This window comes from Bos grunniens, chromosome 10, assembly GCF_055505025.1.
Source record: "Bos grunniens cultivar Pamir isolate PY7600 chromosome 10, Bosgru_T2T1.0, whole genome shotgun sequence".
Classification (NCBI taxonomy): Eukaryota; Metazoa; Chordata; class Mammalia; order Artiodactyla; family Bovidae; genus Bos; species Bos grunniens.
Window position 1 is genome coordinate 67,270,168 of NC_141174.1, and position 69,454 is coordinate 67,339,621.

At 52.1% G+C, this 69,454-nt stretch overlaps 3 protein-coding genes across 8 annotated transcripts in view; all 3 read right to left on the bottom strand.

Annotated features, from left to right (window-relative positions):
• Window positions 1-15,490: 15,490 nt before the first annotated feature.
• CHST14 (carbohydrate sulfotransferase 14) lies at window positions 15,491-17,700 on the bottom strand. Its single transcript, XM_086321916.1, has one exon. The coding sequence runs from the start codon at window positions 17,424-17,426 to the stop codon at window positions 16,296-16,298; it is 1,131 nt and encodes a 376-aa protein (XP_086178042.1). The 5' UTR covers window positions 17,427-17,700; the 3' UTR covers window positions 15,491-16,295.
• A 2,418-nt stretch (window positions 17,701-20,118) lies between these two features.
• BAHD1 (bromo adjacent homology domain containing 1) lies at window positions 20,119-43,163 on the bottom strand. 5 transcript variants are annotated; one of them, XM_086321914.1, is made up of 7 exons: window positions 43,031-43,163; window positions 27,525-28,967; window positions 25,192-25,571; window positions 24,082-24,241; window positions 23,608-23,684; window positions 22,780-22,880; window positions 20,119-22,311 (listed from the first exon to the last, which is right to left on the bottom strand). In XM_086321914.1, the coding sequence occupies exons 2-7, from the start codon at window positions 28,951-28,953 to the stop codon at window positions 22,122-22,124; spliced, it is 2,337 nt and encodes a 778-aa protein (XP_086178040.1). In that variant the 5' UTR covers window positions 28,954-28,967; window positions 43,031-43,163; the 3' UTR covers window positions 20,119-22,121. The 5 variants fall into 5 exon arrangements, with proteins under 5 accessions (XP_086178040.1, XP_086178041.1, XP_086178037.1 ...); XM_086321915.1 differs by having other exon boundaries at window positions 22,780-22,871; window positions 25,192-25,574; XM_086321911.1 differs by having other exon boundaries at window positions 25,192-25,574.
• A 16,821-nt stretch (window positions 43,164-59,984) lies between these two features.
• IVD (isovaleryl-CoA dehydrogenase) overlaps window positions 59,985-69,454 on the bottom strand; it is a 12,007-nt gene continuing 2,537 nt past the window's right edge. The window contains exons 4-12 of one of the 2 annotated variants that reach the window (XR_015134945.1): window positions 68,164-68,333; window positions 67,638-67,731; window positions 66,501-66,637; window positions 65,108-65,204; window positions 64,022-64,115; window positions 63,429-63,510; window positions 62,746-62,981; window positions 62,568-62,640; window positions 59,985-61,924 (exon numbers count right to left, since the gene is read on the bottom strand). Coding sequence is in view for 1 of the 2 variants with exons in the window: in XM_086321917.1 (XP_086178043.1) it covers window positions 61,791-61,924; window positions 62,568-62,640; window positions 62,746-62,850; window positions 63,429-63,510; window positions 64,022-64,115; window positions 65,108-65,204; window positions 66,501-66,637; window positions 67,638-67,731; window positions 68,164-68,333 (986 nt within the window). In the remaining variant the exon portion in view is untranslated. The remainder of the gene's footprint in view (window positions 61,925-62,567; window positions 62,641-62,745; window positions 62,982-63,428; window positions 63,511-64,021; window positions 64,116-65,107; window positions 65,205-66,500; window positions 66,638-67,637; window positions 67,732-68,163; window positions 68,334-69,454) is intronic. The other variant, XM_086321917.1, reaches the window with a different exon arrangement.

The window sequence follows — 69,454 nt, forward strand, 5'->3', positions numbered from 1 at the left end:
GTGGCCCATGTAAGTTGATATACAAAATTACCCATCATAGAAGCAGAGGTCAGGAATACTTTTTGCTCCCCCTAACATCAACAAGAAGTCATTCATTCTGTTGGCTCATTTACAAGGCCAGACCTAGTAATGGTGCTGGTATTATATGAAAGGCTGCAATTTAAAGAGCATTACATGTATTATCCCATCTCCAAACAAACCACAATCCATATATCCAGAAACTGAGGCTTTGAGAAGTAAAGCAATTTATCCAATGTCATAGAGGTAAGTAATGAAGTGGGGATTTGAATAAAGATCTCCTTGATTTCCAACACTTTGCTCTTAACCACTATGCTAGATATCCTGGAGAAAACATGGGCTTATAAGGATAGAAGGTGACGCTTTCTATCCTGTGGTACACAGTTTAACTAAGTGATAATTACATGTGCTCCAAGCCTCACAGTCTCTTTATGTATACTTTGAAAAAAACAGATTTAAAATAGTAGGTAAGTGAGAAAACAATAAACCTCTTCATCACCAAATTTTTTTTAGCCATGCTGTGCAGCTTGTGGGACCTTAGTTTCCCTACCAAGGATTGAACCCAGGCCCTTGGCAGTGAAACAAGTCCTAACTGCTGGACCACCAGGGAGTTCCACATGACCAATTTTTAGATTTGGTTACTGTAATGTAAAACTTCAGGAAGCTCATTTCTCCATTTCTAGAGTCCACAAATAGTGGTATGTGGGTTATGAAAGCTATGATACTTAGAATTAAAAGAGAAAAATAATTTTGGACAATATATATATATATATAAAACGGCATACATAAAATATATCTACATTTCAAAGAGTAATAAAATAAACACACATGGACCCATCTTTCTACCTGAATTGTATCTACTACTTTCTACTACTTTTGGAAATTAGAAGTAGATGAAAACATTTTGTACATGTGCTTATCTATGAAAGCGAAAGTGAAGTCGCTCAGTTATATCTGACTCTTTGTGAGCCTATGGACTGTAGCCCCCCAGGCTCCTCCGTCCATGGGATTTTCCAGGCAAGAATACTGGAGTGGGTTGCCATTGCCTTCTCCAGGGGATCTTCCCAACCCAGGGATCAAACTTGGGACTTACACATAGCAGGCAGACTACTGTCTGAGCCACCAAGGAATCTATAAGAGAGAGTCAAAAGTGCAAAGCTGATTTAAGAGCTGGTTTGAGCCTCTTAGAGTCTTGTCTTTTCCAAAATAGATTCAGAGGAACCCCAGACCTGTGAAAAAAGGGATTCTATTGTCAAATAAGTTTGGAAGAACAGTGCATATTCCATCTCCACCTTCCACTCAAATCTGGAAGGGACATATTAACATATCAGGAATGTTTTAAATGTGCAGGAATCTTAAATTTTTGTAGTTCTTTAAAAATCTTGTAAATTCTGAGAAACTCTGGATTTCCCCAACATATTTGACCATCAAAAACTTTTATGTGGCCTGTTTCAACCTGAGTGCAACTTGTCTTCTCTGGGGAAATGCCAGCACAGGTGCCTGCTGGTGACTAGGGCATAAATGGAAGCTTTCCTGACGGTGATGCTGACGGAGCACAGTATGAATGATCAAACCTCTAGACTCCTGAGAAAAGTAGAGGTTCAGGAGGTTGGGGGAATGGGGACAGTCAGAGGAGTCTAGTCAAGGACATGGGCAGAGGTGAGAGCCAACACAAAATTAGAAGTTTGCTTTGCTGGTCCAGGGCAATACTACCTTCAGCTGTGCAACTTGGCTGGTGGTTTCCAGGAGGAGACCATGAAAAATAAAGCATAAGAGCCTGTTACTTGGTTTGTGTTGGAGTCTCTTAGTTCAGGCTACTGTAACAGAGAGCCACAGACTGGAGGCTTAACAACAAACTTTCATTGCTCACAGTTCTGGAGGCCAGGAAGTCCACGTCCTGGCAGATTTGGTATCTGCTGAGGGCTCTTTTCCTTGCTTGCAGATGGCCACCTTCTCACTGTGCGCTCACATGAAGAGAGAGAGAAAACTCCAGTCTCCCCCTCTTCTTGGAAGGACACTAGTCACATCATCCTAATGAACTCATCTAAACCTAACTACCTCCCAAAGGCCCCACTTCCAAATACTATTACATTGGGGATTAGGGTTTCTACATATGAATTTTGAGGGGGCATAAATATTCAGTCCATAGCAGTCTCATTAACAATGATTGCCTTAACAATTATTGTACAAAATTTTGTTGTCCTATTATGTTTAAGAGTACAAGCTGCTAAGCAACATGTGTCAATGCACTGTGAAGCTGCCCCCACCCAGCATCTGAACACGGACCGTTTTCTTACACCATCTACAGAAATTAACTCAAAATGGATTAAAGATCTAACTGTAAGACCTGAAACTATAAAACAACTTAGAAGAAAACATAGAGGAAACCTTCATGATATTGGAATGGGCAATGATTTTTTGAATATGGTATCAAAAGTACAGGCAACAAAAGTGAAAGCAAAAATAGACAAACGGGACTACACCAAACTTAAAAACCTCTGTGCAGCAAAGGATGCAATCAGGAGAGTAAAAGGCAACATACAAAATGCAAGAAAAGATTTACAAAGCATATATCTGATTAGGGATTAATATCTAGAATATATAAATAATTCAAACAACTCAGTAACAACAAAAACACCCACAAAAGACCCAGTTTTAAAATGAGGAAAGGACTTTAATGGATATTTGTCCAAAGAAGATGTAAAAATGACCAAGAAAACATAAAGAGGTGCTTAACATCACTAATCATCAGAGAAAGCAAATAAAAATCACAATATCACCTCACACCCTTTAGGATGGCCACTATCAAAAAGAAAAGGCAAGCAAACAAACAGAAAATAGCAAGTGTTGGCAAGGATCTGGAGATATTAGAACATTTGCACACTGTTGACGGGATTGCAAAATGGTGTAGCTGCACTAGGAAACAGTATGGAATTTCCCCAAAATAATAAAAACAGAACTACCACCTGATTCAGCAATCCCACTTCTAGGTATATATCCAAAATAATTTAAAATCATCTTGAAGAGCTATTTGCACACCCATGTCCAGTGCAAATTTGCACGCATCAACAGATGAATGGATATAGATACAATGGAATTCTATTCCATTTAAAAAAGAAGGAAGTCCTGTCATTTGCCAAAACACAGAAGAACCTCGAGGATATTATGTTATGTAAAGAAGCCAACCACAAAACACAAATGCTACATGATTCTACTTATATGAGGTATCTAACATAGTCAAATTCATAGAAACAGAAAGTAGAAAGGTGGTTATCAGGGGCTGGGGGGAAGGGAAACGAGTAGTTTAATGAGCAGATTTCAGTCATGCAGGATGAAACAGCTGTAGAGATCACTGTGCAACAATGTGCGTTTAGTTGACACTATCATATTGTACACCTGAAAATTAAGAGGGCAAGTTTATGTTACATGTTTTTTACCACACGCCAAAAAAAATGCCTTGTCCAGTAACCTCCTCAGATTCTGCTTTGAGTAATGTTCCTCAAGCAGTACCTTCCAGTCAGAGCCTGGGAGACTTCTTTTCCAAGTTCCTTCTAGAAAAGAAATATAAAACTGACTTTTCCGGGTACTTCAAAAGCTAGAATGATGGAAGAGAAACCATCCTGACCTCAAGGAGTCAGGCAGGGCAGTTCAGGGCAAATACAGGGAGCTGTATTTGCAAGTAAGGACACGACAGCCCAGAGTAACACTGGTGGGGTGGGTGCCAGGAGGCGGTGCCAGAGGAAGCTGCCCTGAGGAGGGGCAGAGCTGGGGCCAAGGTCTACTCTACAGGCTGGTGTGCAGCCTGGAGACAGAGGAAGGTCACCAGGACAACTGGAAAAGCGCCCCCAGCAGTGGAAGGGCAACGTGAGCAACTCAGACTCTCAGAGAGGGAGCCTTTAGTTCTGGGAATGACACTGCCAGAATGAATGAGACTCAGAATCCAACAAGGGCTACGCACTATTTCAAAAAGCCAATCCTGGTAAATTGCTTGATATTTAATCCTCAAGAGGCTCAAAGTTAATCACCATTTTTGATTCCTTTGAGACAGACTTTAGAGTTGAACTCATACTTTTTTAGGTTTTCAAGTTTTTAGGTCCTACTACAGAAAAAATATATATATACTTTTATATATTTATACTTTATATATATACTTTTTTCTGTAGCACACACACATATATATAATTATATATATTGTTGTTTAATTGCTAAGTTGTGTCCAACTCTTGCAACTCCAAGGACTGTAGCCCACCAGGCTCCTCTGTGATGTGATCCTCCAGGCAAGAATACTTGAGTGAGTTGTCATTTCCTTCTCCAGGGGATCTTTCTGACCCGGGGATTGAACCAGTGTCTCCTGCTTGGCAGGTGGATTCTTTACCACTGAGCCACCTGGGAAGTCCAATTATGTATTATATATATTATATATAATATAATGGAAGTCCAAAATATGTATTATATATATTATATATATATATAAAAATTTTAAACTATGGATCTATAGAAAACATAACTTAAATGCCTTGCAAAGTAGATTAGGAAAGAAGGGCTATTTCACATATACCATATGCTCAGCCTGGCCTGTCTCCTTGACTTCATGACAGTAAGGCACCTCCTGTGCTCTCCCCATCCCCCCACCCCCCTGACCTCCCGCCACAGTGATTACTGCTCACATCACAAGGAAGCCATATCCTGGGAAAGTCATAACAGTCCAAAGCATTCCCCGGAATAAATGTACCTATACACTTCAGTCCACACAATGTAGTCATTTTGGACGAATCAAGGAATCACACATTTGACATTTCCAGAAATTACTAGGCAATTTGCTGTTTAATCCTGTATCTGGAAAGCCTTTGAAATCGAGTCACTCTAATGCTTGAGACCCTAACTCAGTTATTCTTCAAAAGAAAAAGGGTTGAGTTAGAGAGGGAAATGTGAAGAGTTACCAGTAAGTGCCAGGGTCCAGCATTTTGCACTCTTGAGGAACATGCTGCTAAGTCACTTCAGTCGTGTCCGACTCTGTGCGACCCCATAGACAGCAGCCCACCAGGCTTCCCCGTCCCTGGGAGTCTCCAGGCAAGAACACTGGAGTGGGTTGCCATTTCCTTCTCCAATGCATGAAAGTGAAAAGTGAAAGTGAAGTCCCTCAGTCGTGTCTCTAGCGACCCCATGGACTGCAGCCTACCAGGCTCCTCTGTCCATGGGATTTTCCAGGCAAGAGTACTGGAGTGGGGTGCCATTGAGGAACATACACCCCATTAAAAGAGAAAAAAAATTGCCCAGTTCTCTGGTATCCACTTGTTACTCAAGTAAGTATAAAACAAAGTAGATTTATGGAAATACTTATTATATTACTGTAAAAAAAACAAAAAAACAAAATTACAGGTTCAAAGAAAATCACAGCTAAAAATCATTCAAATTAAAATCATTCATTTTATGTGATAAATGGTGCTGTTGCTGCACTGAATTCTGTCCACCCGACTATGGTGCCAACTGCAAAGATGCAGGTTCTCTGAGTTCAGCTTGCTTCCTTCTATCAATTTCCACACCATTTTTTGGTACTATCATCAGGGAAGAGCTCTGGTAGAGTTGCTTGCACCACCTCTGTTGTAAATGCAAACTTGGAAGCGGAGATGACACAGAAGCACCGGATTATAAGGTAGTGCTTCAAACCATCAGGAATATTATACGATAATTTGCTTAGGTCACCACCAAAGAACATTCAAAATTATAAGACTCCCCAGAATATGTCTGTAGGTCATAGTCTGAGAAAAATTTCCAAAGCCCAAACCTGAGGTACCTTTTCTGTACCACAGCTCCCTTTGGTGGTCTGGTGAAGCTTCAGAATTGCATGTTGCGTAAACAAATCATAGGATTGCAAAGGAAACCAATTATATTGAAATTTAGCTATCAGTATATTAAGAAATGAAAATGTGGTATTAATACATGCTTCTTTATGAATATATTATTCACAGGATCTAGTGGCAGGTCTGATAACATAATTTCTAAGTAGTAATGAGTATAATTGATAGTTTGTGATATCTTCAACGATGGTAAAGTGATATTAAAAATATCTGTGATGTCTCTAAATGTCAAAGTCACCAATTTTACTAATATTTCATAAAACTATGAATTTATAATATCTCATATTTCAGAGGAGGTTAGAGAAAATAAAGATACAACTTTTCCCAAGATTAGCAATCTCTTGAAAACTGTCCTCAGACCTCTAAGGGGTCCCAAGGACCCTAGACAAGGACGCTTGGTCTAAATCTTACCCAAATAAAATGGTTAAAATTATATACATGTATTCAAGATTAAAGGCAAGCTTGGATGATTAAGGAGCTGCCCTGGCCCGGACCCAAACCCAGCGCTTCTGGCCAGCAGATCTCTGAGTCTCTGTGGCAACATACCATGAAGAGCTGAACTGTCCTGGCATGAGAAGGCTCTTACTTCCATCTTCTCCTTTACCTTTTTCTCTTCAAAGATTCACTGCAGGGTGAGGTATGTATCCTCCCCTTAGCCTTCAGAAACTCCTCCCTGGGAGGAGCCCCGCATTTTACAGTGCACTTGTATGGATCCCAAGTCAGGAAGAAAGGCCCTAAAGAGATTCTGCTCGTTTCCTATGAGGGAGGGGGTAATTACATAGAGTACAGGGACCCCCTGGTTGTTAGGCAACAGGTCATGAAGAAGTGGGGCCCAGAAGACCTCCAGAGCGAGAGACCCCCAGTCACCTGACTGTCCTCTCTACCCACCCTCTGGCTAGGAAGGGCTGAATTGCCCTAGGATTGCTAGGCAACAGGATAGAATTCACTGATGATGGTACCCAGAAATCTGTTACACCTTTGGTAGTCTGGCACGTGGTGTGTGTGTATGATATGACCCATCCCTTCCCTGGAGGTCTAGAAAGGGGCAGAAAAAGTGAAATTTCTAAAAGAACTTAAAGGGGAATTTGAGGTTCCAGCAAGGCTGACAATGAAGGCTAGGCTTCACCGTAGTATGTTGAAGGCACCCCTCCCCTTATCCCTTTGGGGTGTCCTTCTCCTTCCCACACTATTTTGAAATCCTATCAAAATCTGCTCTCTATTCATGGTCAAGGGGCTAAAAGTGACTACTAAACACATCCATTGTAAGAATCCAAGTGATAAGACTTCCCAGCTGCTTCCAACAGTGTGGAGAACAAGCACAGGCTGAGAAACGAGCTCTCTGCATCAACCCCGGGTCAGCCTCTCAGTAAGTGTGTGACAGCCCTCTCTGACCCCTCAGCCTCCATTTCTGTAACATAAAGAGGTAAATTCCATCAGAGAGTCACCAGGAGTATCAGACCTGCCAACCTGAATCTAACCAGGAGGATCCTATCCAAAAATCTAAGTTAAGGGACATTCTGCAAACAACTGATTTGAATGCTTCAAAATGTCAACAGCATGAAAGACCTAAAAAGGCCGGGGGTGGGGTGGGGGAGTGGGAGACTGTTTTAGATGAAAGCATACTAAGAAGTCATGACATGACTAAGTACAGGGTGTGAGCCTTGATTTAAGAAATAAAAAGTCAAAACACATTATCCAGTCTAATGGGAAAATTTGAATATGGACTTAATACTGCTGTATAAATATAAAATGACCCAGGTTTGATCGTAGTATGGGGTTACCTAGCAGAATGTCCTTTTCCTCAGGATACACGCTGAAATACTTTGAGAGTGAAGCACTATGATGTCTGAAATCCATCCTAAAATGGTTCAGGAAAACATACACAGAGAGATAAAATAAATGTGGCAAAATGTGAACCGATGAATCCAGGTCTATGGGTGTTAACTGTATTAATTTTACAACTTTTATGTAGGTTTGTACCTTTTCAAAATAAAAGAAGAAGAGGTGTACAGAAATCTCTTCACACAGGGCCTGGCACAAGGAAGTAATTAATAAACTATGATTGACCTTTGCATCTACAAAGGGATGATTTCATAAACCAAAAGAATGACCATAGAAAATGGAATGACAGGCTCTCACGCTGGATGGTGGCCGGACTTGGAGTGCTGGGGCTCCTGCTGTGCCGGCCCCCAAGGGTGAGGACAGTGTCCATGACACAGGCAAGAGCTCCTTCTCTCACCTCTGGGAGGAGGACGTCCCAGCCAGCCCAACCCAGGCCATTGGTCCTGTTCACAGCCTGGCCTTGAGACTTCTCCTCTAGGCAGGATAAGAGATTAGACCTGGAAACAACACTCTTAATCCCAGGCTTGACGGCTGCGGCCCCCTAGATGTGGAGCGGATGATACTTTTGTGAGTGTGAAAAACAGGTGCTCTTCCTCTGGGAGATCCAGCCTGTGTCCAGGCACCAGCCATGTAATTGCACACAGCAGCCCTGATTAATCCCTTCTATATAACCCTGAATATTCATTGAAAGGACTGATGCTGAAGCTGAAGCTCCAACGCTTTGGCCACCAGATGCAAAGAGCCTACTTGTTGGAAAAGACCCTGATGCTGGGAAAGATTGAGGGCAGGAGAAGGGGGTGACAGAGGATGAGATGGTTGGATGTCATCACTGACTCAGTGGACATTGAGAAAACTCCAGGAGATGGTGAAGGACAGGGAAGCCTGATGTGCTGCAGTTCATGGGTCGCAAAGAGTCGGACACGACTGAACGACTGAATAATGACAATGTAATGATAGCTTTCATTTATTGAATGCCAGGCATGTTCTGTGACTTATTTTGAAACCTCACAACAACTCTCCGGGACAGGTCTCATTTTGCTCATTTCACTTGTGGGGGAAACAGTTCAGAGGCTGGTTTGATTGACCTAGCTAGTGAGTGTCTGAGCAAGAGACCAAGCATCTGAAGCCAGGACTGCTTGACTCCTGAGCTCTCATCCCATGGATGACCACTCTCCAGCCTTCTGTTGGTACAGAGTTTTATGCCGCATCAAACTCCTTTCCTTGTGTGGTCTGCAAGTCCCCATAACCCCACAAAGTAGAGAAGATGACAAGTGAGGAAAGTGAACCTTAGAGAAGGGCTTGCTCCAGATCATCAGAGGCGTGTGGCAGAGTGCGGACTGGAATTCAGGAATCGGGTCACTCTGTGTCCTTAATACCCTAACTGTGCTCATGCATGCTCTGTCATATCTGACTCTTTGCAACCCCATGGACTGTAGCTTGTCAGTCTCCTCTGTCCATGCAATTCCCTAGGCAAGAACACTGAAGTGGGTTGCCATTTCCTCCTCCAGGGGTACTCCAAGGTACTCCCTCCCTATTAACCCCTGGAGACTCCTACCCACCTCTTCTGGAAGCTTGGCTGGATTAGGAACAAACGAATAGGGCCCCCTTTCACCTCTGCTTTAGGGAAGCCATTCGACTGTTGAAAGTTCCTCCCTTTGGGGAATTCACATGGTCACACTTCAACTCCCAGGCTTCTCTCAGTTTTACTTTTCATGACATCTGTCTCTCATCTATTTTCCTGCCAATCCTGGTAGCACTACTTTCTGTCCTGCATCACAGCAAGCCTACGGCCGAATCCTGGGCTGCTTGCTCCATCTCATAAACCTCTGCCATTGCTTCCTTAGTGGAATATCTCTCCTTCCTTCTAGTTCTCTCCTTTTAAAAGCAATATGCTAGCCACCAGGTAGATGTTCACTGTGATTCCTGATTTCTCTTCCTACAGAAGTTCCTCTTCCTCTATTCTCCTTGCTGCTGTTTATCCATCCATCCATCCACGTACCCATCCATCCATTCATCCCGCCCTCCATCCAATTACTTATCCATTTAGCCATTCATCCTCCCATTCAGAATTGCACACACACACCTATCCATCTATCCATTCATCCATTTATTCATGTATTCCTCCATCTATTCTGCTGACCTTCCACTTATTCAGCCTTTATTGAGCACCTACTATGTGCTACAAATACAAAGAGAAACAGTCTGACTCTTGCCTTTGAGAAACTCCCAGGCTATAGGGCAGGGGCAGACAAGTAACAACATGGGTAGAAAGCTCTCCTAGAAGTATGTACTAGGGACCATGGGACTTCAGAGGAGGAAGGGGCTAACTAGTCAGGAGAAAATTGACCAGTTTTCTGACTGGCCTTCAGGGAGGGCCAGGTATCTGAGCTTTGACTCCGAGTCTTCTTGGTTCTATCCTTCCTCTGCGCCCATCGTTCCCCCTGTACTCCATTCATTCATTCTGTTATCTGTGTGCTTGGGCTGAGGGCAGTCCCATTGGACAGAAAGCAAAGACTCCTCCCCAAAAGTTGCACAGGGGCTGGGTTTTACCTCCTGGCTTACCTCCTGGCTTTCTTGCTTTAGTTAGGCCAGCCTTCGCTTTCATCTATCAGAAGAGCTCTCTTTTTATCACTGGACCCTTGCAATCACTTGCACTCAGGCAGCAGGAGTTACCCCCACCTTCAGAGAACCAGCCTACCACTGCTGCTTTCCCAGCAGTTTCTGGGGAAGAGGTTCGTTATGGGTTCTCACTAAGCAGCGGGTAGGAGGGGGGACGTGGGGGTGTGTATGTGTGTGTGATGGAGGCATGTCTGCGTTTCCAGGGATCAGTTGACCCCCAGTATGGCTTAAATCCTCATCCAGAAAGCTTTGCCCCATTCCCCTCAACTAGCCAAACCAACGTTCTTGGGCCTGCTTCTAGTGCGTTCCTCCAGGCAGCCCACGGCCCTCGGCAGCAGTGTGCTTGGGGCCAGCCTGAAACTTGGCTCCCAAAGACTCTTCTGCCCTGATGGTCCCTCTGACCACAGTGCTTGGACTCTTGGGACTCTGCTAGGGCTCTGGTGGGGGTTTCAGATGCAACTCAGCTCTCCAGGGCTAAGGACAGAGAAATGGTCCAGTAGAGGCTTCATGACTTCCTGCCTCCTAGGCTGCTGTGAGATGGATGGCTCCCTCCATCTGCAAATTGTCCCTGAAGTGGTGGCCCAGCAGAGCTGGGGCAGGCACTGCAGGGCCAGTGGAAAAAGTAACATAACAGGCACCTCCTTCCTAGGCTCCTCAAGTGTTTCTGTCTCCCAAGCCCCACCCAAAGGCTGAGACCGGCAAAGTTTTCCTGCTGGAGGGTTGAGGAGCAGAAGACCAGGCCCAAACTTGGTCCTCCTGATCTCCCCACAAGGGCACCATCAGGACTAACACTATGATTCTCTTTGTTTCCATGGGGACTCCTCTACAGAGGGGTCCGGGCCCAGGCAATACAAAGAGCTCAGTCGAGGAGTCTACAGAGTAGCTCTCTTTAGGGGAATTTTGCTTCCCTCTCAGGCTGTCCTGCAGCTTAAGTCCATATGGATGAGCCTATTGGGAGAAAATCTAGACTGTATGCCCTGGGGATCTGGGGCTCCATCACCCAGACTCAATCTCTGGGTGATTCTGCTCTCAGCTGAAAGGGTGAGCCTATGAGACATGGAAGCTAAGCAAAGATAATCATCAATATCCACCCAATCAATGACAATGATGCAGAACAAAGATAACCAAAACCTGCAGTGAGTTGGGTAAATTTCAGAGAAAACATCATGAAAATTACAGTATGGGCACTTGGGAACAGTGATAGCACACGTCTTCCAACACCCAGACGAAGAGCAGGGGCAGTAGTCCTGCTATAAAGCCAAGGAATGACCATGGGGAATAGTTTACTTACAGATGCCCGACACCTAGAGGCTCTTGCTAGGCTAACAGCTGTTTTCTATTTGTGAAAAAGGTCTTTATGTCAACAGAACCTATGGAGACCAGTGCCCACAGATTGGAGTAACTAGGTCTGTGTGGCAGCCGTGAAAGTGCCTGGCTCACATCTCCTTTCAAGAGAACCTGCTGTGAGGAGAGAATTGGCTGATAGGTCCCAGCTGCTGCACCTCAGTCTGCTATGAGGTTCGTGTCCCCCCATTTCTGCTCAGTGGAGGACTCTTCCAAAAAGCAGTCTTGGCCTGGGACTCCCCACTAGCCTTGCTGAGACTTTCTTATAGGGGCACTGTAATCTAAGACTCTTCCCACCCAATTTTTCCTTCCTGCTCTCCTTTCTCAAGGGTCAGGAGACACTGCCTGCCTATTTCTGCTCCTGTTCCTGCCCCCTTCCCCCTTCACAGCTGTTTTCTCCTATTAATCTCTTGCACATCTAATTCTTGGTATCTGCTTCTCAGAAGACCCAAACTGAAAATCTACTATATTCAGTCTGGATCTACTGGAAAGTAGATTCTCAGGGTGGGCAATTCTGGACAGTTTTATAATAGCTGGAGAGGCCTGCAAACAGAATTGCTGGGGGAGTGTTGGAAGGAGATTTGGAGAAAAAGGGCTCAAAAATTAGAGAAAATGAACATGATGCTTTGCAGCAAACGCAATGAGCTGGGTAACTTGTGACACATGTTCACCTATGGAGGACCAAACACTCGATGGAGCTGGGTTTTCAGCTCAGCCCCACCACCTCTTTGGGTAAGTCGTTTAGTCCTACTTTCTCCATCTATAAAATGGGAATACTTTTACTTACCTTGTTGGGTTGTTGTAAGAAGGGAGAGGATGATGAGTTAAAGCACTCCACTGCGCGGCTGGCACAGGTACTCTCAGATCAGAGTGGCCCTTGTGAATTCTTATTTCCCTTTAGGAAGAGAAAGAATGTCTTTTCTCTTGTTTGAGGCCAGGCAGGGACTGGTTCAATAAATAAATAAAAGCACTGGGTTCACCCTGGGAGGGGGAGGGCTCTCCTTTTGGCCCCTGGGAAAGGGGAGGGCTCTGTATTCACCCAGGGGGAGGGTCAGTGGTTCCACTTGGACTTTGGTGTTTCCTGCAGAGCATCCGTGTGGTGGGTGGACAGAGATGGGAAGCGGAGGGGAAAGGACCTTAGAATTTAAGGTGACATGGTTTCTGGGCAGTAGCTTCAGACGGAGGAAAGATGGATTAGAACTGGATCCTGGAGGTGAAGCCAGGACCCAGACCCAGAAGGCCAAGCCCCTTTGGGTCCCTCTTCTTTCCTTTGTTCATAACCCTCAGCTGAGAGAAGTTAAGCTGCCAGCAACATGCTCCTGTGCCCAAGAGGACTCAGTGGTAGGGATGCAGTGAGTTTTAAAGGGGGCTTTGTCTTCAGAGTCACCAGGCAGTGGCGTAGGGCTTGGTTCCATGTGGGGATGAGGGTGGACCCAGTGAAAGGGGGAATCCTGAGTAGACACAGGCCAGGTGTCTGGTCCCAAGAATACCCTCGGCCCATCCCTGACGACCCACAGCTCACCACACACCTCCAGCTCTGGCCTGGGTACCCAGTATAAGGCAAGCCCCACTAGGACTAGCCGCACCCACACAACTCTCTGCTACCTCCGTGGCAGCTTCTTTGAAGAAGTTCATTTTTCTGAAAGGAAAGGTAGATCCCCAGTGAAGTTCCTCAGGGGCTGATTCTAGGGAGAAAAAGGACAGAAGGCGGCAGTTCATCTAAGCAGGCCCTCTTTTACCTCAAACCCTCCTCCCACACCACAAGGTGTCTGGTTCTGGCTGTCAGGATGCTCTGTGGCCTGGCACCCTTTTCTGTTTAGTAGAGAGTAGCCAATAAGCTAACCACATCAAGGACGGCATCTCCTCCAGGGCAGGGACTGGCAAATGTCAGCTGGGCTGAACTGGGTTCTCTGCAAATGAAGGACTGAAAGAACTGCGGAGGTAGAACATGTGTGAATGCCCCTAAACCCACCCACATCCACCCCCCCCCACCCTCCTTCGTCTTCCTTAACCTTTCCATCCCCTCTTCTCTCTACACCCTCACCTTCTACCATCTCTCCCTCTGTCACTCTGCACACCCATGCCCCTACAATTTGGGAGGTCCCTGGGAGGGACTTCACTTAGGATACTTAACTCTCTCTGTGCCAGGTTCTGCATCTGTAGAACAGGCTAAAACCTGTAGCACCCGGCTGTTGTGGGGTTGAAAGGAGATGAGGCAAACACAGCAGCTGGGCTCGATGCTGCAGGGCCTTGGGAGGAAGACTGAGGAGCTGGCGTGGATCTGGGGCTGCAGTTCCCAACCAAGGAGCAAGAGACTGGGGACAGAGTGGAGATGAGGGTGGGGGTAGGAGTGGGAGGTCCTGAAGGGCCAGAAGCCCAGAGAAGATCTGACCAGTTGGCAGAGGAAGTGAAGGGCCAAAGGGCCCTGCCGAGAGGCAGCTCTGATCCCCAGCGCTGAGTGGACACAGTGTCCTGGGTTCTCCCTGTCCCCATTGGCCTCCAAGGGATCAGGTGTTCAATTAGCATTTCAGAGAGCATCTATCAAACCAGGTGCTGGGTTGGGCCCTTTGACTCATTTTTTCTTCGTTACTCCTCACAGTGATCTACATGTAAGATAAGCATTATTATTCCCATGATACAGAGGAGCACATGGAGGGTCAGAGAGATGTTTGGGGAGCTGGCGAGGAGCAGAGGTGGGACTCAATCAGTCTAGGTGACTCCAAGCACAGTACTCTCCATCCTGCATCAAGATGTCCACCTTGGTTCTGCCAGGCCATCTACCTCCTGCCGGTCCCTTGGGCTAGGTCCTGGGAATGTCACATGAACAGGACAGATTCAGTCTCACCTTCACACAATTCACATTCTGTGAATTGCGTGAGAGACTGATAAGTAACTGGGCAGATATGGCAAGCATGGTAGGAGCTATCTGAGGTGGAACCTCCAGGAGCTGAGGATCCCACACAGGGGATCAGTTAAGGCCTCCTGCTGAGTCATGGCAAAGAAACATGAGTGCCCAAAGAAGCCCCTTCCCCCAAATGTGGTTAGTTTACTTCTCCAAAGTCAGGCCAATAGCAATGCCAGGTAAAAGTGACATCTGCAAGGAGGCCCTTCCTGCCTCCCTCCCTCCCTCCCTCAGGCATCACCTCTCAGCACAGCCCCAGGTCCCTGAACTACAGCGGTTCCCATGGGGGACGTATGAACTAGGACTAGAGCCAGCTCTGGCCGTGACTCTCTCCCAGGGGCTTGGCAGGCCCTGCCTCCTGTTCTTCATCCCCTGGTGGGTCTGGGGGTCTCTGGAGAGAAGAAGCTGAATGAGTCACACTGAGGCCTGTCCTCTACTACCCTGATCCTACTCCTCCCACATTGCTCACAACTTCCTCTGAATCTAAGTCAGCAAAAGCTGGCCCCTCCACTCAACCTCCTTGCCTTCCTTATAATTCTCAATGCCAGGAATAACCTCCCCCAACTCATGCAATGATCCCCCTTTTCAACTGAGGGCCTCCTCAGTCAAGAAGTATTCCTGCCTAAGAGGAGAAATATCTTTACTTACCTTCAGGGAATAATCGTGTAGATGTGCTCTAGGCCTAGGGCCTTTCTTAATGGTGGTGCCCCAGAAGCTGAGTCAGTGATTGGTATGGCTTACGGGAAGCTCTCAAAGGCTCCGTGGTATGATGATGGCCCACTGCACTAGCCCTAGCAAGTGACAACTTTCTCTACCTGCAAGCTCTCTCCCCTGTTCTGGGGAGAGGGACATCAGGGGGACTTGGTGGACACACAGGAGCTCAGAGGGAGAATCAGAGATACTGACCTTGTATACAAAATGGCTTTATTAAAAAATTCAGCAATTAGGAAAACAAAGCCTTCTCAAAGGTTCTATAAAAAAAGTACAATTTTTAAATAAATGCATCAGAAAAGTGGCAGCCACATACACCAGCCACAGTCACAACCCTGGGGGATGGGAGAAGTGCCCAGAGTCCCAAGAAGAGGCTGGGCACAGGGGTCTTTGGATGCTGTAGGGCCAGGTACTAGAGCTACCAGGCAGGGGCCCTTTCAGTTTTCCTTTCCTTGGAAAAAATGTAAAGAATCTGGCAAGCATAGGAAATTCTAAGTCTGAAGCAGAACGATACAGAAGTCATTTATAAGGCACAACTGACTCCAGCCCTAAGGCACATGAAGTGGATGAACAGGAGATCACAGCCACATGGCCCCCAGTTCCGGTCATGCTCCTGGTTGGCACCCCCTCTGGGTTTGGCTACAGGTTAAATTAAGGTTGATCAAGTGGACAGTAAAATCCCTGCAGGCAGGGCCGTGGAGCCGGTCTTGAGAAGAGATGTATTGCTTCACTAGAAAAACTGGTATCTTGCCCTGCCAGGGCAAGAAGGATCACATTGGCTCCCAAGAAACGCCCCTATGGAGAGCACCAGGCCACCTGTCCCACCTTGTCATCTGAGCCACTGTGGGTACCCGCCCTGGACAAGGAATTTCCAAGGGCAGTCCTTTCCAGCTAGGCATTTAGACAAAGAGAAACGCTGGAGCCAGGGTTTCACTGTATGGCAACACAGAAGCTGGCATTGTCAAAACCAGTCCCCCAAAACTGCTGGCGCACACCCATGGTCACTGGTGACAGGCCTCCCTGGTGACATTAGGCAGTGGGTAGGCGAAGAGGGAGAAGTCCAGGATATACTTGGGCAGGACGTCCTGCAGCAGGGCCCGTGGGGCACTGCACAGGTGGTAGTGCAGGCTTTCGGGGCTGGCTGGCCTGTACCAGGCCTGGCGAGCTGGGAATCGGACATGGGGCGGTGCCCGCACCCACTCCAGCACCTGGTTGGCATCCGCCTCCAGCCGCTCATAGGAGCCCACAAAGTCATAGCGCACCGCACAAGGCTGGCACAGGTGGTACACGGGCATCCAATGCTCGTTCATGCGCTCGGGGTCCTCATCCGCCAGGTATCTCAGAAACTCAGGGAAGGTGACATCGTCCCCCGCAGGGCTGGGCCCCGCTCCAGCCCTGTACCGCTTCACGATCTCAACTCCGTAGCGCTGCTGGTACTCTCGGATCTCACCAAACTTGTTGCGGTAAGCAGAGAGAAGACGCTCCAAGGGGTCCCGCACAAACAGGAACTTGAAGTAGTGCTGGAGGCGGTAGCGAATCTCGTCAGGCCGCAGGTCGGCCAGGAACACCAGGTCGCTGCGGTGGTCCATCTTGAGGCGGACGTCCACGTTGTCCAGGACTCCCGCCAGCACCTTCAGAACCCGCTTCCAGTTGGAGCAGGCCACCTTGGGCACATAGCAGTAGAGGAAGCGGTAGCGGTCACTCACGAGGATGTGGCGCAGCAGGGTGCGCCGCTGCCCCACCGGCAAGTCCCAGGGGTCCCGGGGCATGCCCGGTTGTCCGCACACTGCCCGCAAGGTCCGGTTCCGGACGTCCTGCCTCACCTGCAGGTCCGAGTCCCCCGCATCCAGGGACAGCCTCCCAGGCCTGGGGACTGTCCCGCGCCAGACCGCGTCCTCGCGATTGGGAGGGTGCAGGGGAAGGGGCTTCATCTCGGCCAGGATGCCCCGCTCGATCATGAGCAGCAGCCCGCTGGAAGCCACGATCACCGCGAACATCAGCATGGACGGCAGCAGGAGGGGCGGCCCGCCCAGCCCAGCCCGGGCCCTGCCCAGGGGCGCCCGCCTCAGCGCCCGGCCCAGGGGCTCGGCGCCATTTGGGGCCGCCAGCGGGGTCAGCGGGCGGGGGAACATTGTGCTCTCGGGGCGGGGGCCTGCGTGGGCCAGGCTGATCCGAGGGCTGTACGGGAGGCGGGCTCGGGCTGGGGGCGGGCCCGAGGGCTTGGACCCGCGGAGCCCGGAAGGGATCCGGGAGAGCAGCGCTGGCTGGAGGCCCCCGGCGCGCGCGGGGTGGCCCACTCCCGGGATGCGGCGCCGAAGCGGGCGGCGGGCAGCGGGCAGCGCGCGAACACGGCGAGGGACCTGGGCCGGATGTCCCGCCCGGCCGCTCTCCTCCCCCGGCCCCGCGGTGACACAGGCGCGGGGGCGGGCCCAGGCCAGGGGCGGGGAGAGGGGCGGGCCCCCTGCAGTGAGCGGGCTGGGAGGGCGTGTGCCGACCCCTACCCTGGAAAGGGCGCCTGAGCCAGAGTCGCTCTGGTCCTCCGGCCTTCGGGCACAAAAGCTGCCGAGGCCCCAAAGGCAGAAAAGACCGAGGCCGCGGTTCCCTCTCCCAGGCACCGCGTGCTCAGGAAGCTGGATGGACAGAACCTGCACGCAATGCCCGGCCGCCGCACTCTCTGACCTGGCAGAGCCCTTACTCCAGCAGGTCTGGAGGCAAGGCGCCGCTGCACCCTTCTCCCAAATTTCTGGAGGTCCCAGTGTGCTCCCCTATGTGCTGTGTCGGGCTACTCCAATAAAAAGCAACTAGACTGTCAGGCAGAGACAATGGATCAGCTCTATGGTGACCCTTAGGATTTAAAACAGCAGCTGGATGTCTTGAAATGGAATCTCCTGTCTTCCCTCCTCCAGGCCTGAAGAGCTGGGACACTCTCTGGTGAGGGGCCGGTGACAAGTTGGTACCTCATGACTACTGGTGTGATCAGCACACATTTGAAGGATGAGAAGCTGGGGCCACTGAGTAGCAACTTCCTTGCCTGGAGCCAAACTGTGTGCTCAACCCCACCAGGCTAGCCATGTAGATAGAGGCAGACAGGGAAAGACTTGGATGTCAGGGGACAGTTTTTATTGATCTGAACTGTATCCACACTTCACTGTTAAAAGTGGGCAGCCAGCGAGGCTCTGAAACAGAGTAGTGTCCACAGTTGTTGAGGCAGGTGTCATCAGTGTTTTGTATTCATTATCTCTAGTTGTCACAGCCACGCTGCGCATTCCCACTGAGCAGCTCAAGAAACAAGAGAGGCTCAGGGAAGCTGAGACTCTACATGGATTGGTCTGATTCTAAAACCTAAATTCCCAATCACAATCCTTCTGAGATTAATGGAGCACAAATGTGGAGGGAGAAAGCAGCTGACCCCAGAACACACTGTACTGAGGGGGAAATGGCAAAGAAGATGCCAGAGGCTCTGAGTTTAGTGAGTGATGAGCGGAATTCAGAGGATGAGGAGTCCTCAGGAATGGGAAGCCTGGAGGCCTTCAGCTCCTCAGAGCAGACTCCATACTCCCAGTCTGAATGCTAAGGCTGCACCATTCACTGATTTAGAAGTTTGCATCAGGGTTCACTCCTCACTAAACTGCTCCTTGTTTCCAAGAGAACTGAAGGTAGATTTATGGTAGTGGGATTACTTCTACTGAAGTCTTTTTAAAAAAAGAATAAAAGTACATCTTTTATGGGCTTTTCCAGGTGGCTCAGTGGTAAAGAATCCGCCTGCCAATGCAGGAGACGCAGGTTCAATCCCTGGGTTGGGAAGATCCACTGGAGAAGGAAATGGCAACCCACTCTGACAGTCTTGTCTAGGAAATCCCATGGACAGAGGAGCCTGGTGGGCTACAGTCTATGCGGTTGCAAAAGTCAGATACGACTAAAGTGACTGAACAACATTTTTTATACCAGAAGAAAAAACAACTTTGAGAAAGTGTTTGCTGAATGGGTCACATGTATTCACTTCTCTGAGCAGTTTTCTGTTAAGAGTCACAGTAAGGCAGTCTGAATACAGGAATAGCCACTTACTCTAAAGGAGTCCCTAGACAAAATACTTGTCTCCAGACCAGTTTCCTGTCTGTAAAATGATAGGATACCGCCCATCTCACGGGACTCCTGTGGGCAGCACACTGATGTCAGTGCTACAGTAGGTCCATGGTGGTGTTTGTGTCACCAATAACCCTTATGGAAATGCACCTACCCAGACGTGCTTACAAAACGCAGCAGACGGCTAAGCAGCATTAACTGCCTCCAGGGAACACCCCTAGCCTTAGACGACGGCCCACCTTGGACAGAGTCAACACTGAGGCTTTGGGGCGAGGGCTGGATTGACTGAACCAATGGTCCAGGTTTGACTCCTTGCCTCATGATGTGGCCTTCAATTCCTCATGAGTGACAGCTGCAAGATGCCAAGGCCCTCAAACAGCTTCTGCTGACCAGTTCTCCAGGGGCATGACCGAAGGTGATGAAGTAGTATCTTCACCATGCAACCACTTGGAGGCGAGTTCCCAGGTCACCAGCCAGGTGAGAACTGGCGACCCAAGGATTTCCCTCACCCAGGCAGGTGGCTTCAGCTACTGCGACGCGAAGAAGTCAACTCCAAGTTGCCAGTCCCTGTGTCTTCTCCTCATGCTGCTCTCCACCCGCCCTCCCCTTTCCTGTGCTCTTGGCTTATTGGCCTCAATGAGTCCCTGCACTGCAATGGAAGGAGCCCCACCAAAATAAAGAGGAGTGAGCCCCTCTGTGTGAGCCCACACACAAAAAGATGACAGGACACGCAGAAAATGGTCCTTTTCTAAATTAATACAATTTCTCAAATTTATTTTTTTCTTAAAGAAGTACTTCTAATCTCTGTCAAAAGGGAGGTGAGGAAAGGTCCTCCCTCCCTTGTAAACACTGAAATACAGATCTGAGAAACCAGGGTCGACACACACAAAAAGTGCATTTTACAAAATATCAACTAAAATATATTTTACATGAATTATGCTTCCACTGAAATTCTACCAGCTGCATTTTCAGGTTTGAAAAATATTTCCACATCTAAGAGATTCAAAAGCATTTAAGTTCTGGGCAGTGGACCCCACCTCCCTGGAGGAGGCCTGACCTCCCGCTGGGTGAGGCTGGGCTCCTTAGCAGCTCCCACTCTGCCACCCTCTCTTACTCCCCCACCCTCCTTGACTGATGTTTTCCTCCAAACAGCTTATTCAGTAAGAAGGGACCCAAGTTTCTTCCCTTGGGGTTTGAGATTGGGTTTCCCATGTGTGAATTCACCTCTGAATGGTCCAGGCCTCACCTGAGCCTGGTGACTAATCAGGAGGAGCCATCTGCTCAGGGACAGGGCAGGGCTGGGGACTGCTGGGTGTGCCCTCAGGGTTTGCTTCCACCTCCCTCTCCAGCTTCTGCCCAACCGTCCTCACCCAGTGCCACCTCCTCAGCCTGTGGGGTCCGTGTCTGCCCCTCTCTAGGGGAGGGGGACCCAGTGCTGCCCTCCTTGGCTCCTGTCCCCAAGGTGGTACCCTGCAGAACTGCTGAGCATGCGCCCAGCGCCAGGCCCAAGCCACGCTCCCTCTCCCCGTCAGGCTCCTCTTTGGTACAAATAGGAAAGAACCAGGCTGCTCCAGCCCCCACAAAGTGCCCCAGGGCCAGGGCCTAGTCCTGGCAAGGACAGCAGGGGGCTGAGCCTCCTAATCTACTCTGGGGAGCGGCATGAGGTGAGAACAGGGCCCCTTGGCAACAGGAACAAACTAAAAATGCAGGTCCTTAGCTCCTAGAGTGAGTGGCTGCAGCTCAGCAGGTCTGTGGACTGATACAGTGTTGATTCTTGCTGGGATGTAAATTAGTGCAATCTACAAAAGACTAGGGAAAGGGGTGTCAGAGGCAAAGGGAGCCACAGCACTCCTTTGGTTTGATTTCAGGTGGGTGTGGCTTGAAGAGTCATGTGTGAAGTTCTGCAAGAGGTTTCCTAGAACCTCCAAGTGTAAGGCAAGAGGAGAAGTCTTCAATAAATCAGGTAGCAATTTTCCTTGCCCCCTGCCCCCACCCCCTCCCAGCTCCCTTCTGCTCTCCCAGACATGACAAAGCCCGCGTTAATCAGTTAACTTCTGGGCAGCCAGACCTGCTGGGTGGCCTTCACCAGGAGGTGGACAGGAAGCTGACTCCCACGAGGGGGCCACACCCATGACTGTGAGGGCTGGTAACTTGTCCCAGCACCAAGGGCTACTGCAAGGGCAAAGGAGGAATGCCGGAGAAAGGCCCCAAGTCCAGGAAGAGAAAGTCAACGCTCTGGGAGCCAGACACTGGCTCTCCAGGTCTCAAAGGAATGGGCTCGGAGCTGTGCTAGAATCTGGGAGAGCCTGGTCCCAGGCTAATGGGGAGGCAGCGGGTCACAGTGGGTGAGGTAAAGCTGGCTCCCATGCCCCCTTGAAGGGCCCAGGGGAGGATAAAGAAGGGCATGGTTCCTGAAGGACCTTCCCCCAGTCCCTCCAGGGCCCATGCCCCTCAGGCTTGGCCCAGCCTCAGGGAAGACTGCTTCTTTAGGAGCCTCTGCCCATGGGCCCCAGAGAGGCACCCTGGGCCAAGCTGAAGGTTCTGATGCTTTTCTTATACCCTGGCCTCCCCTTCCCTCCCATGGGGCCCAATCCCACAGGGGCCCCTGCCCTCCCCCACAAGAGAACCACAGGCCAGCCACCTTGAGCTCCTGTGGCCCCTTAACCAAGTGCTGTGCTTCAAGCAGTGCCCCCTGCCCTGAGCCCCATTTGCCCATGGGCAGCCCCAGCATGGGTGTGAGGAGGCTACTGGGGGTTCTTGAGGATGCGGCCATGGCGGAAGTCATAAACATGGCGGCAAAGAAACACCAGCTCAGGGTCCGTGTCCTCGGGCACTGTGCGGTGTGGTGGGGTGGAGTAGTCCACAGATGGGGGCACCAGTGCTGTCTTTCGGCTGGGGAGCCCCTCGCCCCGGCGCTTGGCCATGGCACAGAATCTGCAGTGACACACCATTCACAGCTGTCTTAGCAGGAAAACCAGTTCCTTCCCTACCCTGCCCAGAGAGCTGGACATCCCCTCCCACCTCCACAAGGGCAGCTGCTGCCTCCATTCCTGTCCTGGGGTTTATGCCCTCTCTGCCAACCACCACTCCATCTTCTTGGTCACTGGGGACCCACACCTACCGAACCTCCCTACCAAACACCTGCCAATTCTCCTTGATTTCCTTCTGACAGCAGTATTGTGACCATCCCCACCCCTGAAACTCTGTCCCAATTCACTCTGCCTCAAAACGGGAACAATTTTATTTTTTTCCTATAAAAATCAGATGATGGAAGCAGACTGGAAAAAAGTTCTAGGAGGTCAGGTCCAATGAGTCAAATCCCCTTGGGGATCACAGGCAACCCACGAATAGTCTGGGGAGTCTGAGGGGAGAGGCAAGCCAGAGGTACAGGGCGCCACCCACCTGCAGTACTCAGCAAAGGTCAGCACATAGCACTTCTCTTCGATGCAGGCTACACTGTTCTGGTCTTGATGTCGCGATGCAAAGACTTCATTCTGCAAAGGCTCAAGGGGAGACAGAAGGAGGTTGGCTACCAGGGTGGGAAGCACCTAACTCCAAGAGCAAGATGGACATGAACTCTGCTGGGACTCCTGACCAGAAATAGATTAACTCCAGCTAGTGCCCAGGAAGCCAAGGAGCTTCCCTGGAATTTCAGCCTAACCGTTTTCATCAAACAGCCCAGGGCATTCCTCCTAGGTCCTGTCCTTCTCAGGAGGAGCCAGGTGCCTACTCCGGCCCCTGACTGACATCAGCCTCCTGACCCCCAACAACTGTGCACATCCTCCCGGTTAGAGGAAAAAGGTCCCAGCAAGGGGAAAAAGAGCAAAAGGGAGTCCAGTCTGGGGGTGGAGCAACGACACCCAGATGGCATCACCTCTCCGAGTGCAGGGCTTGGGAGATACCCAGGTGTGTCTGGAGAGTGTTCCCTCCCCTCCCTCTCACGCTGCAGACACTAAAGGTGTGCACTCCCCCTTCCTGTCACCAGGAGGACGTATATACTTGTTCCCATTCTGGCACCCCCTGCCTTAGGGGGCCCCTTTCTGCCCCGCCTTTCAGGACAAAAGACCCACTGAAACATGAACTAGGCAGTGTTAGCAAAAGAGGCTACAACTCAGGCCCTTCCCCAGGTTCTCTGTGTCCAAGGTGACAAGTCCAGGGACCAGACCAGCCAGGCTGCTGCCCCATACCATACTCTCCATGCCCCTGCCTCCCCGCCACCAGGTAGCTCACCTCGTGCATGCTGGGACTACGGCCACCCTGTAAGTGCTCTGGTCTGTAATACCACAAGAGGCTCATCATCAGCTCTCCTGAGGGAAACAGAAGCAATCAGGGCTTGAGCTGACAACTCCAGAATGACTGAGATGGGCAGGCGGGCTGGCCACCTGCCCTGGAGGCTCATCCAACTTCAAAGCCTGGGCCAATCCTGTGAGCTCTGGCCACCCCATCCCCTGCCTTGGGCCAAGTCTGGTAACTCAGTGGCTGAGAATGCTGTTAGGCGTGGAGGAAGGAGAAAAAGGCACTGACAGGTGAGGCAGGGTGACGGGTGCCCGGTCCCTGATAGCTGCAAAGGTTAATGAGCTGATCCAAGCCCAGCCCAAGGCTGTCTGCAGCCCTGAGCAACAGACAGACGTTGGCTTAGAGGGAGGCAGACTCTGCTAAGAATGCGGGACACTAGTGCCCGGCTGAACTCTAGGCAGGGGGTACCTGATTCGGGGTTCTCCCAGAGGGCAGAGATCTTGGCCACATAAGGTGTGGACGTCTTCCGAGGGCCTGACTTGAGCAGGACAGTGTCCCGGACTCGGATCGTCTCTCCATGCCGCTCCACTGCCTGGTAGCTCTTTCGGATGGCTGGTTCCGGTTCATCCTGAGCAACAACCCAGTGACACAAACAAGGCTTGTGGGGCCACACTCAGCACGGGGAGGGAATGACATCGTTTCCCTCTGTGATCTCCTCAGAGCACTCAAACCACTGAGGACAGCAGACTACAAAAGCAGTGAGCGCTCTGTCCCCTCCTCCCTGAGCCTGGCTTTCGGGGCAGAGTGGGAGAAAGGGCGATAAACGAGAGCAGAGGTAAGAGAGTGACTCGAAACTTCTGGGGCTGTGTCTGAACACCTGACCCCTGACAGCCGGCTTTCGCGCTCCAAGCCCCCAGCACCGGGCGGTCCTCAAGTTTCCTAATGGACAGTCTGACTTTGACTCTTAAACCACCACGGTAAGTGGCGAAGCCTTGGGCAAATTATTTAATCTACTGCTAAGCCTGTCTTCAAATGAGGGTAGTTACAGGACCACAGAGTGCGGCGTACCTCACAGGGCAGTGGCGGGGATGAAAGCGGATAATGCATGCAAAAATTTCACTCAGTCCTGGCCCCTCAGAAGTGCTCAATACATTTTAGCCAACATTCTTCTCATCATCCCAGACATTCCTGTGTCACTAATTTCCTATGCTTATCCCCATTTCCACTGTACATACTTATCCAAAAAGTCTCCAGGGAAGTCCTCTACTTTACAATCCAGGAAGAGAGGTGAAGACTCATCAGGAGGCCTCTCTGAGAGTCAGTGATGGAGATGGAAGCCACCAGCTGTGACTGACTGTGTATTCCCTGACTCCCCAAGGCACAGGGCACCGGGTCAGGAGGGGCTGGGGGAGCAGGATGGGCCAGTGTGATCACTTCCCCAGGGTAAAACTGAGCTGGAACCCCTTGTCACCTCTCAGAGTGGCCAGAGACAGGGGTGGCTGGGATCCACCTCACTGCAGGTCCTGTGTCCCTGCCACCACCCTCCCTTCTCCCCATCGGCTGGGAGCTGGCGCTCACCAAGACATAGACGGCCTTCTCGCAGGCAGCCCCGACGGGCACCCAGCCATTAGTGCGGCGGCGGCGACGGCGGCGGGGGCGTGGGCGCTGGACGCGAGGCTGCTTGGGGTGGCTGGGCCTGCGGGCGGCCTTGCTCCGCGCAGTGTGCCTACAGCTGGAGCCCGTGCGCAGACCTGACTTGGAGCCACTAGGAGGCTTGGCGCTCTGAGGGCACGCACGGGCTACTGTCTGGGGCTCCGAGGTGGGTGTCTGAAGATGGGGGACGGGCTCTGCTGCAGGTGGCACGCTGGGCACAGGGCACCCCAGGAGGGGGTGGGCAGGTGAGGCAGGGTGGCCGGCTGCCGGGAGAGGAAATTCCAGCTGGCCCAGGGATCTGCAGCCTTCTGGGAAAATGAGAGAGGGAATCAAGGCAGGTAAGGACAAGCAGTGAATCCGCAGCACCTCTGCTTTCACAGCCTGAAAGTGAAAGTTGTTCAGTTGTGTCTGACTCTGCGACCCCATGGACTATACAGTCCGTGGAATTCTCCAGGCCAGAATACTGGAGTGGATAGCCTTTCCCTTCTCCAGGGGATCTTCCCAACCCAGGGACTGAACCCAGGTCTCCCGCATTGCAGGCGGATTCTTTACCAACTGAGCTATCAGGGAAGCCTGCTTCCATCTTAATTCTAAGTGTGAACCCAAGGCCAATGCAGTGGCAGGTGGGGTCAGAGGCCCTTAAGGTAGATGATCAGGGACTGCCAATGGTTTTCCTTGACCTTGGGAGACTGGCCCATAGCCATCTCCATCTCCGCTTCTAGCCTGAAAGAAGTAGAATGGGAATAGCATCTCTAGCTCTGACTTAATATTCCTTTTCTAAAGGCCTCCACAGTGATTGGGAACAGGGGATCTGAAGCTAGATGAGGATGTGAGTCCCTGATCTGCCACTCGCCAGCTGTGTGACCTCAGGCAAGTCACTTTACCTCTCAGTGCCTTGCCACAAAAGCAGTCATTTCAAGTATCATGTAGTATGTCCTAGGCATTTTTCTATCAACTCATCTCATCCTCACAACAAGCCCAGGAGGTGGGTGCCACTACTCTCCTTTTACAATTAAGGAAACTGAGACACAGAGCAGTTACTGGTTTGTCACACGATCGATCACGTGGCTGGGGAGAACATTTCAGTCTGGCCACAGAGTCTGTGCTCAATTAACATGCTGTATGGCCTCCAATATATAAAGCACCAAGAACAAGCACCTGGCACATGGTACTTACCGGTGTCCCAGGGCAAAGGGCTAAGGGTCTTGGGTCCCACGGGTTAGGTGACTAAACTTAGGGAGTGGTACAGAAGAGAAATAAAAGCCTAAGAAGCAGCCTGTTCTCATTTCTCCAGAGCTCCTACTCACGCCAGAACCTGAAACAACCAGTCTGGCGAGAGTCAAGCGGTCTATTAAGTTGTTTTATAGACCCCTTCGAGAAGGGCTGTGGAGGAGAAGGCAGAAAGCCCTGAGAAGGCATGGCCCCTCACTTCACCAGCAGCATAGCAGACATCCTGGCCAGCATGGCTCTGGTCATGTCATTTCCACCCAGAAGGGAGCCTGGAGAGGCATGTGAAGACACTCCTGCCAGTTTGGGGGCAGAGAGATCACTTAGGGCTGTCTCATCAGCTACAGCATGAGCTCTCAGTTGTCTGATCTTGCTGAGAAGGTACACACCAAAGCCAGAGGCCCCAGCAGCAGCCTGTCTGTTCTCCGGGTGTACCCACCTGGTCCACACCTAGCAAGGTAATACTAAGTCTGAGCATTACTTCTCTTTCAAGGCCTGTACGGCCAGGATGAAACTACCCTAATACAGCTGGCACCACCTACCAGGCCTGTATCCACCATCCCTCCCATGGATACTGCACTTGGTTGGCAAGCAGATGGTCTGGGTTCCTGGGAAGTAATGAATTCTAGTTTTCCTCAAGAAAGGCAAAAGGGACATGGGAACAATATGGCACAAGTGCTAATTTCAACATCTATCTTGCTACTCAAAGTCTAAGAATGGGTATCCCAGTGGGGAGGCAGGAGAGACTGTCCTCGCCCTTTCTACCACCACAGCGCTGCCAACTGCCAAGGTGAAAAACCTCTACAGACAGCGGGGACACAGCAGGGCTGCTGAGAACTAAACATGGGCCTCTTTCCTGGGAATTTCCTAGGCTGATCGCACAAAATCAGGGGAATCCGCCCTTCTCAAAACCCCTTGCCTTCCCATGCAGTTGTAGATGCCAAGACACCCCACCCCAGTCCACGGCCCACTCTCCTGGAACACCGCATCTCAGAGATGCCCTGAGATACCCCACCTCTGGGAAGGCATACCTGCTGCAAAAGGCATTTTGTAGGGGCAGCCGCCACAGGTAGTGCCGATGTGGGTAAGAGACGTGGACAACATTTCACAGATACTGTAGCCATTCGCTCCAGTATCCTCGTCGGAGCAATAGCGAGAACCCCATGGAGGGTGCTGGAAAGGGGTGCCTGCAGGCACTGAGCTTGGAGCCAAGAGAAGCCCCTCGTTAGGTGCAGCCACTGGGGACAGCTTGCCCTCAGGGAGCATGGGGCAGGAAGAGTAGCCCCCACACTGCAGCCTGTCTTGGCTGCAGTACAGATAGAAGTTGCCCAATGCGGTGAGCTCAGGCCGACCATACAGGCCATTGTAGTCAGCAGGGTTGCCAGGCATCGGGAGCGGGGAGAGTTGCGGTGTGGGGAACGAGGGCTGGTGCAGTTCCTGCTTGGGGGCAGGTGACTCCTCGCCTGGGCGCCCAGGCTCCGGCTTCAGGGCTGCCTGGCCCCCCATCAGCAGGGGCAGCTGTGGGCGCAGCCCTAAGGGGCTCTCCAGAGCCTTGCTCAGGGGCTGGTAAAGTGGCTGGCTGGCTGGCCCACGAGGCGGGGAAGATGGCCAAGGCTCCTCGGGGCACCCTTGCCAGCCGGGTGGGCCTGCAGCCTCCCCAGAGCTGCCAGCCCCCTGTCGGGCCTTGGGATAGTTCTTGCTGTTGACCTTGGCCCACTTAGGCCTCAGGCCCTTGGGTGCTGGTGGCTCCGCAGAGTGCCCATCTGCTTCAGGGTGGGCACGAGGCGGCCGCAGGGGGAGCTCCCGCTCCTGGCTCAGCTTCAGGAAGGCAGCTGCATTCAGGCTGGCCAGTCTCTTGGGAGTTGGATCACCATCTCTGCGGGCCCCTTCATCCGGTGCCGGCTCTGGAGACAGGTCCCGACTTCCTTCTCCGAGGTTCCCAAGCCGGGGCCGCTTCTTAGAGGAGGCCCAGCCTCCAGTAGCCCGGTCACGGTCCCGGCTGCGGTGGGGGTCTCCTCCTCGGCTGCGGCGAGTGCCCACCAGGCTGCTGGTCTCCTCCCGCTCCAGCAGCAGGTTATTGAGGGCCTCGGCATTGAGGGAGGCCAGGCGCCGCTTGCGGGGCTGTGAGAGGGCAGTGTCCTCGCTGGATGGGGTTGGGCTAGGAGGCTTGGGCAAGTCGGGGGGCAGCTCATCAGCCTCATCTGCGCTCCGTGGACCAGCCACATTCTCCAGGCGGGTCAGCAGCACTTTGCAGGTCTTGGGCTTCTCGGGAACTAACGGGCGCTTCCGCAGTGGGTAGTTCTTGCGGCGCCCTGTAAGATGCTCCGGGCTCTCAGGAGGACCTGGCTCCATGCCCTCTGCCCGCTGCTCCACACTGCTGCCTTCCATTTGCAGGGGCTCCTGGTGGCCTGTGGGGCCTGAACTCAGCATGGGAAGAGACTTCCTCCGAGTGTGTGTCATGGAGTATCTCCAACCTGCAGGACAGAAACAGGCAATGAGAGAAGCCTGTCCTGGTCTGCCTTCTTCCCCACTGAAGCCCTTCCAGCATCCGCTGCAATAACTCTGGCCTACCCTCACTGCATTTCCAGCCTGGATTTTCTTAGGACCCCTCTTCCAGAGTGCAAAAGTCTAGTGGGGTCAGGCTACCAGCAGCTGTGCATGGACTGGCTACCCCACTTTCCTCTGAACCAAGCACCTGGGGAGCCTATGGCGCAATGCAAACCCAGAGTCAGAAGACAGAAAAGGCTGGGGACAAAATATGCAGCTGTTTCCACCTGTTTTTCTCCCACTGGATATTCATCACAGGACAGGAAGAGACTCTGAGACACTGAAGCAGGATAGGAGCTTGGGTGGTGGGAGTCCATCTAGTCCCTCAAAGATACTATCAATCCCTCCCCCTTCCTGGGGCCTCGGAGATTGTCCAAGGAGGATAAGGAGATGGACAGTGAGAAGCTGAGATGAGGAACCTGCCTGCTGGGCTGTGGAGAACGCCAGGTCTAGTCTGTGAGGACACCTGCCTGGCAAGTACAGTGGATGGCCATAACCTGGGTATTGCTGCAAAGCCCCCTGAAGGATGAAGGCCTGTCACCCAGCCCCTGGAGCCAGCCCCACCTTAGTTCAGATTCCAAACAGCCCAGTACCTGGGGGAGGGATGGCAGTAAGGTTGGGGCCAGGGTTCCCAGGTAGGAGACCCACGGACCACACTCTAGACCTGTGGTACAACCTTAAAAGCCCACCAGCCACCAAGAGCTGGGAAAAGAAAGTACCAAAGGGAAGAACTGACTCAGGGGACAAAGCCGCTCAGCCATGTTAGTCCAGCTCTTTTTATCAGGACTCCCTCCAGGTAGGCAAGATGCCAGAAAGGGGCAGGATGGAGGAGAGAATCACTGGAAACCTAGAGCCCCAGGACAATGCCCATGACCAGGCATCACCCCCTAAATGTGCATGGCAGATACCCCCACCTCCCACATACCTGGGCCCCCCTGAGTCTCCTCCTAAATGAAAAAGTAGGCTGTGTGCAGGAAGCTGGCATGGCATAGCCACTGAAGAACTGAGGGGCGGGGTGGGCGGGTGCCTCCCCGGCCCTTCCCCAGGTGGTGGTCTGTTCACTCTCTACCTATACTCCAACAAAGCAAGGTGATGCCAAGTAAGGTGTCAGACTGGGCTCTGCCCTCGCCAGCATTCTGCGACCCCACTCCGGCTTTTCAGCTTAATTTCCCTACTGCTATTGTTATTCACTCTCACTCCACAAGAGGAGCTGGGAGCAGTCGCTGCAGGGCCAGGATTTAACCCTGAAAATCCCAAGTCCTGAGCCCTTCCAGTAACTCCTGTGGCCTTGGGCCAGTGTCTGGGATCACTGGGTCTCTTCTCTCCAGAGATAAGCCAGGCTAGCCGAGAAACAGTGCTTCGAAAACCAGGCTGAGGGCAGCGTGGGTTTCCCTCACCCCTGAGAACGAACTTGGAAAACTGGAAAAGGGAGGCAGCATGCCAGGCATTGCTCTGGCCACGTGCGGGGACCTGCATATCCAGAGACCAGGCCCCAGGCAGGACAGAGAGTCACAGAAGGCAAATCCATTCATTCCTGAAGCACAGACTGCAGTGCTCCTGAAAAATTCCAGGCATCTGCTAGGCTCCCTAAGACTCTTTCTTGCTTCTCATCAGGGGGACCACCCATCCCTGATTGCTCAGCACGCTTATTAGCAATGCCTCATTTCACCTTCAAAAGCATCCCAGGTGCTTACAACCCTAGGCCCTTCCCTCACTGGCAGGGCACCCCTGTGCGGAGATGAAGAAGCAAGAACAAGGAGAGACATCCGTACTTCCTGGACAAGTCCGCACCCAGGCCTCCTCCACTCCCAAAAGGCCTGGAGAACAGAGAACAGATCACACAGCTGAGCAGGGGCCAAAGCCCCTCAACAGGCCCCAGGTTACTACAGCAATTAGCCTGGGAATGGCTGGTGGCCAAGGCTGAGGTCACCTGGCCTTTAAGGACATTGACACTAAGTGCAGAATAAGGAGGGGTAGATGAGAAACGGAAAGCGAACAGAGGGAGGTGTTTTCAAGTCTGGTCAATGAAGAATTCTTAGCAGACCGAGGAAGGACTTGGTCTGTTCTCCACCCCTAGTTGGCTGGTAGACCGGCCACATGCATGGATGGCCCAGGGATTCTGGGATACTTGGTCCCACTCAGTCTTTCCCTCCTAACATGAAAGATTAGGAGAGGAGCCTTCCACTTCCTGGAGCTGTCCCCAGAACCTGAGAACTTGTTTCCTGCAGAGGATTCACTCTTACATCTCCCTCTCAGCCCTCCAGTCCCTCAGGGACACTCACTGTCCCTGAGGCTAACGCTCCAGGGAAGCCTCTAAATCACAGGGTGCAAGTCACATTTCCAAATCAAGCATAAAGGCCTCCTGCAAGCCTCCCCTGAATCTGCCAAATCTTGTCACCCGCAGAACAACTCCCAGCTCTCATGTGGTGCCTAAGGCAGCCACGGCACTCCCCCACAACCCCCCAGGAGAGGCTGGGGTCTCTGCTGCCTACCACACTCACTCCAGGCTGAAGAGAGTGAGTCATGCTTTGAAGCCAGATGGACGTGTGAGAACTTCGGCAGCAGCTTTTCCCTGGGTGGGGCTGGTTGGAGGGGGCGCCCAGCCTGCCACGGCCCCTCTAACCTGCAGGGGGGCCTAGCTCAATGGGGGAAGATCCCATTGAACCAGGAAAGCTTGGTTTCCCTTCCAGCCCTGCCAAGCCCCCTGTCGTCTGTCTCTCCCACTTACAGACCAGGAACTTCCTACCACTGCCAACACACCACCAGGGTGCCTAGGTTCTCGGACTACCTTCCTCTTCTTTGGGAAGCCCTGTCCTCCCAGGGACAGGTAGTCTGGGCCCCCTTGGGAGAAGGTTCCTAGGAGAGACTCCCTAGGGCATATTACAGCTTGCCGAGACCATGTCAAGCAAGCTGTCACTGAAGAAAACCAGTCTGACAGCTGCCATGAAGCACAGTGGCCGGCTGGTGGTCCTCAGAGCCGAAGACACATTGAATCACAAGTTGAATCCAAAATCACAAGTCTGCCTGGCTGGGTGAAGTTATCTCCACAGAAACAGAAAAAGGGGAGTTTGCCCTCAAACTGTAGCAGCACCTTATACCCAGCCTCCACCACCCACTAGGCCAGGTGGCGCACACCCCAAGGTACTGTGTCTGAGAGCAGGTCAAAGGCCTGGAGGAGATGGGCCACAGGCACCAGAGGGGAAAGGAGGAGGGAGGTGGGGGCCTGAATGAGCAGATCAAGTCTGCTTCACTCCTGCAGAGACTGCACTGGGTTGGAAAGTGGCCCTCAACCCTGCCAGTAGGTCTCCCTAAATTACCCGGCTCTAGACCACACCCCCACCTCACCCTTAGGGGTTCAGGACCCATGTCCCCCCCAGTGCTCTTCCTGAAACTTCTCTTACCACTACACTTTAAATTTTGGCTTTCAGTCTTTTTGGTTTATTCTTAACGGGAGGGAGTACTTGAGGGGGGGGTCTTAGGCAAGAGCTGACCAGGTGGCCCCTTAGGTGAGGGTCAAGAAAGGCCCTGTCCCAAGCCACCTCCCTACAATTACACCTAAAGCCACGCAGCTGGCACCAAGCTAAGCACTGCCCACCTCTGCAATCTCTTTTGGAATAATCCCCACCTCTCAAAGGAATAATACTTTTTCATGGACACTGAGTTTCTTGAAGCTTCTATCAGAAAAGAAAAGCAGCAAAAGCACAAAGGCAAGCTACTGTTCTTTTAAACTCAGCTGATGTTATTTCATAGAAAAACAGAGAGGTGAAGCTGCCGAAATTCTTGTGATAAAGCCAGATAAAGATGCAGCTGATTTCTCTTGAATCCCCCAGAGCTGGTAAAATGGAAAAAACCAAAGCTTTAAGTCAGGTAGACCTGGATTTAAATGCCAAGTCTGCCCATCATGAATAACTTACTTAAATTTGCTGAACTTCAGATTTCTCATCCCAAAGAGACACATCAGAAGGAACCTTACTTAAGAGTGCTGGTGAGAATGATACTAGTCACCACGCAGGAGCCAAGCAGAGTAGGAACCCGGCAGGCCAACATCCTGGGGATCCCACAGACAGGGGAGGGCAGCCCAGCCGTGGCCCTCAAATCCCCACGCCAGGAGTCCAGAGCCAGCGGGGGTGGTGAGAAATCTGAAAATGCAGCCTGCATCTGAACCCTGCCCTGCAACTGTTCCACTGAAAACCCCTGAGAGTCCACCCCAGGGAACACGGCAGTGCCACTGCTTTCCCAAGAAAGACCCAGTGTGAGGTGAACTGCGAGGGGCTCAGTTTACAATGCAGCGAGACGGCAGGGGCAGAAACTGTATCCCACAGACCCTCAACAACTGCTCCAGGCCTCCAAGAAACAAGAAAGGCGAGATCTTCAGATGCTAAAGACCCAGGGGATGGGGTCAGAGAGCATGCACTGCCTGCTGCCACCATCTGACTGTGGCTTCAGCACAGGCACCCAGAGAGAGCAGAAGTCTTAGCTCTGGCAGCTCAGAGCTCAAGCCCCAGGGTTCTGCCCCTGAGGAGAGAAGGCCTCCCTGGTGCCCATTCAGCCTCACTTGCTGTGGGTACTCGATTCACTCTGCAGTCAGGCTGGGCTCCTACAAACACCTGGGCAGGAAGTGCTGCGGCCGACCAAAGGGAACTGGCCTGACTCGTCTGGATGCGGCTGGTTTTATAGGCTGCCCCCGGGGTCTGGAGACCATCTGAGGAGCTGGGTTCACCTGGCCTGGAGGCACCAAGCCTATCTCCGGTCTGTCAGACCACCTGCTCCTCACAATTCACACTGGGGGCTCCCAAAAGCCCAGAGAGGTGGGAGCAGTGGTACAGGAAACGTCCACCCCTACCAGACACAGGGTCCAGTGTGGCAACCAGCCCAGTCCCACAGCCCCAGCGTTGGCTACTCCTGTTCACTCTGACCCTCCCTACAGGAGCGCCCAGACACACAGGTGTCCAGAACCTCCAAGAACTTCTGGCTCTGGACACAAAGTCAGATGTCATGCACGTGTGTGCTAAGTTGATCCGTATCCGACTGGTAAAGAACCCGCCTGTCAATGCAGGATATGTAAGAGACGATGGTTCAATCCATGGGTTGGGAAGATTTCCCTGGAGGAGACCATGGCAACCCATTCCAGTGTTCTTGTCTGGAGAATCCCATGGGCAGAGAAGCCTGGCAGGCTACAGTCCATAGGGTTGCAAAAGAGTCAGACATGACTGAGCGACTTAGCATGCACACACAGGAATACAGGAACAGTAGAATAGGTGGAATCTCCTCTTTCTCACTGGAAACAGTCAGTTCCTAGTCTTAGGGCAAGGCCCCTCCTGCAGGGAGGGGGCTGAGAGTAAGGCAGACAAGACCTACCCCTTGGATCTAGAAGTCAATCTATACACACAGCCCCCTGAGCTTGGACAGTGGGCAGAGAGCATTGTATTTAGTCATATCTCAGTGCTCTGCTCTAAGAAACTCAAATCTGACAAATTAGAAGGTAATCACATGCAATACAAAACTAGTCTTTAGAGGCTTTCTTTTAAAGGCACAAGTCCTTGCCAAAGGCGACTTGCCTTCCCCTAGTTTCTTTCAGGTGCCCTGCTCCAGTGTGCACCAGGCAGACCTCCCAGGGCAGGTGTCGGTCTAGCTAAGCCAGAGCGCCCGCCACTCATGCCCAGGCACATGGCACCTCTTGTGACCTTTGCTCATTCGGCCAACATTTTGCTGGCCCCTCGCCACAACTCAGCGAGGTGAGACCCACACAGGGCTAGAAGCCACTTTATGCCGCCACTAATCCCAAGTGGGCTTGATCAACGAACAGCTTGAACTTCACGAACCCTGGTTTCCTTATCGACACAGCAGAGTTGTGAGCACCCGGTAAATAAGAATGGTATACAACAATGGCGATCAACACAAGCTCATTCTTGCCCCCTACGTGTCAAGTTATCAGGCAAAGAGCTGAAGAAAAATGCAAAACAGACTGGAAATGCAAAAATGAAATGAAAAAATGCGAAACTGAGAAACTGGAGCTTGAGCCGGTAGGAAGACAGAGGACAAGAGTGTGTGAGAGGGCTGTGGCAGAGTGCTCAGAGCTCAGTGGAGAGAGCTCAGCTCCAAGGCAGCTTCCCAGAGGGCACACCCGAGCCAGGACTTCCAGCTTCTTCCTGAGGGGCTACTTCATGCCAGGTGTACCAAGCCCAGTGGGAAATGGGTAGCAGTCTAGAAAATTTGCTTCACAAACATTTGCAAAGGGCAGGAGACAAAGGCAACTTTCCCCAGACTGCCCACCACTGGCTCCATACAGGATTATTCCAGGCTGAGGGACAGTGGAGCTCTGGGCTAAGTCTCCTGCAGACCCTCCCCCTCTCAGACTCAGTCCCCTGCCAGAAGCAAATCTCCCGCTGGGGCAGGACCTATTTGTTCCTGGCGGTGAAAGTGCTGAAGAGATACAGCAGGAACAGGGCCACAGAGCCTCAAGGCTCAGCAACAGGCCCACCAGGAGGAAGCCTCAAGAACTGATGCCCTGTTCTCCATAAAACACAACAGCTCATTAGCTTGCTCCAGGCACTTGCCCAGGAATGGCAAAGGATATGTGGCTGGTTCAACCACCAGGACACTCCAGGAACCAATAACTTAGATGTCTAAGATGGCTTGCCAAGACCAGAGGTGCTATCTAGTATCTTGAATGAAGAAACTGGCCAACCAGGCCAACATGGGAGTTCTGCCCTCGGGCTTCCCAGCGAAGTGCTGACCTCCTGAACGAAACAGCCGTGGGGAACAAGACCCAAGACCAGGCCTTCCCAACATTCCGCCAACACCAACAGAACCACAGGCAGCCCCTACTAGAGTTACAGGCACCTAACCTGAATATCTCACTAATTAACTAAGTGTTTAGTGCCACTCCCATTATGCAAGCTCTACCAGGACAGGCAGGGTCTGCCTTCCTTACCAGTAAATCTCATCCATAGGGCTTATTAAGAGCTTGCTGAACAAATGAAGATCTAGCTGCCCACCTGCTTCCCTTCATATAACATTTCTACCCTAGACTGATGGCACCACTTGGAGCCCAGGACAAGAAACTCTGACCTCAAAGCTCTCCCTCATCCCCAGGAGTCCACCATGCCTCTTCAGTGTAATCCACAGTTCAATGGGCTACTTTAGGAATTCTCTCATGTTACACAGCACAACCTTCTTCCACTACCATCCTTCTCTCTCCCAACCTGCCCAGCTATCTCGGGAGACTATTTCTCTCATTCCACATCTTATAGTCACCATCACTCTCATTCATCCTTGCCACTCCCCACCCCCTGGGGGCTGTTATCATTTCATCCTAGCAAGGAGAAAACAGAAGCACAGAGAGGTAAGAGAACTTGCCCACACTCCCGCACCATCAAGGGTGGAGGCAGGGCGGCTGGTGTCAGTCCCCAAGTCCACGCCCCGAACCGCAACACAGGATGGCTGCTGAGTCACAGGCCAATAATCCTGCATGTGCAATTTTGCTTTTCTGAGCTGTTTTAAGTATTGGCATTAACACATTATTAGTTTTTCCTGATTTTTCACAACAAAGGAATTGAAGATGTACTACAATTAAATGGCATCTATGTACTGGTCAGGGAACATATACATAATTTTACAGACTGTTATTACAGAAAAGTCTACTCAAGGTTCTCAGTATGTTCTTAGATGCACTTCTAAAACAAACCCATTTTATATCCTTGAAAGGGGTAGGGGCTGCAAAGACAGGTTTTCTTGATTTTACAGTAAATCTAGGAAAAGAATCTAGAGTCCGCCCCCGCCCCCCCCACATCTAACCACGTCTCTTGAATCAAATGAAATCTCCAGCATGAACTGCAATGAAGACTGAAATTTGGTCATCACACTCCAATCAGCCATCTTAATATTCAAAGACATATTACCTGACCTCTTGGCTACCTCTTTGGGCTGAATAAATTCAAGTCCTTCCAATTCTCCCTGATGATCATCTCTTACAGTCATTTCATCTATTTTACAATTTTTTCTACACTCTGTCCAAACTGTGTGAAACCCTCCAGGCAGAGAACAGCTCCGCCCCCAATACTGAGACAGGCTTGCCAAACCTGACTCCATCTTCCATTCTGAAATACACATCACAATATCCTGGCATCAAGCAGCACCCTAATACCTTTCCTGTGTTATCTACAAAGATCCTCTAAAAACTAAGAATTCAACTCTACGGCATTCCCTGGCGGTCCAGCAGTTAGGACATGATGCTTTCACTGCCGGGCTGGGGTTCAAATCCTGGTTGGAGGACTAAAGTCACATGGCATGGCCAATAATAATACACCTCTGAACCATCTGACCAGATGAAAACGTGATTAACAAACTGAATTTTCTCCAGACACTTTTAGACACTCAGCTGCAGTTGGAGAAGGGCTTAAGTGTGGGCCACCCCTCTCCTCTTCATGGAGGAAACTGAGAGCTGCATCTAAGGAGGGTAAGGCCTAAACAGGCTTTGAAGATGGGAGGAACTAAGGGTGGTCAGCACCGCTCCAGATGAGACCTGGGCATCACAGAGGCAGCAACACACCAAAACATGTAGACCCTGAGTTTCTGCCTGGCTTGATCCTGTTAACTAAGACGAGTTACTTGTCATTTTTTTGTCCAGGTAACTTGGTTATTATGGTGCCTCAGAAATAAGTTCCTGTTTCAAACCTCAGGGAGGCTGAGAGAAAAAGCCATTCTTTTACTCCTGATGCTTGCAGAGGATCTATCTCAAGGGTAGTGTCATTTTTATTATTATTATTTGGTGGGAGGCTGAGTCAGGTTAATAACCACACAACTTTGCAGGTGTTTCTCACTGGGAAAAATGGAATCTGGATGAAAATCCTTCCCAGGACATGACACAAAGTCCTGGACATGACTTTGCCCTGAGGCCTGCTCACCAAACCCACAATCCTCAGACCCTCAGCTTCTAGACCAAGTTGCCTAGGGCAGGACAGCAATCCCTCCATTGGAACCCCAGGGCCAGGCTAGTGCTCAGCCACTCTGCAAAGCCAGCTCAGTGGAGCGAAGGGCACTTGCCTGGCCCTGAGCAGGCAGCCTGCAGCACCCCCAACTGCTGCTGCTCTTCCTCCCTTCTCCCTATTAGCTGGTTTACTGCTCATTAGTGGCAGAACCAGGAGGTGGGCAGGGGAAACATAAAGGAGCTGAAATTCAAACCAGTCTATTTTACTCCAGTTAGGTGCCTCCCATAAAACCGAGCAGGATTTCATCACCCAGGACCTCCCTGTCCCTTGTTCCTTGGAGGTCGAAGCAGCCTGAAGATGAAGCGGGAACCTGCAGAATCTCAGGACCCCAGGCCCCGGAAGCCTACGCTTCTAATCACTACAGGCTCTTGACTCCATCTTCTCAGGGTGAGGTGGCCCATCAAAGCTGGGGACCCGCAGAGCAGAGTGCTGGGGCTGCCCTCCGTGTCCAAGCGCACTCTTCTTGTCCCTACAAAGTCCCCAGCACAATGGCAAGTTCACAAAGGAAGTGAGTCCTGCCAGACTATGCTAGCAAATTCCCATAAATGCTTGGGCCAGGGTAGTACTGCTTATGTAAAATGCTTCCCCATTGAGAGATGCTGCCTTATTTACATTCCTCACAACCCATTCATAAAACGGAGGCCCTTTAATGTTGGGGCTGTTCGTATAATGCTCCATAAACCCGGCAGCTTCAACTGGCAGCTTTAGTTTGACACAGGCTGCCTCTCAACTTTTTCCCCTTAAGATTTTTTTTTTTCCCTCTTTAATGACTCACCTTGCGACAGGGCGCTCAGGCCAGATGTTGCCGGAGCAAGGCCAAGAGGAGTAAGAACAGATAAAAATGAAAACACACAAGTCTTCCTGAGTGCTGGGACGGAGAGGTGGAGAGAAATGAAAATAAATAAATCGAAAATCCCCATAGAACTCCAATGTGAACTACTCATGTTGAAGGTTGAATCCCTTCCAGGTTTACTGAAACTTCCTTTAAGGATGTCAAAATGCTCCCGAACTTAAGCCTCTACAAACCAGAGATGGTGTGGAGGGATTTTTTTTAACCCCAAAGGAAAAGATAGAAGGTTCTTTCTGGTTTTTAATCTACATTGTGGATGAATAAAAAGGCAGAAAATTTCTCTGCTTCTTTGTAAAAGTGTTCCATGGGCTGCTGGATTTAAGAGGGGCAAGATTTGTTCAGAGTGAAGAAACTCAGACGAACCTCAGAAAAGAGGAAGGGCTGTGTTTTAGGACACACAGAGAAAACAGCCTGAGCAGCTGAGAAGAGAGGCCAGGAGATTCATTCAGAGGTAGCCTGTCTCCTGCTACTGTAGAAGCAAGGAGGAGAGAACTAGTACGGATTTTTTTTTTTTAATTGACGGGGGAGCGGTCTGCATTGCCATGGCAACTGTGAGGGGTGGCTTTCCCGCTTAGAAGGGAAATGCTGGTCCATTAATCATCAAACTGGGGCACAAAAGGGAGGTTTGGGGGAAAGGGGGTGGATGCAGAATTTATTTTTTCCACTGTTTAGACTCAAACCAGTCACCAGTCCCCTCTCCCATCTCCCCATGGTCCAGGGTTGGTAGTAAACAAAAAATGGAAGTTCCGAGAGAGCTGGGATCATAGCTGTCCTTTCTGATGGGTCCAGTGTGGGGCCGATCATGCCTCCCATGTTAGCGATGCCCCTATAAACATCTCCAACATCAGTCCCCAAAGCCCCATTCACAGGCCAGACCAGGAATCTTTCTCTTCTGCTCTCAGCATCGCGTTTTCTCCCCTATTTACACCCAGGATTGAGAAGAGATAAAACATATGGATTCATTTAGCATGGACAACAAGGAAAATTGCATAAGAGCAGCAAAGCCGGGTGGGGAGAATGGCCTGGTGAGGTAGGAGGAAAACAGGATTACAGCCCTTTTCCAATTCATGTCTATATGGTGTCATGTGAGCAATCCACAGGACAGACTCTTCACCAGCTGGAAAATCAGAAGCAATCATTTGCTCCCCATGCTAAAGCACCCCAAACACACCCTATGTATGTGCCTTAGGCAGAAAAGGTCGGAAACCACCGAGGACTCCATACTCTCTGGAGTTCTGGGGAAACAGAAGGGAAGGTTTCCCCTCTGCTCCCACTCAACTAAGCAGTCAACTGCTTTTATTCATTCAATAAAAATGACATGCACAGCACTGTATCACAAATCCTGGAATACTCACACACACACAGGTTTAATACTCATACTGTCCTTATCCTTAAGAAACTTCCAACGGACAAAAGCACTCAAGAGGATGCCATGTTATAAAACCCAGGGTCACAATCTCAGAGGCAAGCAACGCTAGCCTGGAGTGGTCTGAAATGAAGAATGAGTAGGGTTCAGGCAGGAGAAGGAGGCAGCAAGGGACTCTTAACTGGGGACAACTGGGGAAGTCAAGAGGAGCAAAGATGCACGGTGATAAACCTGCTCAGCACATCAGGGCTAGGGGAAAGCCTTAAGGGACACTGTCCAGGATGAGACTGCAGGAAACGGGGAGTCACTGTAAGTTTGTGGGTAGGGGAGTGACATGGGGGAAGGAGTGCTTTATGAAGAATGATCTAGCAGCTGTGTACGGAAATGGATCAGAAGGGCCAGTGCAAACAGGAGGGAAAGGAAGGCCATGACAACAACATAGGCCTGACATGGGAACAGCAGAGCAACAGAAAGGAAGAAAGAGAGGGAGATAGAAAGGAGAGAAACTCTTCACTGGCTAAATTCTACAGAGCAAACTCTTAACTACTTGATCTGACTTGCGTAAGTCTCCTGCCAGACAGCCAAAGAGGGAACCATTGTTTTGGCCATTCTCCTTTCTGTTCTGGTGGCCAGAGCAGGTCACCCCCTTCTGATGCCCCCAGAAGAATCACATGCACACTGGGTAGCCCCACAGAAGACACAAAGACCTTGAGATGCTTCATCATCCTCTGGATCTTAGACATACAATTAAATTCCCTCAGAAAAAAACTTTAAGTCTCCTGCATGAGGTAATACCTCCCTTTCTTTCCCACAAGCCTCAACTCCACCCAGGCTGGGGTCTAGACCCTCCTGGGGAGAGGGACAGAGGGTGGCCATGAATTAACTCCATGCTCAGACTAAGCAGGGGTGACAGGCTGCTTTCCCAAAGAGGGATTACACTCAACCACAGCTGGGAGCAGCTCATCATCAAAACCTTCCCCCGGTGGGACCCGGATTTTTAACAAAAGTCTACACTCTAAACACCCTGAGTCTGTTTTTGTGGTCCCAACTCTTCCATTAAATATGGGATCACAAGATAGAGCACAGGAACTCTGAGTGGGTTTTTACAACTGGAAAAACAGCACCCAGCTTGGTCACTGGTGGGACAAAAGGGGCTCACGGCTTAAGCCACTGGTTCCCAAATGTCCTCTAGTTGGTCAAGGACAGTGGTGTTCCTCCAGAACACACGGTCTCTCTAGGGCCCTTTTCACTCTTTTTCAGAAGGCACGGGCGTGGAAAGGGTGGGAGGAAAGTCTCTCAGGGGATAGGAAACCTTTTAAACTTAATCATTAAATTCCTGCCTCAACTCAGCTTCTCCTTTCTCTCTGTGAGTACCTTCTTTCGCTAAAGAAAAGTGCTGAAGACGGTTGTCCAGGAGCACTTCTGGGAGGTATCTCCTAGTCCCCAGTCCAACTGGTCTTCTGCTCTCTTAAGACTAGTGACAACAGGACACTAGGAGATGTCCCAAGTGGGATTAACCTTTTGGGCAGACTCCTCTCGCTGAAACACCTCATTCCTGGCAGGCTCGAGAGCTCCTCACCGAACTGTTTCTTGGGCAAGTCCAGCAACCGGGTCGCCACTGGCCAAGCCCACCGCGTGCACACCCCCACCTCTGCCCCACTGGCTCGACCCCACTCTTTCCAAAACAGCAAGTCGATCCGAGACTGGAATAGTGAGCCAGTGCCGCAGCTCCTCCCGGCGGTCGCCCCGGCCCCCGCAATCCCCGGGGCAGAGTCCGGCCCGGTCGCCCGCCCCTCGGGGTGGGTGGCTCGGACCCGCTCCCCTCCCCGACGCCACCACCTGCGCCCGCTCCGGCGCCGCCTTTGTCCGGCGCTTCGCCGCCAAGCGGGCCCCTCGGGCCCGACCTGACCCGGCCCCCGGCCCCGGAGAAGAGGCGGCGAGGCGGGCAGGGCAGGGCCAGGCCCGGCCGCGAGCACTGGGTCCCGCTGTCACTTGGAGGCGGTCTGACAACTTCGATCCCCCCGCCCCACCTCGGACTCGGCCGCCGCTCCGCACGGTCCTCGCCGGGCCTCCCGCGGCCCACAATCGCTTCTCGAACCGGTTCCTTTCCTTCTTCGGCGCCTCCCTTCCTCCCAGTCCGATCAGGTCGAGTCTATACTACCCCCCGCCCTGGCGTGGCCCCCATCCCCTGCTCCCCCATCCAGCAATAACCGGTCAGCTCCCAGCGCGGGAGGGCGCCCCCCACCCTGTGCGGGAGATCCCGCGGCGCCGCCCCCGGCCGCGGCCCCTTGCCTCAGGGACCGCGATGGGGGGAGGGGGCACAGGGGGGGTGGGGGCCTCGCCGCCCGCGCACTCGGAGGCGAGCCGGCTCCGCCGAGGCCAAGAAACGACCGGCGTCCTCCCGCCCTCCGCGGCCCGGGACGCCCGCGCCGCCGCCACCCGGCCAAGCTGCCACCCGGCGGCCGCCACCCACCCCGCCCCCGGCCTGCGAAGCGGGCGGCCCCCGGGGGCTGTCACCTCGAGGCGCTCCGCGCTCCCCGATGGCGGGACCGTGGCGCCGGACCCGGGGGAGAGAGGCGGCGCGAGCGAGCGGGCGGCCGCACCTGCTTCGCGTCGTCCGTCCGTCCGTCCCTTCCCGGGCTGGCGGGGGCGGCGGCGCTGCGCGCTCGGTGGGGCGCGCTGACGGGCGACCGGTCCTCTCCCCTTCACTCGTCTGCCTCCCTCGTTTGCTCCCGCCCGCCCGCTCGCCCCTTCCCCCCTCCTCGACCGAGGCCCCTATCTCACCGGGACGGCGGCGCGGACGGCGCGGCTCTGGGCGCCCGCAGGCCCCGGCCGGGCTGGAATCCGGCGGCTGGAACCCCCCGGGGGCGCTCAATTCCCGGGCTCCACGCTGCTGCGTCAGCGCCTCCTCCTGGGGGCCGGGGCCGGGCGGGCGGAGCGGGGGCCGCAGCCGGGCGGGGCCGTCGGGGGGGCGGGCGCGCCTGGCCGGGGCGGGCGGACCGCGGGGGCCGGACGGGCGGGGCAGGCAGCCGGACGGGCGGGCGGCGGGGGCCGGGCTCCGGGATCCGCTACGCCGCTCGCGGTTCCCCCACAAACTCCCCGAGAGCTGAGCCTCCGCCGCCCTCCTTCCTGCTTCCTCGTCCCCAGCCAATCAGCAGCGCGCCCCTCTGCCAGCTCCGCCAATCAGCCGCCCCGCCCTGCGCTGGCCCCGCCAGCCAATCCGGCCCTCGGCTCCCCCTCCCGGTCTCCAACCAATCAGAACCGTGGGTCGGTCGTCCCAACGCAGGGGGCAGCACGAGGCGGCCGGGGGAGGCGGTGCGGGGAGTGGTGGGGCCTGGGGGGAGGGGTACGGTGCCAAGGGTGGTGGAGGAAGGTGGTTTTCTTTGCCGGCTTCTTGGGTTTTCTCATCTCCGGAACATGAGCCAGTATCCCATGGTGACCCGACCCTGGAGCCCCAATCCCCTAGCTGATACCCCCCACCCCGAAATCTAATCTCACCCCCCCTGGCGGTCACCTCTCTCCATCCCTCGTCCCCCTTCTCCTCTCCAACACCCTCGGGAGAAAACTGCGGGCCGAGGACCACCCCCACGCTCGCCAGCGGCTGCTGCCCCCAGGGCAAAGCTTCGGGAAGATCAGCTGAAAATCAAGCGAGGACAACCCCCCTTTCCCGCAGAAAGGGCCCCAGACTCCAACGAAAGGGCCCCGACTGCTGAGAAGCCCCTCCCGCCCTTGCCTCATCTTTCCGACTTCCCTGCCTGCCACGTCTCCTTTCCTTTCAAGCAAGGTCGGTCCTGGCTTGGTAACCCCTCACCCGCATCTCTTTTTCCTCTTTCTCCCCTTCACCTACCACCCCCCACTCCAGCTCCTAATTCACCCTTCTTAGAAGCAGAGTGTGGAACCCTCATCCATTTGCAGCCGACAGCAGAGCCTGGTCTGTGAGTCCTTGACACCCACACACCCTCTTCCACCACCGCGGGAACATCCGAGCTCTCCGGGGGAGGGAGGTGGGGGCGGGCAGCCTGACAGCCCAGGCTGGACTCCCTCCCTCGCGTCCCCAAGCGAGGATGGGACCAAGTGTGGACACTTACCTGGCTTCCCCCTAGTCACCGAATGCTGTGGCTCCGTCTCACACCCACAGACGTGCCTTTCCAAGCCCGAGCACGCTCCGCGGGGTCAGCGGGGTGGGTGGGCACAGCAGGCTGAGGTCACACGGAGGTGTGGGAGTCCTTGGGAGGTGCGGGAAGGGGCTGTGTCTTGGGCACCTTATAGTGCCAGAGCCGGCCAAGGGCCTCACTTCAGCAAGCACTGGATGCGCACATAGTAGGTTCTTGAGAAATGCTGAGTCCACCCTGGAACAAAGCCTCATTCCCAATTCAGGTGGGGGAGGGGAGCTTTGGGAGGTAAAAGGAGGCGCAGCAAAAAGGGTAGTATCGAGTCACTAGAGCCTGGGAGTAGCCCAGGGAGAGACTGGGTGGAGGAACACCTCTGACAGAGAGAAGGACCCCAGTGCTGGGGCTCCTAGAGGAGAAACCCAGCCTTGGCGTGTTTCTCCTCCTGCACCACACATTATGCCTAGCTTTTCCTAGACCTTGAGACTCAGCTCTCTATGAAGATCAGGGCGGCCAACCCCTATGGCTGGGAAGTAGAACTCTAAAGACGGTTCTGTTGTCTGCCTGTAGAGCTGTCAATGGGGCCCAGACTGTCTTTGCTGTGTTGGGGGACATGTTTAAAGGAGGAGGCCACTGAACAGGGTGTGAATGGAAGCTGAAAGCTAAGACAGTGGCACAACCTCTTCTCAAAGGGCCAGGTCCTTCTCAGACAACAGTCCCCTACTTCTCCTACCTCACACCCTTATGGAAAGCAATGTCTCTACACCTATAAAAGTAGAACAACACTACGGGATTTTCCCCCTCTCTGAGCCTCCCAGGACAAAGATTCCTAGCGGTCTCCCCATTACCATCAGGCCAGCCCTACCCCCACATCACAAAATACCCCCTCCCCCTGTCACAGTCTGTCCCTTAGGATGACACCCCCCACCTCTCATCAGAGCCCAGTGGTAGAGGGTAACAGCATAAGTGACTGCTGGAGCTAAGCCACGCCATTCTGGCAGCCTAGAACCAAGACAGAAGAGGGGAAGGGACCCCCGTCAGCAGCTCAGCCTATGGTGACCTTGGCTTCATGCCCACTAATGGGCAGAGATCGAGGCCAAGAGGTTCAGAAAAATGTACCTAGTCAAAGGGAAGGAGACCCAAGTGGCAGGAAGCCTGAGCTCGGCCTAAGAAGTAGTTGCAGGATGAAGATGGAGGACTGGACTTTTCCCCAGTATCTAGGAGTGAAGATCTAATGGCCCTGGGCTGGGATAGTGGGTAAAGAGTTGTCTTTATTTGGGACCCTGGTGGGAGGAATAAAAGGGACCAATGATTGGAGAGGAGGCAGAGTGGTCATGAGAGCCCATTCCAGCCTACCTAGCCTGCCCAGCCTGCCCAGCAGCTGGAGGAATTCTACTCTCAGAGCCTCCCCCATGTGGGTGGCTGTCTTCTTTGCCCCAGGAGGCTCTGGGTGAGCTATGGTTTGGAGACAGGCTGGCGAAAGGCATTTGATGTTCCTCCTATGTCAGCCCGCAATGTACCTCTGTTCTGCATCCCCTTTGTCAGTGCTGGTCAACAAGCCAGCCAAGAAGCCAGGGGCTGCACCATGCCTGTTCTCCAAGGGACATTTTGGTCTTCCTTCTTCACCCCACTTCAGGGACCTCTTCACCTGGGCTTCCTTCCTTTCCAGTCCCAGGTGTGGAAGGGCTCCACCTCTTCCTCTAAACCTTTCCTGAATGAATGCTACCTCCACCCCATTCCACCAAGGCTGTGCCAAAGCCAGAGGGAACCCTCACCTTTCCTCACCCTGGCACACCCAGCAGCCCAGGGGGTCCCCCACTGAAAAGGATTTGTTGCTTCATCTGGAGAGAGGACTGGATTCATCTGGTCTCCAGAGCCTGGAGCCTGGAGGCAGGGACTCTCCCTGCCCCTTCAGACCCATCATGAAGGGTTAACTGCCTCAGGACGGGAGAGCAGTGAGAGGGAGATGCGGAGAGGGAAAACATCCAGGGCTGAGAGAAAACACGCTGCATACCCCTCCCCCACCACGTACGACCAGACTGACAGCCGGGACAGACTGGCTGCTCCGTCATCTCCAGTCCAGCCGCCAGGCACCTCCCCCACTGCCCGCCGCAGTCCCTGCAGACCGCCTGCCCTCGGTTCCAACCACCTGGCACCGGGCAAGGCACCCCACCGAGGCAGCGCAGTCTTTGCAGTGGTGGCGGTAACCACTTTCCCCTCCATTCCACGCCCCGGTCCCATCTTTCCTGAGAGTGGGGCAGCAGCTCCCTTGCATTCCCCCTTCTCCCTCCCCCCGCCCAAGAATGCCTGAACTCTAGGAGTCAGGATCACTAACTGAGCTACCTAGTCCCTCAGCCTCACTGGACAAACTGGAGGTCAAGGTGCCTTGGGGCAGGGATACCAGCACACCATTTAAAAGCGGCCGCAGCACTTGCCCCCCTCCCCCATCATGGAGGGGGGTGTTGGGAAATAAAGGAAGCTGGACTTTTATAGTCCTTTTTATCTGACCCACTCCCTCTTAAAGGGATCGAAACCCCCTCCTTAAAGGGATCTCCAGAAATTATTTGCCCCCAGGCAAATCCACGTGCTGCCGTCTGTTTGGTCTTTACCTGCTGGGGCCCTTTCCCCTAGGGACAGGGGAGATTGTAGTGCTCTCCCTGTGACTCTGAGCTGGAGGGGCAAAGCCTCCCCCGCGCCGCCAAAGAGCCAGGTGTTGAGTGCCTAGCTAGGAAGAGGACCTCTGTTTCCTCTAATGGCACCCACTGCCACAGGATGAGGGGAAGGTCAAGGTGAGGCAGCGGCTCGTGTGGGCCCAGTGTCTGCACAATGAACAAGGGGGGCTGGAGGGGGGGGCTTCCTGCACCAGACCTTGGGGAACACGTCCATGGCGCGGTGTCCAAACCCCCATCTGTCCAGTGCTAGTCTCCAGATTGCTGGCCAAGGGAGGTCTTTGCAGGCTGCCCTCCCGCCCCCGAAAAAGCTGTTTATTCTTTCTCCTTCCTTCTCTCAACTCCCGACTCCCACCCTCTTTAGGGCCCCAGGCCTTCCCTTTGGGGTGCCCTCTCTGCCCCTCATCCAAATTGCCTCCACCAAAGCCCCAACAATTGCAGATCAAACCCCATTTCAGGTTCTTTCCTGTTCTTGTCGCCGAGTCCCGGGGGTTCGTGTCTCCCCCGTGCGCCCTCCAACCCCCCTCCCAGCCAAGGGGGTGGGGGATGGGCAGATCTCGGCTCTTCGGAGCCCAGCCGAGCGGCATCCTCTTCCCACCCCGCTTACTCGGCACCAAGTCCCACGGGTCCCTTGGGGTTCGAGAAGGGTGGATATGAAGGGGGGAGGGGGTTCCGAGGGCACTCCAGACCGAGAGGGAGAGTCGGAAGCAGGCTCCCAATGAAGCCACCCCTCTGCCCCTCCTCCCTTCGCCCGCGGAGGGTCGAGGCTGCCGCCTGAGGGCTTCCCGGGCTCCTAGGACCCGCCTAGGCCCCCACCCGTGCCACTCCCTAGAGGAGAGGCTTCCCCAAGGACCGGAGCTGCGAGCCCTACCCCCCTCCCGCACCTCCCGCAGCTGCTGCAGCCTCCGGCTGAGGTCAGGCTCCACCTCCTTTCTCCGGAGGGAGAGCGCGAGGGTTGTTTGTTGTTGGGGTGTGAGAGGGAGAAGGTTCGAGATCACCTGGCCCAGTGGGCACCGGCCCCGGGAGCGGGAGCGGGAGAGGGAGCGGGGCTGGGTGGGCTGGGTTCTACGGGCGCAGACTGCAGAGGGTCAAAGACTCACCTCACCCACCCCCACCCCGCCGGTTCTGCAAAAGCGGCCCCATCCGTCGTTCTAGTTCTTCCATCTAGCCACCCACTCGCCCTCGCCTCCGCCCAGCCGTCCACCCCTTGAGGGATTCTTGAGGGGCCAAAATGCCCCCACCCAAAGGGCTAGCCCTTGGGTTACCACGAGTAACTAGACCGATTTTTTTTTTTTTTTTTTAAATTTTCTGCTCTCGAGAAGCTTCCAGTCGGGGGCTGAGATGTGTTCGGGGTAGAAGGACAAGTACACAGAAAACAGCTTGACAAACAATTTGTTTGTCTGGAACACGCAGTGGCTTGACTGGAACACGCAGTGGCTGCTAAGGAAGCCAAAGGAGGGGTGCCAAGGTCTCCCCTGGTGTGGCGCTGGGGTGAGGTGCGAGAACGTTCGAGAAGGGGCTAAGCCATGAACAACGTCTTTATGAAGGAGCAGGCATTCTCCACGCAGACCTGCCTTCTGTAGAGGCAAAGTTAAGGACGCCTCGGGCAGGGGTTCTGGCCTGAGCAAAGGCGCAGAGCTGTGAAGTAGGGGGTGAGTGGGAAGTTGAGGCCAGAGAAGCGGCAAGAGCCACGCGGGTTTGTAAGCCCTGCCAGTGGGCTTCCTTCCAAAGCATCGCGTACCGGAGGCTCTTAAAGGGAAGGAAGGTCCTGGTCAGATCTGAGTATGCCAGAGATCTGGAGTAGCAGAGCGGGGTGGGGGTGGGAGTGGTGTGATGTTGTCCCTTTGTTCCCCCCCAGCGCTGGCTTCTCAGAGGGATGTTTTACCTCGGATCTCCCCTCTCCCTTCCAGAAGCACTGGGAGGAAAAGGTCTGCCCTTGGGGAAGAGTCCTCTCTCAACGCGGCTCCCACCGCCCAGCATGGGTTCTACCTTTGTTCCCCCAAAGGGATGGGGAGTGTCCAATGCCTCCGTCTCCTCCCTCACCCCTTCAAAGCAGTCCTGCCATTTCCTGGAGCAGCGACGAGACGTCGGCAAGCAGGGAGACCACCTTTACCCTCCTGCTTGCCACTAGGGACTGGAACTCTCAGGCAGTGGACATTGATGATAAAAACCCTGTTGAGCTGGTTGCATCCTCATCCCAATCCCAGGAGACAGGCATGATCACTGGCACCATTTCACAGATTAGAAAACTGAGGCTTAAAGCAGTTAATGCCTGTCTCATGTGGCACAGGTGAGACTTATACCCCAGTTTGCCCGACTTTCAGGTCAGGGTTGGATCCCCTGGCAGCAGACCACAGCACTGCTTTCTATGAGTCTGGACAGCCATGCTGGGCTGTGTGCCCCTTTGGACCAAGACCATTGCTGGTATTGCCAGAGTATGACAGGGTGGGAGGTATCCGTGAAGCTTTATACTATAGCCCTGCACTTTGTAGCCAGCCTTTCCCCATGACATCTGGAATCAAACTTTACAGGGCTTTTCTTTGGAGTCTCCAGAAAAGTTTGTTCCCAGATCTCCCCGGGCTCTCTACCTCCCGAATCCTTATCCTCAGAGTCTCAAGCCTGACTTCCTGGGAGTGTCTTCTGAAGCTCAGGTGAAGTTCTCCCAAAGCTTAAGAACGCCTTGCTCCCTAATGTCCTGGACTCCTAGAGGCCCCACATTGCCTCCTGCTATGCCTTCCTGACCATCTGCCTCTTTGCCTGGGTCTCAGTGTTGAGACTGTAAGCCCCTGGAAGGCAGGACTGTGGCTTTGACTTCCTCTTTATGGTATCCTGTGTGTCTTGCACACCCTTGGATTCAAGGAAGGATGGCATTCTAGGTCCCTCAGAACCTAGCTCCAGTACAGCCCTTGACCCCTCCCCTTGAACAGATCCACTCAGGGGTCCCAATTTGGCAATCTTTGAGCAGATTTTAGCAGGCAGGAAAGTTCCTTTTGACAAGCTTTTTCTTTCTCACAAGCCTTTTAAAAAAGATTAAAATTAGGAATGAATGCTGAAATGCTTGGAGATTTCAAATAAAAATCCAGATTTATAGTTCCTCTTGGAAAATCAGAAGATCTGGCTACCTTTGGCCCCTATTTCCACTTGCAACAATAGGCTGGTCCCAAGTAGTAAATGCCATCTTTACAGGGCAGGTGTGCTTCAGTGTGCCATGGTCCCACCTTGCCCTCTTCCAGCATTTCTGTGTGGCTGATCCTTGAAAGTCTTCAGGTTGTGATCCTTGCATTGTGACTACAGAGACACAGGTGGGTGTCATGGTCCAGGCCTTTGGAGTATCTGCCTCCCTGGGCCCTGCTGGGAGAGCCTCATTACATCCCGACAGCCTGTTTCTCATAATACCTTTACTGTTTACTGAGCACACTCTAAGACCCATGGACCCAGGTTGCAGATGAAAAGATAATTTCAACGCAGTCCAGAGTGTGTGGACTCTTCTGGTGACTACTTTGAAGAACATGGTGTAATGCTTGGCAAATAGTAGGTGCCTAATAATGTTTGATGAGTTAGTAAATGGGAACTGAATAAATTAATGGAATAGTTCCAAGAAACATGAAATGTCTGTGACGATCTGGGTCACCTGGGACCTCAGCTTCCTCAGGGTCACTGCTATCAGATCAGGACCCTCATCCACTCAGATGTCAAATGCAAGTATGTTAAGGGGACCCCACTTATGAGGAACCAGAAGACTGTGAACTGGAAATCCAAGGATGTACCCACTGTGATTCCTTGAACTCAGACCTGCAGACTCCTGGGACCATGAGAAAACAGAGATCTGGAATGGACCATGTGCTCCAAAACCAGGAGACTTACTGAAGGTGTGGGTAGACACTCAGCATGCATTTCTTTCTTTAACCTTTTTGTTTAATATTATTCTCAAATTTACAAATAAATAAGAACACTGAGACCTGTAGAGTCTTAAGTAACAGCTCAAGAGCACACAGGCTTGGAGTGGTTCCAAACCTTTGCTTTTTTAAGGATGGCACTTAGCATAAAGGGTTAACTGAGGTCTCACCCTTTGTGGGTCTAAAACCTTTGCTCTTTCCACATTTCACATAGTGTAGCGATTAAAGTATACAGACTTTTTTAGCCAGACTCCTTGAGTTGGAGTCCTGGCTCTATAGCTTTTTAAAACATGCGAAGTGCTTAAAACAGTGCCTGACCCTCAGTGAATCCCCTCAAAACACTAGCAGTTATGAATCATTCCCCCATCCATCCTGCCATCTGCCCTGTTTCTGTATTGGTATTGGAATGCAGTCCTGCAACCTCTGTTTGCCCCCCGCCCACCCCCAGCCTCGCCCCCTCACTGGTCTCACATGGGGAGCCCCTACTACTTGGTGCTCAGGGCTGTATTCTGTCTGCCCTACTGCAGCGCGCCCCACTCTGGTCTCAGGTGGCTGGGTGCCTCTCTGCTGCATCTGGGGGAGGAGCCAGCTGATTTCCCCGTGGCTTTCCCACTTTACCCTCCCAACACCAGAGCAGTCTCCATGATTACAGCCATCTTCTGCATTTGGAAAGATTTTCCATGGCATTGCTGATCACATCCCCCAAGCCTCCTCCTCCTATAGGCTCTTAGCCATAGCCACGGACCCCTCCCCACCGAGTCTTCTGAAACCTAGAGCAGAGGCAGAATCACTAGTGGCTAATTGCCATCTTCCTTTAACCTCAGTGAACGCACGGGAGCCCAGAATCAGCTCCTCCCAGCAGAGACACCTCCTGGAGAGGTCCCCAAACTAAAGTCTGGGCCACAAGGGCAGTGCTGACCAACCACAGCACCACTGATACTTGGCGCCAGTGGACCTGGAACGTGATGGCAATTATATCGCGTCTGACTTGGACAGCCTCCCCTCCACGCAGCAAAGAAGAGTCCCTCTGAAACGGGAGAATCCAGCTGAGTACATGACCCAAGCAAGAGTGAGCCAGAGAGTAAGTAGTGAGGCAGGTGACAGACTCAGGCATGAGGTCTGACAAGCACTTCCCCTGATTTGGGAATATTATCCTAAATTTTAAACATCTTATGAGGGGATTTGCAAAAATCATGATTGGTTATATGGGCAACTCTTCTTTACTGAAATGCATATGGGGAAATCAACAACTTTCATTTTCATTTATTTCTCTCTGTTGGAGGGTGTTCTGTAGTGACAGATAACATTTTCGGAGAGATTCCATGAGCTAAGTTCTTTATATACTCTCTTCCAATCTTCAGCCAGTCTTATGAAACAGGAAGATATTATTCCCATTTTACTGATGAAGAAACTGAGGCAGAGAGGTTTGATAGCTTGCCCAGAATCACACAGTTAATAAGTAGCAGAGTCAGGAGTCAAATCCCAGCCTTGTCACTTTTAATTGTTCCTTCATCTCTTGTTCCTAAAAGAGGTTTTCCAAACAATTCCCTATTCTTGTATTTTCCAAATGTCTGTTAGCAACTAGTTTGAATTTTACACATGAAGTTGCTGTGAGCAACATTCATCTCACTATTAGACTGGGAGGCAAAATGTTGTGAGTGTATTATCATATTTCTTTATAAAAAGAATATTCCTTTTGCAAAGCCTTAGCAAAAATACCCTTTCCTTGCCCTCTGCACTCATTTTGACACTGAAATAATGTTCTCTTTCAAGGACATCAGATACACCTTAACCAGCTTCCAACTACAGGCGAACCCAGCACTCTCTGTATTTCAGGAACCCGCGAGTCATCCTTGGCACCTCCCTCTCCCTTTTCAGCCACCATCCATATCTAATCTGTCACCACAACCTGATTGTCATTTACCTCCACTCCTTGCACCTCCTCCCCACCCCAGCGACAGCAGCCATGGCATCTGCTCAGACCAACCCCATCCCCCCACCCAATCCCGCAGCCTGTTCTCCACACAGCAGCTGGAGGGATCTTTCCAAAAGGATCACATCGCCTTCTTCTCCTGCTTAAACCCTTCTATGGTTCCTGCTAGCTGTCAGGATAAAATCCGAATCTGGAACAGAAAAGTGAGGCTGCTCCAGCTGGGAAGCTCTCTGATCCCTACCCCCATACCTCTTCCAGCTGTACCCCTGAACCGGCAATGCTCCCCTCACACCAAACCTTGCTGGGCCACTGAGGGTAAGGCCTGGGGTGAAGACCATGCCTGCACTGGGTCTTACTGTTTCCCCTCAGCTTGGCAGGGTACCTGCACACACTAGTTCTCAGTAGCAGTTACTGAATGATGAATGAATAAATGAATGGCAGAAAAAGCAAGCCTTTGCCTGTGCTGCAGCAGCAGCTCTGCAGTCTGCCTGCTTTGCCAGGTGGTCACAGTGCTGGACTTTCATTTCAGCTTAGAAAACTCTCTCCTGTAGCCACACTGCGTGCCAGGCCCTGCTCCTGGCCTTACCCTCTCTCCTCCCAGCCTGGTTTCCTGTATGCGGGAGTAATTGTGATGTTACCTTGGCCTCTAAGTTTCCAGTGTATGTGGGTTTTATGATTTGTGTATATTCTTCCTATAAAATTTTCTGATGATTAATTCAGTGCTTGGGTTACAATACCTGTGGGTTCCACAGGGAAGACTCTTCGAAATCTGGAGACAAAAACGTTATGGTGCTGGCTTTGGCAGTCCAGATGGCTTCGCAGAGAAGTTAGAATCTGTGGCCCCAGAATCCTGCTCTTTTAGCTGCTACTTAAAAGATTGGAGAACTCAGTTCAAGGCAAAGCCTTGGGATTCCTCTGCCCTCTTCTGCCCCTCCTCTTGCAAGTCCACTCTGGATGTTTTAGTTAAATGTGACTTCATTTAAATGAGCTTGGTGGAGGTTGACAGGAAGAGAGGTGGTCCCCTCCTGCAGCCCCCCAAGGAAGGCATTCATTATGCAAGTATTTAATGGTGGGTACCTCTGTTAAGCCAGGCTCAGTGCTGGGGATTCAGCAGCAAACCAGATACTAATATTTGGATGAGCAGTGCTCATGCTGGGTCTTAAGGAATGGATAACAGTAGAACCCACTGGGGGGACTTCCCTGGTGGTCCAGCGGTTAAGAGTCCGCCTGCCAGTCTGGGGGACACAGGTTTGAACCCTGGACTGGGACTATCCCACGTGCTGTGAAGCAACTAAACCAGTGTGCTGTAACTACTGAAGCCAACGTGCCTAGAGCCTGTGCTTTGCAACAAGAGATGCCACTGAAATGAGAAACCTGAGCAGTGCAGCTAGGGAATAGCACCTGCTCGCCGCAACTGGAGAAAGCCCGCAAGCAGCAACGAAGAGTGCTGCCAAAAATAATAATGATAAAAAATAAAATAAAATATACTTTGAAAAAGAAATAATTGGGGTGATTAAGTGCTTATCAGTGTTTTCACATCTATCTCCCCAAGTAGACTGCAAACTCCTTTGGCCCCATAACTGTTCCTTGCCTTTGAATCCTGGCACCCCTAAATGAAGGTTGTTTTTCATTGACCTGGAGATTCGGGAGATGGAGAGGTGGGTCACTCAAGTGTTCTGAGCCTGGGGTGCCAGGCTGAGGGGCAGGACGAGACTGGATAAACTGGTCCATCCACCAACAGATGCTGGGACTGGGTGGTGGACCCCAGGAAACCCTTGCAAGACTCTGAGGTGCAGAGTGATGGAGTTTCCATGAGGCTGCAGGGAAATGAGTTGACTGGCTTTTCCTGGTGATTGGGCAGGCTGGGGTGGCAAGGAGTGGTGGGAAGGGGCAGATCAGAGAATCTAGTGAGGAAGAAAAACGGCTGAGCCACTTGGGGCTCCCATCCTCAGAGCAGAGGGGAACGTGGAAGTTTAAGGAATGCAGAATATGGGATACTATTTTTAAAAAATATTTATTTATTTGGCTGTGCCTCGTCGTAGTTCCAGCACATGGGATCTTTAGAGTTGTAGTGTGCAAAGTCTTGGTTGTGGCATGTGGGATCTAGTTCCCTGACCAGGGATTGAACTCAGGCCCTCTGCCTTGCAAGCACAGTCTTAGCCACTGAACTAGCAGGGAAGTCCCAAATATGGGATACTCTGAGGCACCTCCAGGGCATCTTCAGGGCACAGGAGTCCAGGATATGAGTCTCTAGTCCACTTGGAAGTTTGGATGATCAGGTGGGGAGGGCCAAAAAATTGCAGCATGAAACTCTGAAAGGACCCTACGAATCAGTGAATGGGGCTTAGGGGTATGTGTGGCAGGGTTTCAAGCACCGGGGCATCCTGCATAGGAGAAGACAAGAGCGGTCCCAGTTGCTTTCCAGTGAGGACTTCATCTTCCTTCTCTCTGGAGCCAGGCAGCCTCCCAGGAAAGGAGGGTGTGCGGGCAGGTGGAGATCCCAACGGCCCTCTTCTCAGCCTTGCAGGACCTACCACAAAGTGTACTGTGCCCAGAGGCACCCAGGAGATGGGGGCAGGAAGAGGTAGTGAGAGGGGCCAGCTCTTGCTGGATCTACACATCTAGGTGGTGATTCTTTAATGGAAACTGTTAACTGCTAGCTCTGGACCTTGGAAGTAGTCTCAGCATTGGAGAGCAGATCCCCGCTCTCCCCAGCCAGTGCAGTCATACAAAATTCACATCCCTGCAGTCTTCATGAACAACCTTGCAATGGCCCCAACCCCAGCCTTTCACTCTGGGCCAACAGCAGGAGTCTGGAAAGAAAGAAAGGGCTGGGTAGGCTACAGCCCAGTTAGGAAGGATGTAAGGTCTCACATCCCTAGCCTCTTCTCATTTCCGAGTCCTCCTCCCCTGATTTTAGATCTTAATTCATCTTACAATACATTTAAGTAAATCATTTTACTTTAGCAAGTAAAAGGACCTACTGTATAGCCAACCTTGCCCAACATGGCAGCATCAGGCAAGGTACACAGGTATGGACAGAAACTTTGCTACTCTGTTCCCATAAATAGAACCAGCATTTGGGATGGGTCCTGGATTGCCCTGAAAATATTCAGCTTTGCAGAGGCTGCCTCCTGAAACCCAGGCAGATGCACCCCAGGGACTCTCAAGGCAGGCCAGGCAGGTGGCCCCCATTGCAGGGCTTATCTCCCTTGGGCAGCTGCCAGCTCACGCTCCTTGCCTCCATTCCTGTGGCATGTCTAACAGCCTGTCTCTTGGTGAGTGCAGCCATGTGAGCATCTGTATGTGTGCATGTGTGTTTGCCCAGTGGGCACAGGGCATGGGTGTGTTTGGATGGAGATGGGCCTATCTCTGGGGCTCCCTGCATGGCCCTACTTTTCTCTCCTTTCATCCCTCGGTCTATTGCTGGTGAGGGAAGCCCTCTGTACTTCCTCCATTGAGCCCCTATCCTCTGCAGAGGGAAGATATTGCCTGTGCTGAGATATCCCTAGGCTGGGAATATCATTCCTCTCTCCAAGACCACTCCCACTTACCTGTTTAGCCTGTACTCTTCCATGTCTTCCAGGGTAAAGCTGTATCAGGCTGCCTGGCAGAGTAAGTGGAAATAAAACTGTCCCTCTCTGAGGCTGGTCTGTGCTAATTCAGTGCTGGTCCAGGGCATGGTTCTCAGCTTGTCCATAAAGGTTTGTTGACTATGGCTTATAGGCCTGGGCAGGAAAGCAGTGATGCACACTCTTTTGTTATCTGACTATTCCTTTTGCTGAGAAGAAGCTCATGGTATTGGCCACAGGGCTGGTATGCCACCTCTACCTTGGGTCACTTCTGGTGGCATCACTGTAAAAAATATAGGCATAAAACAGCTTTGGAAAACAATTTGGAATTACCTAATAAAGGTGATCATGTGTACCTACAACATAGAAATCCCATTCCTGGGAATGTACCTGGAGACTTATACACTTATAAACCGGGAGACATATACAGAATATTTTAGAATAGCCCCAAACTGGAACCCACCCAAGTGTCCATCAACACAAGAATGGATAATTAAATTGTAGTATTTTCACACAATGGAATATGATACAGGGCAAAAGTGACCAAATTAAAGCTCCACTCATTAATGGGAATGAATCTTTAAAAACTACACAATGATGAGCCAGAGAAGCAAGACAGAAGTATATATTTAGTATGAGTCCCATTGCACAAAGCTTAAACAGATAATCAAAATAATACCATTAAGGGAAACACACAGAGGCAGGAAATCATAAAAGTGAGGAGAGGACTGTCACTAAATTCAGAATCATGAGGCACACAGGCTCCTAAAATACTTAGAATGTTCTCTTCATTGGCCTGGGTGCCGGGTACAAAGGAGTTTGTTGTCGTTTTTCACACTGCATACATACATGTTATATACTTTTCTGTATATGTTCAATACTATATGTTTTATTTAAGGAAAAAAAAAGGATGGTGTGTGCCCTGACTCTGCCCTCTTTTCACATCCAATCTCTACGCTTGTCTTCAGCTGGCAGAGAGGGGGCGGGGGTCCCTTATCACAGTTCCTTTCTGTTTCTGAGGGGGTCAGAGGACTATGGGAGGTGAGGGCCTTCCCTCTGCAGCTGGGCCCTGCTACTCCAGAGTGGGAAGGCCTGGGGGAAGCAGGGCCAGGAGAGGCCGGCTGGCTCTGCTGTCTCTGCCAACTCTGGGGATTAGGCCAGGGCTCTGGCCCACCTGTTGTTTCACTCATTCAGCGTGAACATAGCCACTGAGCACTTACTGTGAGTACTGGGTGCTGTCAGGAGGGTTCAGATAAGTGAGAAATGGTCTTTGACCTCAAAGATCTGTACCGTATACAGAGGTAATCACATATACAAATAACTATGGTATCAATACAGGCAAAATGTGAGCTTAGTATCACATGACCTCTCATTTGCACTTTCAGTAAATGTTTGTTGAACACCTATTATGTGCCAGAAACTGTGCTGGATAGTGAACATAAAAAGGCAGTTCAATCACAACCCTGACCCTTAAGTTCTTAGTCTAATGCATGGGAACAGACACAGACGAGATAACTATGACAGTGGGGAAAGCCCCTGATGTAGAGATGCCCAGGAGAAGCAGGAAGAGGCACACTCAGGATGGGTGAGATGGGGACAGAGGACTAGGAAAGGTTGGAGAAGGGAGGCCTTCCTGAAGGAGGCAGTTCCTGAACTGAAGCTTTCAGGGATGAGGAAACAAGACCAAGATGAAGGGCTAGGACATCCTCTGCAGAGGGATAAGCTGGAGCAAAGGTACAGGGTAAGAAACAGTTTCAGGAGGACTGTTTCCAACCAGAATACAAGTACTCAGCAGGGATGGGAGAGGAGCAGCTGGAAGGGATGGCCAAGGCAGATCAGGGTCACATTTGCCTGGCAAACTTTAGATCTTATAAGTGCTGGGAGCCACTGGAGGCTTTAGAGGGGCTTGATAGTTACCCTAGCTCAATACAGAGGAAGGGTTGAGGTATATGGATTGGAAGAAGACAGGCAAGTTGTCAGGTTGTTGTGGATCAAAGAACTATTCTGACAGGCTAGCTGTGTCTGAGAGTGGGTGGTGGGTGCAGGAGAGGCCATTTTCAGGAACAGATCCTTGCCAGAGTGACCAGGTGTGTCACACAGGGCTCCCCTCTGGGACTAGTGTGGGAAGAGGCAGGGACAGCCAGAAATGTGGATGGGGCTTTGAATCATCTGATCCTGGGGCCCCACATGCTGGCCTGTGGACATGAGTCATGTAGTGAACTTCTTATAAATCAAACGTGTGCACTTCAAAGATCTATCTGCAATTAAACCAGTAAAGTAGCCATATCGCTTAAAAGCATGAAGTGAATTACCAACAGAAAGCTCTTAAAGATTCAAAAGGAGTTTCACCGTGGAACTGGATGGAGGGGAGGGTTTGCAGTTTTTGTTTCTTTAAATTAACATAGTTCAAAAACCATTCACATAAAACAAATAACTCCCACCCCCGCACAAACCGGCCTTTGTTCTGAATTTATGTTTTTTTTTAATTGATAAAAAGTGGCCTTTCTTGTATGAAGCGATATAAGATAGAGAATAGCCGGCTGTTGTTGAGCCCTATGCATCTTGAGATACGAGTTTGGTAGCCGCCAGTCGCAAGCACCCTGCAGTTGTGGCGAGCGGCCGACAGGGGTCAGGAGAGCTCCACGCAGGACTGGCGGAGCCGCGCCCGAGCCCGAGCTCGCGAGCCAGAGCCAGAGCCAGAGCCGAGCTCCGCGGTGCGCGCGACGCCTCGGGTGAGACGGTCTGGCAGAGGGAGGGCCCTGGACCCTCTGGACCCTGGACCTGCCCTAGGCTGGGGTTCTCGACTGAGGGTCCCGGGTCTCGGTTCCATCAGGCGGACGTGGACTGGGCGTCCGTCCCCAAATCAAAAAGAGGCGTTCCTTCTCAGTCCCCCACGCTTGGCTGACACCAGCCTTGGCTCCACGTCTGGGCGTGGCTGGTTCACCTACGGTTTTTTCGCCTACGGTGGGCAACTCACCCATCTTCCGGAAGCGGGCCCGGCGCCAACTTTGTGTCTTGGACCGGATTGTCATGATCAAGGAGTTAGTATTGCAAAATGAGACTTGAAATATTTATATAGGGGAAGAAGTGTCGTTACCAGGTTATATGAGTTTGGGACTCGGGCCGCTGGAGGCGTGTCCTCAAGGCCCCAGCTCAGCTGTTCTAAAAGATTGCCTGTACCTCCTCATTATCCCTGGAGGTGTGATTAGGTCTGGGGCCCATATAGGAATCCGTGTGTGTGTGTGTGTGTGTGTTTTCCCCACAGGGTTGCCAAGTTTTGATAAAGGGTGTGCCCAGACCACACTTGGAAAACCATTCCCTTAGCTTCTGTTGCCGTCAGGACAGGCAGGCAAGTAGGAAAACAAAGAACGGGATGGTCGTCAGCAGGGGAACTGGGCTGATAGTGACCTGCCTAAAACTGGAGTGGAAGGAGGCAGCCCCCCCGGAAAGAGCGGTGCTGGCAGCTCGTGCTGCAGAGTTGCACAATGCATGTAATCAACCCCACACTCCAAGAACCCCGTGGCCCCTGCTTTCCCATTGTTCACGACTCAGACTTCACTTTTTTGGCTTTACTTTTAAATATTTTTATTTCACATATAGCATCTGTAAAATCATTGTTCTCCCCACGCTGGAGGCAGAGCTACATTATCCTCACTGACTGGCTGAAATACCCCATTCTGATGTTTTTGGGCTTCCAGCTACACTTTATTATTTTGAAAACTTTATTATTATTTATTTTTTGTCTGCACCATGCAGCATGTGGGATCTTTTTTTATTTTTTTATTTTTTTTTCCAGAACACATTTCAGTTGGTGCCAAAGCATGTGGGATCTTAATTCTCCAACCAGGGATCAAACCTGCACCTACTGCATTGCAAGCACAGAGTCTTAACCATTGGATTGCCATGGAAGTCCCCAGTTACATTTTAAGTCCAGCAAGACCACCATTTTAGCCACATTCATCTCCAACACAGTAGGGAGCAGGGTGGGAAACTGAAGGGACAGGGCTACAAGCCCCTCAGCATAGGACTGGGCTGGGGTTGGCAAGGAACGGATAGCACCTGTCACAAGCATCAGGCTGGGAACAGCTCCTGGCTACAGGCCAGGACCAAACGTCAGAACAGGCGCCGCTGGGCTGCGGACCAAGAAAACCAGGTCTCTTTTAGGGAACTCAGATGGAGTGGGACAACCCAAAACTGTCACACCCTGACTGTGCTCCATCCAAGCAGCCATGCAGTGGGGCTCCACGCTGGCATTCTCAGAACCCCTATTTCTGCTGATCTGGATTCTAGCTCCAGTTCTGATTTGGGGAAAACCAAATTGTTTTGATCTTTTTAAAAAAACATGGGGATGGTTTCCAGCAATTTATGTTTCCTTCTGGCTCCAAGACTTTTTCCACCCTGGGCTCCCTCCTTTCTTTAAAAATCACTGCAAGATCTGGAAAAGGAGGACTGAGTACTCCTCTCTCCTGTGGGTTGATTCCACCCCTGCGTCTCCCATCACCAGTGAGCAGGCTGGAAGCAGGGCCTGGATCAGCTGCGCTCCAAGGACACAGGGCTGGAGCCAGACAGAAGGCAGGAACAAGTAGACTGCTTCTTTCCCAAAACACCAGTTTAGAAGCAGATGGGTTTGCTTCATGATATGTTTAATACAAAATGGCAGCAGCCACTGTGGAGTGATAACAAATAGCCATAGGGTGTCCAGAGAAATGTGCGCAGGCAGCCTCGGCTGGAGTCGAGCCAGCCAACCCAGGCCTGCTGCCCAGTCAGCTGGGGGCTGTCACATGGCCAGGAATGGACAGTGACACTGGCAGGGTAGTGCTGGAGGCATCGAGCCCGGCCTTCACGAGCATGCAGACCTCTGCCCACTGTGGACTCTGGGTGGCACAGGTGTTCTGAAATGCCTGTTCCTAGAGCTCTGCCCAAGTGATGGAATTCCAGCTCTAAAAAATGAGGGACGGAGGAGGCTGCACTGACACACTGATGAAAGCTAATGCCCCACAGAAACTGGCAGAAACAAAGGCTGGGTTTTGTGGGTATTTTTCCCCATAAAGAAAAGAGACTACCAAGTTCAAATTAATGAACTTGGTAATACTTCTGGTGTACTTGAGCAGAGGGTTCCCTGGCACAGGCTCATCCGAGGAAAAGGTGCCCCTCCTGGGAGTGGGAGCAGCAGGCTCTGAAGTTACAGAGCAAGGGCACAGTCACCAAAGCCCCAGAGAAGCTAGCCTGTTTCCTGAGGAGTCCATGTTAAATCACTGCACACTTCTGGGCCGGTGGGTGGGGCTTGTTGGGAGGAGAGATGTGGCAGTTGTCCTTCCAGAGAAAGGCCTCAAGGTGCTGGGAAGCAGGGTGAAGGGTCTAGGGGTTAGTGGAAGTCTGCATTGAAAGCTCTGCCGATGACGAGCCGCCTCACTTCGCTGGTCCCAGCCCCGATCTCATACAGCTTGGCATCTCTCAGGAAGCGGCCCATGGGAAAGTCGTTGATGTAGCCATTGCCACCTGCAGCCATGGATGGGGCAGAGAAGAAAGACAGTGGGAAAAGTGATAGGCAGTGGGCAAAGCAAGGGAAGCAAACAAGATCAAACATCTAGAAATGGGCCAGGAGGAGAGACTGATTGAAGAGAAGCAGCAAAAGGTGGTGAGAGGGAGGGTGGACGGGGGTCGGGGGGTGGCCGGAAGGCCACTCAGAGTGCTGAGGATGCCTGGCAGAGGCAGGGGAACCACTGGCAGACATGGAGAAGGCGGCGGGAGGAAATTGCACAGTAGTTATTGGGTGCCAGGCCCAGAGCTGCACAAGTCACAAAGCCAGCCAGTGGTAGAGCCAGGATTTGAACCCAGCCATCTGGCCCAAGCCTGCGCTCTTAACCACTGTGCAGCAGTGAACTGAGGCTGTTCTACCTCTGAAGTGTCTCCTTTCCCCCATTTCCCAGTAACGGGACCAGGCTGGGGAGATGAGAGGAGGGCACTGCCGAAGACAGTAGCAACTTGTGGTCTCTGGTGGTTTCCCATTTGCTTTTCCATGTCCTCCCGGTAACTGTACTAAAAGTACAGGTCAGCTACAGCACAGGGTGAGGAGTGGAGGGGAGCCTCTTCCCGGAGGCAGCCACAGGCTCTGGGAATAGGGAGTGAGAGGGGCACTCACCCAAACACTGGATGCCGTCCAGGGCTACCTGTGTGGCACACTCGGCCGAGTAAAGAATCACCCCTGCACAGTCCTGCGGGCGGAGGCTCCAGGTCAGCAGGGTCAGCCGGGACTGCGCGCAGGGGGCCCAACCCCGCCCCTTCCCTGGTGTGTGCCATCCCCTGGGGCTGGCCCTCACCTTGGTAGTGCAGTGGCCCTCATCACAGGCCTTGGCAACGTTGTAGACGTACTGACGACAGGCCATGAGACGGGTGTACATATCTGCCATCTTCCCCTGCATCAACTGTGCCCAAAAGTAGGCCACAGGTCAGTGTGCTGGAGACACGCTCCTCTCAGAATCGCTCCCTTGTCCGCAGTAGCAACCTGAGAGCCAGGACTGGGGGCCCTCAGGCACAGAGAGGCGATGGGACTTGCCTAGGAGGGCAGACACGGCAGCGGGCCTGGAGTTCAGGCCAGAGAGCTGCCGCTGAATCGCAGACCTGGTCATCTACTCACAGACCAGAAAGCATGCCTTGGAATGTTACTCCCTCCCCACAACCAACTGGGCTTCACCCTCCAACCCTCCTAGGTTATTCACCTCAAACAAGCAGGAAGGTGACAGGAGACGGACTGCCTGACGGCTTCCAAAGCCAGGTAGCAGGCTGAGGAAACCAGTGCCCCAAGTATTCAAATGCATTTTTTGTTTGTTTTTTGGCCATATCTCAAGGCTTGCCGGATCTTGCCGAGGCTTGCTCAGGGAAGTCCCTCAAGCTCATTTTTGGACAAAGAAGAGTAAATGCCCACAGCACATGCCCCATTTGCTCATTTGTTAAAACCTGAAACCAGAGAATGAGTACATCTTCACAAAACCATGCCACTCACCTGGAAGTGGCCAATCTTCTGGCCAAAGGCCTCCCTCATGTGCAGGTAGGGAATAGTGTGGTCGAGGACGGCCTGCATGATCCTGCGAGAAGGAGAGAAACACTGAGGAGGGGCTTCGCTCTTATCCCACTGCCAGCTGTGTGTGTGCCGGGGGGATGCTAGTGTGGAAAGGCCTGAGGTGGGGGCAGCCAGGGGAGACAAGGAGCTGGCGTCCGAGGCAGGAGTAAGGAGCCTGAGGACGTTCATCACCCCTGCTCAGGCACTGCACTGACGGCCCAGCACTTGTGTCCCTTCCCCTGAGACCAGGTGGAGTGGTGGGACCCTGCAGAGATGTAACCCAGGCACCCTGCTGCTTCAAGTTCTGAGTAGCTAGTCAGGATGGCTCCTCAGGGTTTTGTCTGTCACCTAATGATATTTGTCTTCAGTGTGAAGAAAGCAAATGTGACAGGAAAGGTAACTTTTTTGTCTCTGGGAGAGGAGGCGCAGCAGCTGGGAGGTGGCCCCCGTGGGCCCCCAAGGGGAAGCTGCAGTGGGGCCACCTGCCAAAGAGCTGTGAGAGCCCCCCCACCCCCACCCCCAAGCCTTGCACTCACCCAAGGGGCCCACCGGCCAGCACCAGCCGCTCCAGGTCCAGCCCACTCATCAGCACATAGACGCCCTTACCTAGGTGACCCAGGATGTTGGCAGCTACGGGGAAAAGTGCCGGTCAGAGGGGAGCGGGCAGTCCACAGCCTCTTCATTTTTAGAAAAGCTGCTGGGTTTAGTAACAGGGCTCTCTCACAAGCCAGGTTATGTTGAGATGGCTCTGGTCAATACAGCCCTCCTCCCTCCCTAGCGAGGCCCATGGACAAAGCTGTCCAGGAGACGGGCCCTTTGGAGCTGGTGACGGAAACTGCTGAGCACATCCCCACCCTGGAAGCGAGGACACTGGGTGGCCTCGGGGGCTGTGGGTGAGAAGCTGAGTGCAAAGGGTTGACACCCCTGACCTGTCTTTAACGTTAGTGGAGTTTTTTCTTGCCGACAGAGGAGAGTCTGCACCGATCACCCTTCTCTAGATGCACCTTATAACCTCAGATGGTGGATTGCAGCAGGGAAGGGATGGTTTCTGGCTAAGGCACAGAGCCAGCTTAACTGATCAAGTCTGTGCCCTCCATCTCCTCAGTGCATCACGGGGCTGCTGGCTCTCCCACAGCATGGAGCATTTTCACTTCAGGGCAGAAATACTCGTAGACTGAACTGCCTTTCCTTCACTGACTCCAGTTCCACCCATTTATTCAGACAGCTTTTCAGCATCGTTAATGATTACCTCACACTGGCTCCACAGGCAACTGTACGTATGAGGCAATCCAAAGGATGAGAGTGGGGGAGGGCAGAGCTTACTTTTCTAGCCCAGAGACTGCAATGCCAGCCCCAGGCACGGTGTGTGTCCACACAGGAAGCATCACCCATCTCTGCAGTGACATTCGGGCATGCAGCTGCAGGGGCTCTGGCCAGGAAGGACAGCTGTCCAGCCTGAGACCCACACTTCTGGGCTAGTGGGCCAGGGCACAGTGGCAGGCCTACTGTCTGGCCACATGTGGTTGGTGAGCTAACACTGGTGAGGCTCTCTGACCAAGAGTCAGGCTTTCTTAGCGTGTGACGGGGTCAGGACAGGGCCTCCCTCATTTTCAGAGACTCACCAGGAACCTCGCAGTCTTCGAAGACCAGCTCACAGGTATTGGAGCCCCTCATCCCTAGCTTGTCCAGCTTCTTGGAGGTGCTGAAGCCCGGCATCCCCTTTATGGGAATAAAAGGAGGTCCTAATTACAGAGCAGCCCCCCAGGGGGCCAAGGAAAGGGAAGACCCCTGGGAAGCATCCATCCTCCCATCCAGTCCCCATCCTTGCCTGATACACCAGCGTTCCACTCACCAGGCCCCTACTCTGTGTGTGACTGCCCCATTCCTGGAGAAGCCAGCCCTAACACCTTACCCCAGCCTCTCTGCCGTTGGCTGCATTTCCCCCAGTTCTCACAGGAGCAGTGTTTTTCCCAGCTAAATACCTGATCCCCGGGGCCCTCCTGACTCTTCCTGGCTGTGGTTCCTTTCCTCTGGGGAAGTCATTTCTAAGACACTGCCCTGGCCCACTCAGTTCCTTTGCCCTCCTTGTCCCTCTGCGACCTGCACCTCATGGAGCTCCCCCTGGGGTCAACTCAACCACTTGTGTGCTTTGCACTCATCAGATGCAGAACGGTCGGTCAGGCAGGTGCCCAGCGGAGCAATGCCCTCCAGGAGGGCACTTCCCTTTCCTCTAGGAGACGCAAACACCTCGGCTCAGCCAGGAGAGTTCTCGTCTCGGCCACGTCCGTGTCCTCCAGTCCCTGTAGGACAATCTCCACCCTCTCCCCACACAGGGTACTGGAAACCTTTACAACACTCATCCTTGGGTGAGTGTCCCACCCACTGTCCACTCCCCTGCCCACCCTCCCTGGGGCCCTGGCCTGCTCCTTAGGAACCATTAAGCAGCTGGTTCCTCCACTAACTAACAAGGTCGGGGTTCCTCCGACCCCGCCTTGCTTCCTCTCCCTCAGTTCACCATTGTGCTTTGCTTACTCGCTCTCACACATCTCACTTTCTCTCTCTCCTATTTTTTCTCTTTACCAAAAAAATGGTTCAGTTCTCTCCCATTCCTAAAAGCCAACTGAAACTGCCAACTTTTCACTCTAACTCCTGCCGTCTGGCCTGTGCCTCTACTAACAATTCTTGGAAGGTGCAGTCTCTGGTCCCCACCAGCATCCTCCCACCCTCACCCTGTGGGTGGCTTGCTCCAGGTCCACCCGACACCCTGATGGCCCTCATCTTCCAGGATGTCCAGACAACCTGGCTCTGTGGACGGTTCCACTGTCCTCGGATTTGACCCCTCCTCCCCAGGCTCCACTTTTCGGCTACCCTCCCTTCAGCCTCCTCTCTTGCTCCAGCCCCATCCCAGGAGGGAGCCTTGGCAGAGCGCACCACACTGATGGTCTGTACGATCACTTGAAGGAGGTCATCTCTGGTGCCATTCTCAGCCTCCCACCATAACTCCCCCACATTCACCTTCTCCACAATGAAGGCTGTGATGCCCCGAGAAGCTGGCACAGCAGTCACATCAGTCTTGGCATAGACAACAAGGACATCTGCATCAGGACCATTGGTGATCCAGAACTTGTTGCCATTCAGGACATAGTGATCTCCTAAGGAGATTGCCGGGAGAAATATCAATAACCTCAGGTATGCAGATGACACCACCCTTATGGCAGAAAGCAAAGAACTAAAGAGCCTCTTGGTGAGAGTGAAAGAAGAGAGTGAAAAAGTTGGCTTAAAACTCACCATTCAAAAAACTAAGATCATGACGTCGGGTCCCATCACTTCATGGCAAATAGATGGGGAAACAAACGGAAACAGTGAGAGACTTTATTTTGGGGGGCTCCAAAATCCACTGCAAATGGTGACTGCAGCCATGAAATTAAGGGACGCTTGCTCCTTGGAAGAAAAGCTATGACCAACTTAGCATATTAAAAAGCAGAGACATTACTTTGCTAACAAAGGTCCATCTAGTCAAAGCTATGGTTTTTCCAGCAGTCATGTATGGATGTGAGAGTTAGACCATGAAGAAAGCTGAGCACAAAAGAATTGATGCTTTTGAACTGTGGTGTAGGAGAAGACTCTTGAGAGTCCCTTGGACAGCAAGGAGATCAAACCAGTCCATCCTAAAGGAAATCAGCCCTGAATATTCATTGGAAGGACTGATGCTGAAGCTGAAACTCTAATACTTTGGCCACCTGATGCGAAGAGTTGACTCATTGGGAAAGACCCTGATGCTGGGAAAGGCAGGAAGAGAAGGGGACAACAGAGGATGAGATGGTTGAATGGCATCACCGACTTGATGAACATGAATTTAAGTAAGCTCCAGGAGTTGGTGATGAACAGGGAACCATGGCGTCCTACAGTCCATAGGGTTGCAAAGAGTCAAACATAACTGAGCAACTGAACTGAACTGAACTGAAGAAGAGGAAGTTGGCTACTTGTACAAGCGGTGTGGGCCTGTCTCAACCAGTCAGTCCACCACCACTTCTGTTGACAAGAAACTGTCCAGCTGGCAAATGCTTCTGGAAACCCATCAGAGGCACCTCCAATCAACCCATAGGTCTGTCCCTCTGCCCATTCCAGCTCCCAAATCAAGAGCAGCCTCACCTTTCTTTTCTGCTTTCAGCTTCATGGAGACAACATCAGAGCCAGCATTGGGCTCACTCATGGCCAGGGCTCCGATGTATTCACCACTTATCAGCTGCAAGAAAAACCCCAAAGGGCCTCATTATGACCTGAAGTACCCAGTAGGGGCTCACTGGGACCACTTCTTGCCTGGTCATGTCACACCCCTACAAGTCCTCTCAGATCCGGGTACAGGAAAAGTCCTAGAAGAGAAGCTCTGTATCCACAAGGCTGAAGTTCTTTCTCCTTTTCCCATCATTCCCTTTGCAAGGGAAGCTAGTCTGAGGCTTCTGTTTATTAAAGTGCTCAAGTAAACGTTCAGTGACGCCTTGGGTGTTCTGGCCCTGTTTAATTATTTTTTTGACTGAAGTATCATAAAGCAAATCTCTGACCCCTTCCTAGCCCTAGCAAATTCAGGGCAGCCCACTACAGAAAGCAAGTCTGACCAGCCCTCCCCAGTGGGAGAGGAGCCTCATGCTGGTGTGTTCCTCCAGCCCCATTTCCTCACCTTGGGGAGGTACTTCTCCTTCTGGGTCTCGTTTCCATTCCGCACAATTTGGTTGATACAGAGGTTGGAGTGGGCTCCATAACTGAGCCCCACTGCTCCAGACACTCGGGATATCTCCTCCATCACCAGCACGTTTTCCAGGAAGCCCAGGCCAGAACCACCGTACTGAACTGGGGGTGGGGAGTGGGGGGTGCAGGGGAGTGGAAAAGGCAGACCAGGTTAAATGAAGACACTGTCTTACCTCTGTAGAGGAATACTGTGACAGCACCTATTCCAAGTTCCCTCTAGCAAAGTCAACAGGCGGATGGCTGTGGACCCTGCTTGCAAGCTCACAGGACTCGTTTTAGTTTTTTCTGCCGCCTCTGGTCAACTAAGGACTTCCCTGGTGGCTCAGATGGTAAAAGCGTCTGCCTACAATGAGGGAGACCCAGGTTCAATTCCTGGGCTGGGAAGATCCCCTGGAGAAGGAAATGGCAACCCACTCCAGTAGTCTTGCCTGGAAAATCCCATGGACGGATGGAGGAGCCAGCTAGGCTACAGTCCATGGGGTCGCAAAGAGTCGGACAGGACTGAGCGAATTCACTTTCACTTTCACTTGGTCAACTAAGGTGTGGTTCAGAAAACAGTCATTGCAACTCCTGCTTTATCCCAAACAGAGCTCTTTTTAAAAATGATTTTATTTATTTATTTGGCCACACCATGCAGTTTTGGGGATCTTAATTCCCCAACCAGGGATTGAACCCAGGCCCTTGGCAGTAAAAGCGTGGAGTCCTAACCTGTGGATCACCGGGGAATTCCATATTTCAGACAGATCTCTTAATGAAGACAAGAAGACCTGAGCATCCACTACTCAGAGAGCTTAAGAAGTGCATAAGTCTAAATTAATTTTTAAGTGGTTACATCATTACTCATGATGTAAAATTTCTACAATCAGCTTAAAATCCCAAGAACTGCTCCAAGTGGTGAGGGGGGTGCTGTAAGGAGAATTTTGTGGTCCACCTTTACTCTAATGCCCAGTGAACACAGGCCAGAGCAGGGTGGGCCATCCAGGTTTTGGCCGGTGAAGCTGCAGGCTGATCTCTTTACTGGGTACTGAAAGCCAGGCTGGCCTTTGCACCAGAGGCTAACATCTGAAACAAAGCCCACCAGCTCCTTGCCCTCATCTCCTGGAAACAAGCAGTAAGGCCTACAGGGGACTCTGGATGGGCCGAGGGATAGTCTATTAAATATACCATCTGGCCACCTCACATGGAGGCTCAGATGGGTGCCCCTCTCCCAAACCACCCCCCAG

What these genes read in the sequence shown, in the direction of transcription:
- CHST14 (XM_086321916.1), bottom strand. Translation starts at nt 17,426, where the DNA reads ATGTTCCCCCGCCCGCTGACCCCGCTGGCGGCCCCAAATGGCGCCGAG.
- BAHD1 (XM_086321911.1), bottom strand. Translation starts at nt 28,953, where the DNA reads ATGACACACACTCGGAGGAAGTCTCTTCCCATGCTGAGTTCAGGCCCC. An exon ending in CAAAATGCCTTTTGCAGCAG is followed by an intron (nt 25,575 to 27,524) that starts GTATGCCTTCCC and finishes TCATTTTCCCAG; the next exon opens with AAGGCTGCAGATCCCTGGGC. An exon ending in ACCTTTGCTGAGTACTGCAG is followed by an intron (nt 22,312 to 22,779) that starts GTGGGTGGCGCC and finishes GTGTCACTGCAG; the next exon opens with ATTCTGTGCCATGGCCAAGC.